The sequence below is a fragment of the Abrus precatorius genome, unplaced genomic scaffold (assembly GCF_003935025.1).
Source record: "Abrus precatorius isolate BTA unplaced genomic scaffold, Abrus_2018 Scaffold11, whole genome shotgun sequence".
NCBI lineage: Eukaryota > Viridiplantae > Streptophyta > Magnoliopsida > Fabales > Fabaceae > Abrus > Abrus precatorius.
The window spans coordinates 22,358,690-22,429,811 of NW_020874303.1; the positions used below are offsets into that span (position 1 = coordinate 22,358,690).

Here is a 71,122-nt window from a genome sequence, read left to right on the forward strand (position 1 = left end):
TATGGGCTACACTTTTTTTTAAATTATCCATTTTTAGGGTGCAATGTTTCATTTGAACAAATTTGCTTGATTTATTTCATAACCACGTTGGAATTGCATTTTATTAAATGTTTTGTGGAACCAAACGAGCTAGCAAAATGCATTAATCGATTAAATGCGCGGAGTTTTGTGTTTAAGTTGCATGTTTTGTAAGAAATGTGAGAGTTATTCATTGTTTTCTCCAAAATATGACACATTCCGTTGAAGTGCATACTTCTGTGAATGCTTATTCTGACACGTGAAGCCCATGGTCTCTTTTATGGCCCAAAATGTATGGGCTCTATTCATCCTTTTACCTTATTATAATTTACCTTTTTTTATCTCCTTTTCGTACCTCTAATAATTTTTTTATTACTTTCAAAAGTGAAGTTTGAGAAGTAAATTGTAAATTAATTTTAAAATTTAATTTTGTAAGAAAATTTAACATATTTAAAAAATTAAATTCCAAATCCAGGAAAGCCTACAACAGGCCGCTGAACTGAGCAAACTATTGGAGTACAATACAAGCACGATACAGGCTTGCAGCGAAAATGAAAAGGAAAGAAAAATATAAGAGAGAAAAAGGCAAATAAACAGCTTTTAAAAAACTATTGCAAAATTTAATTGGTTTTTAAAAAATTTTAAAAACTGTAAAAATTAATTGGGTTCAAAATCTATTAAACATTAAAAGAAAAACAGATCACTCTTATACATCTACTTTTAAATAATTACTTATATTAACTGTGCGAATTAAATAATTTTATATGAAACTATGCCAATAACTTATATTGTTTTTGGTTAAAATAACCTTAAATGTTAAAGTGGTGAAGAAATTCTCATAAAAAATATTTTAATGTTATTAATTTTACTTAATTATTTTATAACTCTTTAAAATTTCACAACATTTAAATTTAGTATTTGTAATTTAAATATTTTTAACGAGGCCTTGCTATTTAATATTTTTTAAACGAATCCTTATTTATATATAATTATTAACTTTATTTTCCCCTTATACAAAAAAAAAAGAAATTAATTTAAAATAAAAATAAAATATATGATAATTTTTACAATAAATTAAAAGGAAATTTTGTACAATCTCACATATAAAATAATTATTACAGTTATTTAAAAAATATAAATATTTTTTAATCTATAAAATATTAAAAAATCACAAACTTAAAATTTTAAAAAATTACCCTAACAAGCAGCAAAATATATACCAAGAAAAATTCTAAAAAAAATAATGAAACTTATTATTATTAAAACAAACAAAACCCTATGACATCCCCTCCCACACCAACACAGTAACCCCTAAACCTTGTGCTGAACCCACCCAGCGTCTCCGCATCGAACAACACAACAGGTATGTTGAATCAAAGTCAAACAATCAACAAATGCGTTATGAATTTTGATTTGAGTGTGTTAAGTTGGTCTTCTGAATTTGAACCATAAGATGCTATTGCTATTGCTATGTGATTCCTTTGCAATTCAGTGGCTTAACCCTTTTCCCTCAGTTTCTCAACTCTGAACTAATCGAAGATGACTCGCGGCATTAAACATCGTCAGAAAGCCAAGAGGAAGAACAAGGTTCAACCCCTTCTATGACTCTAATTTATTTGGCCTTTTTTCCCTTCAACTTAGCTTCATAAAAAAATCAATTCAGGGGTCGAAGAAAGGTGATGGGTCTTCATCATCTTCTTTGGCGCCGCAAGTTCCGGTGAAAGTGTGGCAACCGGGTGTGGACAAGTTGGAGGAAGGTGAAGAGCTTCAGTGTGATCCTTCTGCTTACAACTCTCTTCATGCATTTCACATTGGATGGCCCTGTCTAAGGTATCTTCGGTGTGATCCTTTTGCTTTTTGATTTTCTGCTTGGCACCCCAGAACAAGGAAAAAGAATGGATGAAACTTTGAGTTTTTTTTTTTAAATGAACAAACTCGTTTGTTTGATGTTGGTATTATTATTGTTAATTGTAATAGGATTATACAATTGTTTTGTAAAGTTCCTTTAGCATTGGCTTTGCAATTCTAAAGGAGAATCATGGCTACCTTTATTGGGAACTTATGGTTAATTTCTGCTTATTATTGGTAGTGTTCAAGTTCATAAAATATGTTTTGGGAATTCTGACAGTTTCGATATTTTACGTGACTCGCTGGGCTTAGTTCGCACAGAATTTCCTCACACAGTATATTTCCTGGCAGGGACTCAGGTCAGCTTTATTTATTTTCTTTGTTTTGTTCTGTTTTTTTGTTTGTTTGAGGACGTTTCACTTATCAACTTGGAGGATGTTACTATTCATGAGTGATGTCACATGGGGTGACAGAGAAGTTGACATCAGGCTTTGTGAACAAATTTTTGTCAGAGAAGTTTCCCTTTAAGGGATTTTGGGTTTTGAATGCAGATTCTTTTTGCCTTTTTATTATAACTAGTAATAATCGAAACTAAAGTTAAACACTTAGCAGCTCCTAGTTATGTTGTATACTTGCTTTGCTTCTTTTGTCCTTTTCCTTTTTATTTCTTTTGATTGACAAAGTCATGTGGTTATGATGGTTCATGATGCATCTGGTACAGGCAGAGAAAGCTGCTTGGAATTCTATTGGAATTTTTAAAGTATCAAAGATTTCTGGGAAGAGACGTGAGCTGGTGCCAAAAAAGGGGGCTGAAGACTCTGGAATGGATGGTGAGGATAGTGATAGTGATGATGATAGTGAAGATGAAGAAGAAGATGGTGCTCAGGGTCCCAGTTTGCAGGTATCTTCCTCTGCATTGGAGTTTTTATTATTTCATTTCTTCACTGCGTTAAATTTGATCATACTAACATTTTTGTTCTGTTTGCATCTACAGTTGCGGAAGGTTACTCACCAAGGATGTGTCAATCGTATTCGCTCCATGCCACAAAATCCCCATATATGTGCAGCTTGGGCAGATACCGGTCATGTACAGGTCAGACTTCTCTACCATTTTATTTTTCTAATTTGAGCTAAATTTCAAGAAAACCTTCCTGTGTTTTGAGAATCAAAACTAGGGCAAATTCATGTGATGCAGTGGTGTTCATTTTTTTATGATAGAATAAATGAAAGTGAAACGGGATATATGATGGATATAGAATAAATTCATGTGTAATGATAAATGTTGATGAGATCATGTGTGCCTATGGCTACATTGATGCGTACAAAAAAGTCCATTCCTAGCTTGTTATGCTTTGATGCATGTTTATAGTTACATTACTCTATAAACTCTTAAGTTTTCTGAGATGTATGGATTGGTCTGTCACTGGGTAATCATTTGGTTAAATTGCTCTAGAATAGACTTATTTCCTGAAATAACTTATTAGATTGATCTTGTTGATTTAATTAGAAATGAATCCTAATTCTATTAATGCATGAAATGAGTTATTATTTGGCTTTGGGCTTTGGCACTTTCAATCTCTTTTGTAGTGGAAAATTGTTCCTACGTGCTATTAGAGACCAGAAGCAGCAGTGATTCTATTCTATTGTATCAGCGTTTATGATTTATGTTGGGTTAGAGGTGTTATTTTTAATTTGCAATGCTGTTGTTAAATGAGAGACAGACGGAGCATTTGTTTCATAGTGGGAATAGAGGTAGTATGTTATTTGATGGGTCAAGTTCTTTTCAGGCAATTGTATTGTTCAGTTTTGTTTTGAATGCTGCTATTTAGCCATGGGCTGATGCCCCGGATTTTGTTAATGCTAGTATAGCGTTGCCCAAGTTCAGCCTTTCCACATATGCTCTATTAAGCAGAAAAGAGTGCACACTGCAGACAAAATCCAGAATAACTGTTTGAAATTTTGAATGATTGAAATCAGCTGCTAAACAGAGTAACATAAGAGTTTCAAAGTTGGAATCGAGAACTCACTTTGGATCTATTGGTGGGAAAAAAAGAGAGTATTATAAAGGGAGTAATGCTAGATTGTCTCCCTGCATTTTGGAGGGGGATATCTGGGATTGGGAGACTATGACTGATATGGCAAAAAAGGCAAACATCTATTTATTTTGATTCTGTACAACTTGAGGTTAACAGATCCAAGAATGTATAAATATCAAAGCATCCATGGAAAAAGAAAAGAAAAACATTTAGTTAAATACATGACTGTGGCTGAAACCTGAAACAGATAGAATAAAAAAAACTTTGGCTCGACTTCTAAATTATTTTTTTGAAGCAAGGCCTTATGTTTGTTTAATATTTATTGGATAAGTCAAATAATCGCTCTATAACAATTTGGGTTATAATACTTCAGATAAAGTTCAAGTCTAGTAACTAGGAGGATGAGATATGACAAATTCTAACTCCAGGGATAATATATTTTTGCTTAGATACAAATGTGGTTACCCAGTCTTAGTATTGTGACATATTTAGAATTCTGAAAATTCTTAAATTATTAGCAGCAGCTAAGGTTAAAGACTGCAGCGCGTATTTTTCTGTATCATCTCTTTCAATCAGAGAAGTTAAATAAAGTACTGAGCTGTGCCTTCTGTTTAGTATATAGTCTAATACTTGAATAATCAATTTGTAGGTCTGGGACTTAAGCTCTCATCTCAATGCTCTAGCAGAGACAGAAACAGATGTCCAAGGAGTTGCTGCAGTTTTTAATCAGGACCCACTATATAAATTTAAACACAAAGATGAAGGTTATTCAATAGACTGGAGTCCTCTTGTTCCTGGAAGGCTTGTATCTGGTAATCTTTTAGTTTTACTTTTTCTGTTTAGCTAAATTTTTCTCTGGCTTGTCTTTGTATTTAGTTATCATAGATACATGAAGCTTGATGACGACGTTCATGTTTATAGGGGATTGCAATAATAATATTTATCTGTGGGAGCCTACATCTGCTGCTACATGGAATGTTGACAATACTCCATTTATTGGACATACTGCTAGCGTTGAAGATCTACAAGTATGAACTAATGTGCAAAACGATGGTTACTCTACTTGTGGTTTGAGTATATGTTTTGTGCAGTCCATTCTGTAATATATGCAGTTTATCGTTATTCATAAATCCAATGAGAGTTGTAATGCTCAATTCATCCCTGCAGTGGAGCCCTACTGAACCTCATGTTTTTGCTTCTTGTTCTGTGGACGGGAGCATTGCAATATGGGATACTCGCTTGGGGAGGTCACCAGCTGCATCTTTTAAGGCACATAATGCCGATGTTAATGTAATGTCGTGGAACAGGTATTAGAACATCAATTATATGAGTTCCATTGACTTCATTGCCATTCTATTTCTCTTCACTTTGTACTTCATTGTTCCGAGTAGGTTGGCTAGTTGTATGTTGGCCTCGGGGAGTGATGATGGGACTATTTCTATTCGTGATCTCAGACTGCTCAAGGTACGGGTAGCTTGAGTCTAGTGATGAAAACCAACCTTTTCCCCATATATTAAAAAAAATAGTAAACTTGCTTCCTTTATAACCGGGAAGATTATTGTATGCACATGATGTTCTCTCATGTCAATGGTATTTCTAGTTGTCATGTCTGGGTTCAAATTCTAATAAATCTTTTTCTCTTATAAGTTGGCATATTAGATAATTATTTGTAAATCTATCTGAAATGACGTTCTATACCCTCATTTCATGCTAACATGTTTCATTTGCCCTTCATCTTATACCTGCAAATCAAGTGCCTGTGAATCCATCTGTGAAAGAACTTCTAGATACATTATGATGAACTGTAATGGCATTACTACGATTTAGAAAGAAACTTCACACTGTCTGATTTCTTTCTGCTTATTAATTTGCTTTAGTTATTAAAGCTGATGTAAAAGGTGCATTAATTTGTGGGTAGGAAGGAGACTCTGTGGTAGCACATTTTGAGTACCATAAGCACCCAATCACATCCATTGAGTGGAGTCCCCACGAAGCCTCTTCATTGGCTGTTTCATCATCTGATAATCAGCTTACGTAAGTGAAAAGGATATTGATACACTATCTGCAGAATTATATATTCCTTTTATATTGTTATTATCTTTGCTCTGACCCTTCCATGAGCTTTGTAACATCAGGCTGTACATTTTTTTCTTTATTAAAAGAAACCTTTAAATTAACTAGATTTCTAAAAAATTGATTTTTGACTGGACTCAATGGTGTCATGTGATTCATTTAGCTGATCTCACTTAGTGGAAGGTTCAATTGTTGTAGTTGTAGTATTATTTATCTTTGAGATTTTAACGTTCTGTAATCTTGCACCACAGAATATGGGACCTTTCTTTAGAAAAGGATGAGGAAGAAGAGGCTGAATTTAAAGCTAAAACCAAAGAACAAGTAAATGCTCCTGAAGATCTGCCTCCCCAACTACTGTTTATTCATCAGGTTGGTCTAAATACTCCATTTCAATATTTATCTTATTAGTATATGATAGAATTCCCTGGTTAATTGTGTTTATTCATTCGTTTTCTTTTAAATTAAAACAGGGACAGAAAGATTTGAAAGAACTGCATTGGCATGCACAAATTCCGGGAATGATTGTTTCTACTGCAGCAGATGGATTCAACATTCTTATGCCTTCAAATATTCAGAACACACTGCCATCGGATGGTGCTTTATAAATGGCATCCGCTTTCAGTTATGAAGCAAAGCATTATAAATCGGATAAGCTGCTTCTGGATACAATCATGCTGAATATACTTGAATGTTGAAGAAAATTTCGTTTTGTATTTTTCCATTTTTAGTTATCTTTTTGGTTCTTTTCGTTTTGTTCTTCGCCGGGAGTTCAAATGTTGTGGATTATCCATTTAGCTTGGCATTCTTGATACTTGATTTGAGTGCAAATTTCGATATGTAAACTAAATTGATGCAAGTCATAGAGATTGAAAGTAAAAGGGGAACAGGCTAGTTTGGCCCAAAATTTATTTATATACCCGTCTTAATTTCATTACGTTGGAATTTTTTAGCAAATCAATGGGTAGGATTTTTGTTTAGTACGATAACGTGTTTACTTTTCATTTGATGTTAAATTTTATACAATTCATATTATATTTTATAATCCATAGTAGTTTAAATGTTAAAGATTAATTAGTGCACATTGTTAATTTTGTGATGTCAAGTAAAGTAATCAATGCTTTTGGTCTATATATAATACTGATAATTGATTGAAAATATTTTGGTCTAGGACAATAGGATTCTGTTGCTACTAAAAGACCACCTCAACATTTTTTTGCATGATTTAAACTTCGTATTAGAAAAATATTCTGCATTGTTTAAAGTTATTTAATACGTTTTAAGTTACCAGGATATTATTTTAATCAATGTCTTTTGTACTATGTCACTAAAAAAACAAAACTCGTATAATAATTAATAACTCAAGCTCACAAGATGACGATGCAATAATCTCCATTTACAGAATATTGATTTAAAATCGTGTCGTTTATCGAGGAAACAATTGAAAATAATGTAATGCAAATATAATTAACCCACGACATCCCTTACTATTTCTGCTGTTATCGTATTTATATTGTCGAGTCACGCGGTCTAAGTCCTTCATTTTGCACATGGTAAATTGTATAATACATCATTAACATGTTCATTAGTTACACTGATGTCTTAACATATATATAAAAAATTGGATAATACGGTAAAAAAACTCTGAAAAATATTAATTTCGATCGTTATAAACAATTAATAAAAATTATTTTAAAAAATAGTTATTATATTTTTATATCTCTAACTTAACAAATATTCTACTTCTTGATAATTTTTTTAAAATGCTTAAAATCAACAACAAAGTACAAAATCAAAGCTGTTTAAATATGAAATTTGGATTTTCTTATGCTTTTATGCGATGGTTATGTTTACCTCGCTTTTCATTGAAAATAAATAATAGGGATCTTTTAAAATTTATGAATATATTTAAAGAAAGATAAACACGATTTTTATAAAGTCAAGTCACAATAAATTTTAATTGTGAGATAAATCATTCCATTTTTGACGCACATGATCCATCCCTCACAGGAAAAAAAAAAGGGCCTTAATTGTGTATAATTTTAATAAGAAGAAGAAGAGCTTGTAAGGCTTTTTATGTGTGTAAATAATACGACTGAATAAGAACAATCGCAAAAATAAACTTAGGTGACCCTAAAACCAATGAAGATGATGGATATTGTGGGTATGTATGGATATGACATATATGGAAGGGTTAAACCGCTAATTGGTGTGGATAAACTCAAAAGAACTTGCTCCCACTAAGACATGCAAAGCTATGACAGTAAGATAAATTGATCCTATATAACTCATCTTTCATAAATAGATTTTAAGAGTTAGACTCTACTTTTTTAATAAGTAATACACTATATTTTAATAAAATTAATTTTAAAAAATCTATAAATATAATTTTAATTCATAAAATTATCATAGTTAGCCTTTTAATTTTTGTTTATGAAATTTTAAATATTATAATTAAAAGCTAAAATAATTGTCATATAACATTTTTAAAGAGTAAACAACATCTTTATAATTTTAGAAACTTAAATAATTGTTACTTATAATTTTAGAGATTAATATAGTGCATCATTCTTTAACACTCCAATTCCAATCATTCATCTTTCAACTATTACTATTCTGAAGGCAAACTCTACCAAACGAAAATAAAGTGAGTGTACGGAAAAGGTAGGAAGAAGTGCTGAAAAAAAATATCATTCCATAAAATTTCCTTTACATAAACTTACATATATGTAAAATATATTTTTATTTAATATTATATATATATATATGAGAAGGATTTTCTTACTCTTATAAAAATATAAATTTAAAAATTTTTACACTTAATATAAATTTTTTATTTAATTTAAATCTAACAATCAGTAAAATAATAAATTATAATCCGTTAGATTTAAGTTAAATAAAAAGTCTAAATTAGGTATAAGAGTTTTTAAATTTATATTGATATAAGAAAATTTTGTCTCAATATATATATAACTTTTTTCTCTCTTTTATTTAAGACAAACTCTTTTTTTAATATTTTATAATAAAATATCCTGATAAAAAAATTCATAATAATTAGAATTGTTGTAAAAATTATAAATTATTCATCCGATAATTATTTATAAATTGATTATTATAAAATATATAATTGAACTTGTATCTTATTTGAGATAAATTTTTAGTTTTATAAGATATTTAATTATTGAAGTATGATATCAAATTGAAGTTTACTTTAATTATTTTTTTAATTCTTAAATACTCAGATACCACCCATCTTGATGCGATTCTTATTGGTTGTATTTGCTTGAGTTCTTGGCATGATATCATCATCTTTGTAGCCATTCCTATTTGTTGTTTTTTCCTTTGGGTTCATGGCATGTTACTTTACTGGCATAGATATAATGATTGCACTCGCCTAGTGTAGCCAAAATTTTATCACAAAATTCAAAAACTTTGGAGTGTGGTTGGAGACAAGTAGGTGTCGACCAAAGTGGAGAGGTGTGAACTTGAGAAAGAACGACAAATTTTCATTGTTCAAGTGGAGAGTTATGACAGATTCGAGAAAGAATGGAAATTTTTCTTTGTCTAAGTGCAGAGTCACGACAAATTTGAGAAAGAACGATGACTCATTAGGATGAGGTTAGAATCACATTGACCGACATCGTAAATGATTGAATGTAACTTAGAATAAAGTTTTTAGTGGTCGACAACATCCAAAAGGCCAGAGAGGAACATCATAAGGTTTAGAATTTAGACGAAAGGTTTTGGTTGAACAAGAAGGAAATTACCATTTTACTTCATAAATCTTAATTTATGTAATAATCAATAACATTCATCCCATTACGATTTTGATGTTAGTTATCTTGATAGATTAATTAAATTGACATATCAAGTATTGTTTAGACGCAAAGTGCAGGAACCCAAAACTTCTTTTTCGCTCTTTCTCTTGGTTTGGTTCAATCTTGATACCCCATTTTCTCCGTATCAACCATTCAAGATCAAAACTTTGGGCTCCTTCACAAAAGGGTGTGGCTTTGAAGGATACTATTGTTATTGTGTTGCCAGAGTCCATAATTCCCAATGTGATTATGATCTCAAGCAAAATTTTACACTATTCTTTATTATTTTCTTAGAGCAAAAAAAAGAAAAGTGTAGACGTATTTTTATTTAAGGTTTTTATGATATTTGTTGAAAAATATAATAATATGTTAAACGTAAAAATTATAATTCATAACTTAAAATAAATTTATATTAAATAAAATTGTCACATGTTCAAACATTCCAAGAATTTTACTGGGCCAATAACAGAAAGAAAGAAGTGCACATAACAAGTGTGTGTAGAGAGAGGGTGCATACATAATACAGTGGTGTTATTGCCTCCACCTGTCCTCTGTCACTGTTCATGCCCCTCTGTTCTGTGATTCTCAACCCAAACGCAACCAACTCAATTCAAATCATTTTCCTAATAATAATACCATATTTTTTTAACTCATAAAACAACGTACAATAAAATATTATAACTCTTAATAGAAATATTATTTATTAATTTTTCAACATATATCGTTAAAAAATAGATAATAATAATGCTCATCAGTTTCTACCCTTTTTATTTAAATAAATCTCTCCTTACTACCACTTCTCTGTCGCACCACACAATTCCACACATTGACAACAGTGAGTATGTTCTTCTCTCTCTCTCTTCCCTTTCTATTTATTCATTTTTTAAAATTCGATTTTCCAAATTAGGGGGAATCAGAAATAAAAAAAATAGTGAAAAAAGTGAACGGCTTAATTTCGACCACAGTTGACGGATGTAAACGCTTTTTGGTCTCCCTCTTTATTTTTATATCCATTTTTTAATATTATTATTAATAATTTATTATTATTGTAGTTGTTGTTGATGATTACTGAGTCGTATGGGCACTGGCAGTGTCACTTTTGCACTGTTTATTTCCATTTGTGGTAGAGTCAGATTGCAACCTTTTTTCTCATCACTTCAATAATAATGTAAGTAAAGACTCACCTTTTATGCCCAAAAGCCCAAAAACGAAGCTACTCTTTTTTTTTTTGTTTCGTCCTCTTCTTCCTCCTCTAACTTCTATCTCTGTACCCTTTTTGGGTTTATCATTTTCTCGGGAAAGTGGCGTCGCTGAGAAAGCTAGGTTTTTATGAAAGTTCCTTCTTTCTCCGTGTTTCTGCTGCGAAATTTCAGGGTAAAGGGACCAAGTCTGAAACTTTAGCACCAAATGTCTAAAACCCAGTTTTCTGTTTTTTTTTTTTTTTAAAAATCATGTGTTCGTTTTTTGTGTATTAAGAATTTGATCAGAATAATTAGTATTACCCTCTCTGCGTTATTTTTTCCATTAAGTCAATGATAGATAGGTGGTGATACTCGTACTCAAAGCAAACGTGATTGGTCATTTTCATAGGACCCAAGAAGTAGCATTCGATATGAATCATGTTATTGTTGTGTTTTTGTTGGGGATCTTGATTGATTGATTTCAAGTATTTATGATTAGGGAGATGGGTTGTTGTGTTGGCCTTAATTTTGAAGGAAAACAAAGGCCTAACACTGGCTCTGTTGCTAATGTTTTCTAATGCTGGAAGTTATGGTATATCTACATATTTTATCGTTTATTGGGTTGTTGTTGTTGTGGGGTCTCATTCAATGACCGACTACTTCTGACATTGCTGTGATAAATACGAATTGAAGCTTCCAATGTTGAAATGGAAGTATTGATTACTTGTAGGAAGAGATTAAACACATCACATCAATAGGGGGAAACCCTTCCAGGTATAGTTTAAGGATTTGGTAGTACTTTATGTTGTTGCCATGAATGAATTATAAAATGCCCTTGTAAATTTAATATAGAAGTTTAGATTTGGGAAATGTTAGTGGAGCTAGCCCTGTCCGAGGACTAAACTACATAGGTTCACTGATTGAAAGAGTGGAAGTTGGTGTGTGCATTTAAAATCTACCAGGACAATGTATAAATGACTAAATGAGTGGGGAATGGTGGGGATTGCCTGATATATCACCTTGAGAACTCTTACCATTAAACTGCAGCCACCTATCTGCCTGCCAACTCATGGATGGATTTGCAGAATAATGTTGCTTGATGTTGTCTTTGTAAGAGTGATTTATTTTCTCCATAACAATTATTAACACTTTGATTATTTGAAATTTGTGACAGTTTCACACTTCTTAGATTTGTGTGTTTATGATGATTTCTCTAAAATAAAATATACAGGTATTCTTGATGCTTTTAGTTAAATTATTAATCAAATTTCTGTATGGTTTCGATGACTTGTTAAATATCTATAAAGCTTGTTTTACTTTTCTTTGCTTGTAGAGAAACTCAAGCAGTAACATTTTTTTGCCAATTGTAGTTTGGGAATTACTGAAATTCTGAGCTCTTCTGATGGAGTGGAATGCAAAATCTTCCCCACAGTGGGACTGGGAGCACGTTTTCTTGAATACAAAGCCAGCAGGAGAAAATTTAAAATTACAATCGCCGAACTGGAGTGGTGAAGCAAACCGTGAAATCAATGTTGAATTGTTTGATACATCGGGTGGCAGTGGTTGTTCTGGATCTGAGTTAATACATGCTTCTTCATCAAGGACCTCAAAATCAGCCTCCATCAATTCATCATCTAATATGGGTAGCAAAACATCTATATTCACTTTTGAAAATTCCCAAGATGATTCCAGTGCTAAAAAAGAATTATCTAAAGAAGAACCAGTAGAAACTTCTCATCCACTAGAGCCCTCTTCTGTCTCTGGTGAACCATTGCTCACTCTAAAGCTTGGTAAACGGTTGTACTTTGAAGATGTTTGCCCAGGAAGTGATGCCAAGAACCTATCTTTCTCTAAGGATCCCATTTCATCTTTAAGTATAGGAAAGAAATGTAAGTCCAATGGTCAGAATGTACAATATCCATGCTGCCAGGTAGAAGGTTGTGGTGTTGACCTTTCATCGGCTAAAGATTACCACCGCAAACATAGAGTTTGTGAGAGTCATTCAAAATCCGCTAAAGTGATTGTAGCTGGTTTGGAGCGCCGATTTTGCCAACAATGTAGCAGGTAAAGCTTCTTAACAAACATCTCATTGTTTGGATGAAATTGACACTGGAAAGTAATAATATTTTCTAGGTATTGGTCAATTCTCAATAACATTAGATTAGGAATTAAGATTAGTCAATCTGATTCAGCTTCCTATTTTCTTGCCTCATATTGAATAATTGGTTAAATTTATCACTTTGCTTATAATGGTGAAGGTTCCATGGTCTGTTAGAGTTTGATGAAAAAAAGAGAAGCTGCAGACGACGCCTTTTAGATCATAATGCAAGGCGCCGGAAACCTCTCCCTGAAGCTGTCCAATTAAGTAAATCAGCCTTGTCTTCAGCACCCTGTGGTATAACTCTTCTACCTTACGTTAGACATTAAATGACGTGATAGAATTTCTTAGATTTGTACATTTTTCTCTCTTTTGAACTTGATATAAGTTCTATTCATTTTTTTATTTTATTTTATGGACTTAATTGGACTTTCTATGTTGTATGTCTGAATTTATAAAGATTCCCATTCTTCTGTGACATGCATAGATTAAGCATGTTCAAGAATCGTGTTTGTAATGGTTCCATATTAACCATGTCTCTGCATACAGGAACCATCATAGTTATGTTGCTTAGTCTAACTGTTCTACCTTTTTAATTATGTACTATGTCAAAAGGGATGTTGCTGTTGTAGTTGAGGAAACTAGGGTATTATGCCCTTGAGTGAACCAGTCATGTGCTATGTGAAAACAAAATTAAGTTTCTGGCAACTATAATAACTGCAAGATATAAGTAATTATCATGATTGTTTGGACTTGAGTAATGACATTGTAATAAAGTGATCTTTACTTGCATTGTATGAGTATGTCACTCCTGAACAAACCTGATTTAGTAAAAATACAACTTAGAATTTTGCTGCGTGTCAAAATTTACACCAAATAACAGCCCATTTTAGTTCTTTTAGTTACTTAGTAGGTTGTTGCTAATTGCATCAATCATTTTATAATGACATGCAAGTTTTACTGTTCCCTTCTATCTTCTAATATATCTTTATTTTGCAGAGGTGAGACAACAAATGAGTCCATTTGCTTATTCTAGGACTGCTGCAAATTTAGCTTGTCAAGACATACACAGCAGCAAGCTTCCCCTGACAAAAGATTTCCTCATGAAGCCTGCAAAAACAAATCCTGAGATGCCCAGAATTGTCACTATGCTTTCCAATGAGTCCGACATCTGTTTTACATCGAAAGGCCTTGCATCCAAAAGTATTGATCGAGGTCGTTTCACATTACATTGTTACATTTATGACTGGACATAATATAATTATTTTGGCCACATTGATTGCTAATTCCATCCTAAAATTGCAAATATCGTTACCTTTTTCGTGCTAAAATAAATTGAGTTTAAAGAATTTTGGAGGTTATACTTGAAGAAAGAATTGGAGTGTAATATATTTTGCCACGGTATTATTCATTTGGTAATACCACTTGCAGGTGTAGAAGATTCCATAAACTCCTCTGATCCAAATGCTACGCAAGATTTTCACCGTGCTCTCTCTCTTCTGTCAACGAATTCATGGGGTTCATACGAGAGTAAATCTATTTCTCTTGAACACTCCAGTCACACAATCACTACCACTCAGCCCATGACGCATGCAGTGAATCAGCGCTTACCCCTTGCTTCATCAGATTATTGGCATACCGATCAACCACTCAATTCCAGCATGTGGATCTACTCGAATAGTGATGACAACAATCGCTTTCACGAATTTCAGCTGTTCAGAGAACCTTACGAGTCTGGTTTTCCCTATGACCAGTTGGATTAACACGAATGTTCTCATCAGAATGGTTTCGACAATCCAATGAATTTATATACAAGGTTTGTTCCATCCTGATGTCCTGATTTGTAGTAACCTAATTTTGGGTGTGTTTGCCACGCCCATATGTCTATTATCCCACCCTTTCAAGTCACTTTTGTCTAAAATATTCTTTTTTTTCCCTCTTATTATTACATCAATAATAAGGGTATTTTACATAATTTTTTTAAAAAATTGGAGTGGCGATAGACATATGGGTATGGGAATAGAGATTCCACTTATTTTTTTGTTGCAATGACTATGTTTCTTTTCCCTGTTTTCTTCTTTTGTTGTCATACAAACATGGAAATCAGAATTAGGAAATATTTTTGCATGCTGTTTAGCTACTTCTTTTTTACAATTGTGGAGTTTGATACAAAAGAATGAGTTTCCAACCTCTTGTCAACTTTCCTCTACCAGTTCAGTTTCCAGCTTGGTATGCCTCACTTCTATTAGATTTAACACGATTCACCACTGACTCTATAAAGAATTTTTTTACACTCCACCCGTTTACCTTCCTTTTGTAGAACATGGCATTGAAAATAGGCATTGCTCAAGTGTTTTTCCAATGAAAGTGATGAGCTAAGCGAAGATTTAACTAATTAATTTGAAGTTTAATATTTATTATTCGTATATATGTACATTTATATCTAGTATTGTAAATTTGCAATATTTTTTACAATCCTATTTGTGTGTCGTACTTGCTTTCTTGCAGGCTTATCTTTTGCAACCGTCCTAATATGCCAAGGACGAAAACTATTGAGAATATGTTGTGTAGAATGGTACATTGGTAACCCGTGGAGTTAATTTTCACTCCTATTTGTTAATTCAAGTCTGCAACTTATCTCTTTTTATCTAAACATCTTTCGTCTATTTTCTTATATTTCTATAGGATTCTGTTATTTATTTTCAATACTTAATAACTTATAATTCATTTTACGGAAGTAAACACTTAAACAAAGTCGATTAATTAATAATCAATTAAATGTTTTTAACATATGGGGGGATTTTTATTTTTTTATCACATTCTCAATAGCTAAAATGCAATAGAATAACATAATTAAGCATGAGATGCTAATCTAACTAAGACTTCACAACTAATCTAAATACTCTAAAATCATAGTTTATTACATACATATCACATGAATTTTTAGAATGCAAAACTACCGAAAGGATTTTAACATAAATCTAGATGAAGCTTTTAAACCTATTAGAAAGTTCAAATAATTTAAGTCAAGCTAAAATTTTAGTGTAAATGTTGCAACACAATTTTGACTTTTTTTTCATGAAGCACATTTTTAGAGGTAATTTTTTGGCATATTTTATTCGCTGCTTGAGACTTCAAAACATTTTAAGAGCAGCTGATGTATATTTTAGTGACAAACTATGGTAATAAGCCTACAGTTAGAAGCACTTTTCTTAAGCCTACAGCTAGAAGCACTTCTCTTCCCCAAATTCGGACCTGTTTATCCGTTTATTTCTATTATATCCGCAGAACTGGTTAGTGAAGGCAAAGAATGTGTTACCAAAGGAGTTGTACGAGTTAAATGGAATTGTCTCTATCAGCAATTGGAAACTGATTAACATCAACACGTAATTCAAAAGACCAAAATTTGGACGGAACTTACTCTCTGTCATGCGTTGAAAGCGGGCAGGCAGTAAAAACGACGACCAAACACATCAAAATGGATCTTAATATGAATTACTATTGTACGGTTGTTATCTATATGCATGGACTGGAACACTAACACATAAAAGACCATGATGATATAAAGATAGCATGCACCTAGGAAATATGGACTGACATTGGACACAACACCTACATGGCTAATGTAGGAAAATGACCCCAAGAGTCATAGCCGTGCATGTGCAATTTAGAGAGGAGAGAGTGGCCGCAAATGAACTTAGATACAAGCAACATGACAAAAGATTTAAATGATAAAATCTGCTTATTATGATATATTCTCTGTTAGTATTAAAGAACCCCCAAAAGGCACAAAGGCCTTTTTTTAATATTTTAAATTATATTTTAAGCTTATTTTACTTTAGCTAATTAAAAGTTCTGATTTTTTGTTTGTATTTTTTAATAATTCTAGTGCCCTCGTATCCATCCATATGAATCACACGAAGGGGTAGGCTCAAATTTCTGAAACGCTACCCAAGTTTCTGAAACAAAACAAGAGAAAAGATAAATATTTTAAGTAGGCACATGACAGAGTGTCTGACATATGTACGTGTCAAAAAAGTGTAATTGGTGGGAACATGCCCAACATGCCGACATCTCAAGCGAGAGGAGTGTTTAACAGGCATAATACACAGCACAAAATTTTCCAACAACAGAATTTCTTCTACAATATAAAGAAAACACGGTTACAACAGTGTTTCAAGACAAAATCCTTTATTTGGAATTGATTTTTAGAAGGAAAAGAAGAAGAAAAAAAGACTTATGCGATATAATTTTTTATTTAGAATATTTTACATAAGAGAGAGGATTTATATAAATACTCTAAAACTTTTAATTATATACTTTTAAGTTTCTTTAATTTAAAGAATTTTATATTAATCTTCTTTTTTCTTTTTCCTTTCCTCCTTATTCGTCACATTTTTTCTCTTCTTTTCAAACAAAGCCTTTGCTCTATTAATATCTTCAAACTGATATATTTTTTTAAAATGCCATAACTATTAGTAATGATGGCCGTAATTTCACTAGTTATAACTGTGTTTCAAGACAAAATCCTTTATTTGGAAATTAATTTTTTAGAGAAAAATAAAAGAAGAAAAAGATTTATATGATACAATTTTTTATTTAAAATATTTATATAAGAGGGAGAAAATTTGTAAACACTTTAACAATTTCCTAATTATATATTTTTAAATTTCTCTAAATTAAAAGACTTTGTATTAATATTATTTCTTTTTTCTTTTTCCTCTCCTTATCCTTTACACACTTTTTCTTCCCTCTTTTCAAACAAAGCCCTGGCTAATTATATCTTCAAACTAATATATTTTAAAAAAATGCCATAACTATTAGTAATGATGGCCATCATTTCACAAGCATGGGAACACAAGTTGGCCTTCACGACAACGGCACTCAAGCTCCAGCAGATATCTCCCCAGTGCAATATATTAATATTGTCGATACAAGGTGCTATCTTTAATTATCCTAGAAGAGTAAAAGGAAATCTATGATTAACCAAACTATCTTGCCACAAGCACTGAGTCTGACACAAAAGAAGACACAGGCTAAGAGAGACACTTTCATCTACTACCCAATGCTAAAACTATGGCACAACCTAAATTATCTAAAATCTTGGAATCTTCAGATGCTTTTGGATAATCTAATATCTAAAGATGCTTAAACAGACAGTTAAGAACCAAACGAAAACTACAAAAATAAAAATAAAAAATTTGCAATTTCTGCAACTGGACCTCTTCTAAATGCACATTCTAACGAACTACTAGTACAATGAGTTGATTCCGAGACTGAGTATAGGGCACCTTTCTATGAAATACCACAACTAACTTGTAAAATCTTTGCCAGGTTAAGCTGTCTGACACATGCATTATAATGATTCACAAAGGCAATTACCATCCTAGTTAATACAACTTGACACAGATAACGAAAAGGTGAGTGATTTCACAAGGGCTGCGCAACATAGAGGACGAAAAGACTGACTGTCAGACACCCACAGCAATGCTGGAAGACAACTCTGGACCTTCTCAAACTCAAACATGTCGGAGTACTCACTGGAGCCGTAAATAATAGCAAATCAAAGGATGCAATGGAGAGAGATGAAGAAAAGTAAAAAACTATATCTGTACGCTGTTTCAGGACTCAAATGAAAGGCAGCAAAAGGTGAACTTTCCCAATGAATCCATTTAAACGCTCTACAGCAGACTAGATTTTAATGAGGTCCGTTATGTATATAAAGAGGAGAGAAAAATCAACAACAGTTGCACAAGCAATGCATGCTATTGAAATGAGAAAAATAATTACACAACGAACCTGATCATTTTGATCTGAAGCTGCTGAAGGAGATTTACTTGATTCAGATTGTCTGTTGCACTTGGTTCTGATCGTAAAGTTTATGTAACATATTTTCCGCAATTCCAGCTTCCCTCAGGCATTTTTCGCTCTGAATGTTAAGTAGAAATAAAGTAGTATAATTATCAACTAATGCTCTGTATCAGATCTTAAAATTGCATCAATTAAGCGGAGACAGTCAGACAGATATACAATGCAACTCACTAGAAAATTTATCTGATTTTGAGACCTGCAACATAATATTCACATCAAACAATGCTAATTATAAATTTACCATCAATGTGCACAGAGGAAATAAAGGAGCAAACCTGGGATCCAGGCTTTGGTTTGTTGCACTTTCTCGTGTTGCAGACAGTTCTGAATGGATAGTTGATATTACCGCATTTTGGACACATCCAGTTATTTTCACGAATTGTACCTGTACGGATTATGGAGTGGAAGTTTTGGTGGAGGGGGTGTAAATAAAACTGGGACAAAAAGCATCCATTTCAATGAAAATTTACATAAGTTAAATATGGTAAACCTATGTCGTTTTTCTGAGACAAGTCGTCAGGAAAAGTTCCTAGCATTGAGCCCTGCTCAGGTAAATATTAACTATTAACTTTGACCTTAGAATATTTGCACATTTTTTGACAAAGTCTAGCTTCTTCAACTCATCCAGGGATTCTACCCAAATCAACCTTTGAACAATATGAAAATAAGCGTAGGTAAAAGAATTAAACACAGTTTGACAAGCCTATAGTGACATAAGAAAATATTTGGCATTTGCTAGGTAGTTAACTTGAACAAGTTGAGAATTCATCATGTGAAAACATCAAGAAACTATAATGCAGAATAAAATATAAATAAGAAAATTCAGCACATATCATACTGGAAAAACAAGTTTAGAACAAATGAGTTTATATAGTATGACATTGTTCCAGGTCCAATAGGCATACCCGGCACATACAGGCTCACTATAGGGTGCAAACCATACATCCCACCTAGAAAAGAATTTCCAGAAAAAAAAGGGTAACATGCGCAAGGGTGTTTTCACTCTAAAGATTTTTTCAGTAATGCTTACTCACTCTTAATTTAATTTTAAGTAAATTGGGATATAAATTCAAGGATGGATACAACCTTACTTGGGCACTGCACAGAAGACTTTTCCGTTCAGAAACAACAGTGTTTGTAGCACATCCCAAAAAATAAAGAATATTAGAAGTAGACATTTTAATTGCTACTGTATCCCCCACCCACCCCACCCCCCAATACTCTTTTCCTTATTTCACGAGGCCATTTTCATAAATAAGAAGATAAATGCATTACATTACCATTTCCTGTCATCCGTCATTACCATTTCCTGTCATCCGTCCACTCACGTATGGCATTAGCCCATATAAATGCAGTGGTCCGTCAGAAGTGCCAGCAGAAAAGTGATTTCCATAATTGTAATGATAAGCTGATCCTCCAGAAAATGAAACACCATAGGGGAGGCCCACAAGACGGTACAGGTACAGCAAGATATGTTGAACGGAGAAAATTGGATCCTACGACATAAGGTGCTGAGTATGAATAACCCACTGGAGCTTGTAAAGAATTGGTAGCATATTTCTGGATTAAGATAGACAATTACTTTAGTATTTCACAATAAAAATTACTTTAAATGAAAGCACATGCTTATGCCAATTCTCACTGGAGCCGGATAAAACCTTTTTCAAATCATTTGCAACATGCAAATTATATCATATTTTCAGCAACAGTACAACATTTATTCATCTAACCAAGGCAAGAGCAGTGGGCCTCGGTTAAGTGCATTTACTCATATTGCAGATTGTCCTGAAAAGAGAAATTGACATTGCCACAGCTATGGCATGTCATCATCATCTTCCCTTTGACTACCTACAGACAAAAACAAACGCAATTGAAATGCACCACAGAATGAATGCTGTAAGGGATGATTTATTTAACATTGGATAAAACTTTAGGGCAATACCATAAGTACTTTTAGTATTGCTATACACTCAAGATCAAAATTTCATCTCGATAATCCACGCATTAAGGGTTGTCATTAAAGTTTTGGCATACATTATTGAAACTTTAATTTTAATTGAAGAACATTATTAAAAATACTTACTATAAAAAAGCAGTTTTGAATTTTGTAATATCTTATAATTTTTTATAAAAACTTACACTAGAAAAATGGTTAAAAAACAATTTTTACCATCGGTTCTGGCGCACTTAGAAGTTGAAGAGTTTCTATTACGAAGCTGCAGAATGAAAATGGAAAAAGCAAACGTTGTTATCCTTGCATTCTGCTCTGGTGATTGAATTGGTGGCTATGCAAAATCAGAATATGCTTCATTGCCAATCAAATTGTTTACATTAGAAATTTGTAATAATAAAAAAGTAATACCTAAGAAAATGAAATAGGTGAATTAATAAAATAAAATGTAGTACAGAACGAGAGCCTTACCTGAGACATGAAGACGAGCAGTGACTGTAAAGGGTAATCGAATGCACAAAACTTCGGAGACTGTAACGTTTCACTTGAAATGGAAAACCCACTAAAATGATCTTTATTTTATTTTATATTATTTGTCGAGATGCGATTATTTTTTTGTCATGATTAATTTAAACTTTGGTCAAAAAATCTTGAAGCAGCTCAACAAATCTTCTAGGCTTAAGCCCAAAGCACGATCCAAATTTCCAGCCAATCTTTTGATTACTGATACCTCTTCACATGTTTTTTTTTTGTCTTAAATATTGTTTTAATTTTTTTAAAAAATAACATTTCAAAATTATTATTTATTTAAATTTTTTAATCATTTGAAATTATATAAACATATTCTTGGTGAAGAATTAAAAACATGTAACCTTGTTAAATATAAAGAGTATAAATAAATAAAAACAATAATATCATACCAAAACTATACTTAATCCCTAATACATATTCAATGGTACCATGAAAGACGTCGTAAATAATATTAACCTAAATATAGGATGGATGGATCTACGAAAGAGCAATATCAGCCTCATCTCCTTTATTAATATATACATATGAGAGGTAAAAAAATTAAATATGAATAAAATCATGTATAAATCATCAATATTAAAATATATTGTATGGTCATACAATTATTTTAAAATTTTATATATTTTTATATTACAATCTTAATTATTTATAATTGGATTTAATTGTCAAAATTCACTCTTCATTGTAACGTTTAAAATATTCTCTCATTTGGTAGGTATTAAAATCAAATGACATCAAATGCCAAGTTTAGTAAAATAATATTTTCAATAGCCTTTTTTTTAAATAATTTTAATTCAGTCGTTCAATTTAAAATTATTATTAATCTATTAGACACATTAAAAAAAAAAACTCTTATCATATTTACAAAAAAAAAATGTTTGAGATAATTTAATCTCATCTTCCTTAAACTCAACGTTAATTAGACCTCCATGCTATCAAGTTTCTTTAAATTTAAAATCAAGTTCTGAGTTAAAAAAAAAAAAAAAAACCTTAAAATTTAAGGTCTAAAAAAATACATGTACAGTTTACCCCTCGAACACTTTCATCTATACACAATTTATAAACACTAACTATTTTATTAAATTGATTTTTTTATATATTGTGTGGTTGGGAATATTTATTGTTAATTCGATGCATTTATTGTGATTTTTATTATAAATATGGTTATAAAAGAAAAAAATTATTTTGGATAAAAATTATTTAAATAAGAATAATGATAGACACTTGAGAATAGTAAAAATGTACACTTCATGGATTTTACCTCAGTTTCTAAATACCCTTTTTTTAAATTGATTTCTTTGGATAAAATATTTAAAATTTACGAGGTTTCCCATGAGTGACTTTTCTATTATTTTTAAATATCTATTAAAAAAATAATTTTTAATATAAATTTTTAAATTTGAGTTTAAATATTTAAAAAAAAAAATTTGTTAAAAAATTAGAAATAAATACTTTATTTATAATAAAACTTTCAAATACTTAATCTGTATCTTAGAACTCGGGGTTTATATATATTTGGACTACAAATATTTGGAGATAAAGGAAGTTTTAAATTTTAAGATTATTCCTAAATCAGACACTTCGAAGTTCTAAACGTACAACCAAAAAGAGATTATGTATATAAAAAAAAACATAAAGGGAAAATAGCGAAAGAGTTAGATTGATGGGACATTTATTCCTTCTATAATCTATGATTGTAGTACGTGGAGAAGTAAAAGGACATTGAAGAGAAGCATAAGAGAGGCCCAAAAATTCTAGACAACATAACAGGTTGCAGGTGCATTAGAATTCAATGCTGCAATCTACTACAAATTAAAGTTCATCACTAAGCAACACAGTTATTATAATTGCAAAACAACTACCCCTTCTACTTTCATTGAGTGAGTCATTCAATTCAAGCTGACAGAACCAACTCCAATATTATTCATAGCAAGGAGAATAATGCTAATATTAGATATGGCATAAGAAAAGGCCTAAGCATGCTTCCATTGGAGCCATTGTGGTTCTCTGAGACGAGTGTTGAAGAGGGACTAGTTCCCAACGAAGCATTCATGAAGATAGCAGCGTCAGGGGAGTTTGGAGATAGACCCAGAAGCTCTGTCCACATTCAAATCATGTGTGTTTCGTTTTAATCAATAGTAACTCAAAACTTATTCTTAATCACAAGTTTATTTAATTAAATTATCTAATTTATTCAAGTATAAATAAACAAGTTCTTTATTTAAAAACACAGCAGAGCATATTAAGAAGACAAAATTTAAGTGTTGCGATTGTTATTTATTAATTTTTTTCAACAATTTAAAATAAAATTAAATATATATTTTTTTATTAACGTAAACTATTAACTTTAATCAGTAGATAGCATTAACAGTATTTAAAGAATAACACATAAGTTTTTTCTTCTTAAAAATAAAAATAAAAATATACTAATATAACTTTTGAATAAATATTCAGATTTATTAACAATAACTTTTAGGACAATTTTAAACTTAAAAAAATAATAAATTTTTATTAAATATTTACCTCCTAATAAAATCTTAACATTTTAAAAAATATTTTAAATTTTTAAAATAATATTATATCACTTCGTTAACATTTGTCTTGTAATACACGTTTATAATTAAACTAAATAATTTTTTTCTCATTCAGTTTAAGGTCTAATTAGATAAATTATTTTACTTTCACCCCATAAGTTCCTTTTCTCACCTTTGAAAAGTCAATCCAGTTGATAATTTTGTAACACAGTATTGCTAGTTACTGAGTTCATTTTAGCATCAGATTCGTTAATAGTTTATAACTTTTTATAAAAAAAAACAACATTTCAGTTTATTTTAATAAACGGCTAACAATAATTTTTTAAAAATTTATTATAGAAAATACAGTCAAAATTTATAAGATAATAATACCTTGCACAAAAAAAAAAATGATTAAAGTCCAATTTGTGTAAAGTTTGAAGAAATTTTCTTAGAAATATTTAATAAGGTATAAATTTTTTATACTAATTTTTGTAAAAATTGATATAAACGAAAGTGAAAGAAGAAGAAGAAGAAGGGACTTACTGGGACAGTGGGTGGCGCTGGCATTCTTCAAGTTACAAGCAGAAGGGAGCTGAAGGAGCCTATCCTCTTGAATACCCATGCTTTTCACCTCTGCATTGCCTTTATGTGTCTGTTCAATGACATAGCACAGACACTCTGGATCACTCTCCTTTATCTTCGACGTTGCCTCGCAGCAATCCTTCGTCGGAACCGCCACCTGTCCCGTTGCAAAGTTCAAACACGGAATCACCTTCTCAACCACTATGTTGCATTTCGTCGCTAAATCTGCTCCCTCCGAGTGAACCATCCTCAGAACGAAGAGGCTCAACAACAACCACTCCCATCCTCTCATTTTCTCCTGTTTCTTTGATTGATTCCGTTTCAGCTCTGCCAATGCTTTGGCTTCACCTCTTTCTGAGTTCTGTCTCTATAATGAATGCTGCCACAGTTGTGTCCAAAGTTGGAAGGGTGGGTGGTCAATTTACATAGCTTCATAAATATACACCTATTAGCTAAACGGATTTCAATATGCACAAAAATAAAATAAATTTGTTTTATAGTTCAAATTCTATAAATATTGGTCCACCTAGTTGGAAGTTATTAATTCTTTTTTTTTTATATATTTTATTAATTCGTTTTCAACTCTTATGTTTTCACAAACTAGATATTTTATTAATAATTAAAATAAATAATGTAAATAACTATTATATAATTCTTATTTTTATCTTTATTTTTTAATGAAATAGTGTAATAATGTAACAATTTTTTTTCATTTTGAATGTTCGTATAGAGGATAGGAAAAAATGTGTAGAAATCTCATATCATAATTCTTTTTTTTTTCTTTCTGACTAAACAATAAACAATATAATAATTTTCTTTCTTAAATATACTAAACTTTATTTCAAAAATTAAATTATATATATATATATATGAAAAATGAAAATAAAAAATGGAAGTTTGTGAGAAGGACAGGTCAAAGCTTTATCTCAATCTTTAAATTAAACGAATGTATGCTTTCTAAAATTATATATTCATTCTATTAAAATTGTGACGCTTATATTCTGTTTGGTTTGGTTAATTTATGGTGAAAAAAGAGATGAGGGATTGGTTTAGGGTGGAGAAAAAAAGTTTCCTTGTTTAGTTAATATGAAAAAAATAGAAGTCATTTAAGATATGCATGGTCTGTGTTGCATCCTTCCCCTTCAACTGGTGAAAGGGTGGATGAATCTTTACCGGTTAATATTATTTTACCAATGGTTGGAAAAGGATAAGAGAACCAGTTTTGCATCAATATAAAGTAAACATTGAACGAAGTATTTAAAAGTAAGTTTTATCTAACATGGACATGTTATGTGTCCATTGATTATAAGAAGTGGATATATTAATAAAATATTAAAATGTCAAAATTGATGACCATTTACGGGTTGATAGAGATAAATTTGATCTTTTACATATCAAGAGGACAATCTAGTGGCAGAGACACAAAATATGGCATTAGCTTTTTTTCGTTCAGTTTAGAAAAGCTCCACAGACAACCGAAGTTAATTTCTTTTTTTGCCTTCACAGTTTTTTGTAACATCCTCTTATCAATGTGAAGGGAATTAATGTATTGGGCCACTAAATTGTAATTAATCTATCAACTTAAATTTAATGCAAAAATTGTAAGTAATCACTAAAATATATTAGAACCCACATGTGTGTTTTAACGTGGAATAAAACATACTATATCAAACCATCGTCTTATTGCTTGAATTACTAAAGTCAACAACTCAAGAAAGGTTATGCATGTTTCAAATTTTCTCATGATTTTTAAATCTTAAGAGTCATGTTTATTTTTTTTAAATGTATTTATTTTAGCTGTTGAAAAACTGTGAATAATATTTATTTACCATTGGTAAAGGAGAGGGGTGGAGTAAGAAGATAGAAAAGAATAGGGAGAAACATGGACGATCTTTACTCCTTATGCATTTGCCGTGCTGATTGCGACCCATGAATGATGCAAAGGTAGAAAGGTAGAAGCAGATTCTATAACTTCAATTTTTGCTTCATCAAGCATAAATTTTTTGCGCCAGATCTCTTCATGTTCGAAATTAAATATAATTGTCATGTTCGTGTATTTTTATATATTCATTTAAATAAAATGAAGTCTAAAATGAAGTCATGTTCGAACATGAAGAGATCCGAATCCAAATTTTTGCTCAAAATCCACGGAATAATACAAATAATTCCTATAATTTTAGATATTGTTTTCGATTTCGCGGTACATGTACTTCTAATTCATTCAAAAATTCTTTACCCTTTTATACTTACTACGTTGGCATGTCCTATTAACGTGGACCATATGTCTACACAAGTATTTTCCTGCAGCTTCTCTTTTACTTATTGCACACGTTACGAATTTTCTCACCCATTATCAGTTTTTTTTTATATATAGTATTTAAAAATAATATACAGTAAACTATAATTCTTAAAAAATATAGAAACTTAAAAATAGTCATTATTTCAGGTACAGAAATTTTGAGATGAATAGTTAAAAATTATTAAAAAATTAAAATATGAAGGCAATTTTTTATAATTTTTTAATCAGTTTTTTTTTTAAATTCATTTTGATATATTTTTTCTCATATAAAAAATACATAAATTGTGGTTGACATGGCAGATAGAGGCACAGATATGGAAGCAGGGGTAAAGCAGCACTGTAGTAGCACGTGGTGCTGCGCTGATATCTCAGGACAGAACAAATTTGTCAATCACCGCAACCCCACTTTTTCAATTTCAAAATCGTGTTCGCCTCACCCAATCCCAACACAACACCAAGCCCTGCATTAGTGTACGGTCGTGCAGCGCAATTACCAATCCATTTTTTAATTTTAAATAAAAATATATATTAGTTTCCTGTTAGATTGTATCGATAAAATAAATTTAAAAAATAATTCTTTTTCAGTAATAATTACAAAATAACAAAGTATTTTACGATGGTTGAATTTAAATGGTATAAGTTTTGTAGGTAGAAATTAATTAATTAAATTTAAAAAAAATTGTAACTAAATTAGATTTATTAGTGATTGCGAATGCCAAATCGCACTTAAAACAGTAATAATAATGAATGCGAGTTGCCAACCCTGTATTCCCCCAACACTACTAGCCAACCATCCTCTATCCCTCACTTGAAAATCATACGAACTCCCTACAAATATCTCGCAAGTATCACACCAACCATAACTCAACATACAAACCAATGCAAGTCAACGGAAAGATGAAGAACCGCTATCAGCTACCGGAGAAGCGGTGTTGGGTGTGGCTGTCGGCAATGTTGGGAATAATCGGAGTATCACTCTTCACAGCCAGCTTGATCCAAACCTCAGATTACAACACCTTCCTATGTTCTCTCACAAAAACCAGACCAGAACAGTTGAATAAAAACGAGCCCACATGGATCCAGTTTCACGCGATTCTCCACTACGCCACCTCGCATGTTGTCCCTCAACAATCACTCTCCGAAATCACCGTCACATTCGACGTTCTAAAATCCCTCAGCCGCCCCTCAAACTTCCTCGTATTCGGGCTGGGCCACGACTCTCTCATGTGGGCCAGCATCAACCCACGTGGCACCACGCTGTTCCTCGAGGAGGACCCGAAGTGGGTCCAGACAGTCCTCAAGGACGCGCCTGAGCTCCGAGCCCACGCCGTGCGTTACCGCACGCAGCTTCGCGACGCCGACAGGCTTCTCTCTGGGTACCGGTCGGAGCAGGCGTGTTCTCCGGAGACGGCCACGCTTCGCGGCAACGAGCGGTGCCAGCTGGCTCTTCATAACCTCCCCGAGGAGGTGTATGAGAGGGAGTGGGACTTGATTATGATCGACGCGCCGAGAGGGTACTTCGCGGAGGCGCCGGGACGCATGGCGGCGATATTCTCGGCGGCGGTGATGGCGAGGAATAGGAAGGGATCGGGTGTGACGCACGTGTTTTTACATGACGTGGATCGGAAGGTGGAGAAGGTTTATGCAGAAGAGTTTCTTTGTAGGAAGAATTTGGTTAAAGGTGTTGGGAGGCTTTGGCATTTCCAGATTCCTCCAAAGGGTAATCACACTCACAACGATGCTCGTTTCTGTTAGGCCTTCCCAATATGCACCTCTTCACTCTCTATTTTCTTCTTCTTCTTCTTCTTCTTCTTTTTGTTTTTCTTACTATGATTCAAAACGAGTGGCGTCCATAGAAACAGCGTTGTAGTGAATAGTGAAAGTACCATATGTTACATTACAGATTTACCAATTTACGTTGTCGTTTTACGGAGACAAAGAGGTGAATGAGGAATGTGTGTGGGATTACAGGTGGAGGGTGCTGATGATGCCGACACAAGAGGATTTGATTATCTTACCTTTTTTTTCTTTTGACCTTTTTTCATCAAATTTTCTTTATAGTTTCTACCTTACTCTCGATTTTCTTTTTCGTGGAAGATCTAATTGTCGTCCGTATCGAGATGGCAGAGGTAAGAAGGAAAAAAGGGCTGTGTTTTGTTCCACACGTCGTCAGATGAAAAAAAGTGAAAAGAAATCATGTTTTATTCACATACGTGAGAGTGTCCTAATTTATGTCGATTAAATGCTGTTCAACAAAAATTCAACATATAATTGGTTCTGCAGTTCTTGCTAACTTAAAATTAGATATTTTTTTTTATTTATCCATATACTGTGAAAAATAATACAATATTGAAGAGTTTAATGAATATCTTCATTTATGTTAAATCTAATTTATTTTTTATTTATTTATATAATTTTTGTTTTTATTTGTAATGAATATATCGATTGCCTAAAAATTAAGTTGGGATAATAATATATTTGAAAAAGTTATTTCTAAATTTCTAATAGACGAAAAAAAAAAAGTTTATTTTTTTAAATATGGATAGATTGAAAAGAATAGAAAGAGTAATTTAAGTGGAAAATGAAAAATTTTCATAATTTTTGGTTTTTATTAATATTAGTTCATACAATTTATTTAAATATTTAAACACAAAAAGTTTCTTAAGAAAAAAAATTGTATTATATTTTTTGTATTTTAATGTAATAAATAATTTTTCCTTTAATAAAATGTTACTATTTTTAGTTATTTTAAATTTGTATAAATACTAGGTGCTAATATTTTTGTTTCATTTAAATATTTTATGTACTGATAGAGCAAAATAGTACCAGGAAAATTTGTAAAAACAAAAAAAATCAAAGTCGTCTCCTCTGCCTAACGACATTATAACATGCATAGAAACATGAATGTATCTTTAGAATTGTGCTGAACTGATTAAATTTAATTTTGTCTTTAAATTTATGTTTAAACAGATATAATAAGTTATAATTTTTATACCGATGAGTAAAAAGATTCCCTATCAAATTTAATTATAAGCTTTTAAAAAAATTTAATGCAAATTATTTGACTCCAAATTTACTTTAAGAAATAGATGTTACATTGTTTATTAAACTTGTGGGAAAAGGAAAGGATTAATGCCTCACTGTTTCAACGACTGACTATAACCAGTTCAAGATGGAAATGATGGCATCATTTGATATAACGTTATCATTAGTTAGACTTTGTCCGCACAGAAAGTTGACGAAGAAATGTTACTAATATCATTTTTTAACATATTATTATTAATTAAAATTATATATGTCTCATTTTTTTACTTTTAAATTAATTTTTTTCTCGTATTTTTAAATTTTTAATAAATTTTAATTTAACAATAAAAAGACACAAAAGAGTGTGTACTAATATTTTTTTTATATCCATAAATGTATTAAAAAAATCACCGTGCTTGATCATGAACATTGTAATAATATATCAACCATTGACAATTATTTAATCAGGCTTAAGACACAAAATAAGCACTTGATTTGAAGCTGGAGCTTCAAGTATTACTAACCAAAACAAGACTTGTAAGATATTGAACAGAGTGTTCTTCATCAAACTATCCAACCTATCAACAGATGCCAAAGAAACTAACGAGTGGACCGAAATTGCCCACCGCCAAAACAGATGCATTTGATTCTTCTTAGTATTAAACAATCACTAATGGCATCCAACTAAGGGGCGACTACGAAGTTTAGCAATCTCCATGAAACAACTCAAGATTTATATGACAATTATATTCAATTCATGAGCTGTGCGTTGAAATATAAAATCAATAATGTTTATAATAATAAATAATTTTATAGTTAATTTTTAAAAAAATATATTTATTTAATAAATTGTATATTTAATTAAAATTTACTGATAGGATAAAAAATTATATTCTTTTTTAATTATAAATGATCATATTAGTGAATGATTGATTTTAATGATAGTTATTTTAAAATTTATATCTATTATATATTTTAATTAGTTAATAGTGTAAAAAAAATTATATTGATAATGCATCAAATTATATTCATAAATTTTTTTTAACTATATATAAAATAAATATACGTAAAATAATTAAAGGACTATCTTTTCTCTTTCATAAAAATTTAAATAAAAATTAATTTATATTATTTTTAAAGAAACATAATAATTTTTATATTATAATAAAAAGATTAATTATTTTATCATTAATAAGTATTTTGTTTTTAATATATATATGATAATTGAAGTGAGACAAGAGTATAAAGAAGTGGATAAAATACTGGTCAAAATTAAAATTTAATTTTACATATTAAGCTAGGATGGATCTAAAGACCTATGATCAGCAATAAGGACCTGTGATGTATTGAAGGCCAGTCAAAACATTATATCAAAACATAAAGTCATGTGAATAATATCAAAATAGAAAACTTAATCTATATAGCGAATACAAGGAGTATAAAGAAGGCCATGTATTATTCATAGAAGAAAGTTCATATATGTCCTATTGAATTGATTTATATATATATAGGATTTTGATTTCGTCTTTCATATGGACGTGTAACAACTAATTTCCTTAGCAGGTTTCTAGGCACCAATGGGGGAACTCGGATCCTCTGCAATAATTTTTCTTGCATTAATTATCCAATGGCTCATCTTTTTTCTTCCTTTTATATTTAATTAATTTTTTTTAAATGAAGGGTAGAAATTCATAAATGTATAGAAAGTTGGCTGCAGGAGATCCATATACCTAGTGGGAAGACTATTGGAACTTGGCAAACATGCACTTGTGTTTGCACAGTGTGAATCGGAAGATAAAGGCTTACTCGGAGGAGTTTGTGTGTATGAAGAACCGGTTAATGGTTCTGGCAGTGCAGGCTTTGGCAATTTCAGATCACTTCAGTGGGCAATCACACTCATCATGATCGTTACTGCTAGGAGTGCATGCTTCGGTTTCATCTCTGATTTCAGTTCACGTTCTCACCATAATTTTTATAATAATTTTTATAATAATAATAATAATAATAAATAGCTTATTTCTTTGAATTATGGCAGATTATTCCACCACCATTTATCAAGGTGAGAAAAAATAAAATAAAAATTTACTAAAATATTGTGTTATGAAAAAATTATGAAAATATATAATTTTTTTTAAAATCATCCAACACTAGTGAAGTAACGCACGTCACGCTAGATATATCACTCTTTTCGTTGCATTCTGAAACTATTAGCAAGTGTTGACGTGAGTTACACGCATGTTAACTTATTACAACGAAAACGGATCTTCGGCAGTTTTTGCAAGAATTGTGGCATGCAGTTATTCGCTTAAGCAAAAAATTCTCTCTTCATCCCAACCTCCTCTTCTTCTTCCTCACTCACTCCATACCATCTCCTTCCCTTCACCCCACCTAACCTCCCTCTCCTCTCTTGCCTCCATCTCTCTATTTTTTTTTTGGTTTTTCTCACCATTATTTTTGGGTTAAGCAAAAAATTTTATTTTTATTTAAGCAAAAATTACTTCTTAGCTTAAACAAATTTTTTGGACTTTAATCAAAATCAATTTTTTGCCAAATTTGCTTCAATGAATTTTATTTTGCTTAAGCAAATGTAAACTGCAGAACATTCGAATCCATGGACAAAAAGAGTTTCATCAGTTTCTATATTTATATGGTACAGATTTTCACTAGATAAAATTTTCGGATGCCCAAACAGCTTTTCCTCGTGCATATATATAACTCACGCATAAGTTTCAGTTCAACTTTCAAGTTCAGAAGTTTTTAATAGAAATGCCAATTTTTTTTTTATTGAATTTTCAATTGAAATGAAATTAATAGAAATTCTGGAAACAAGGCAAAAATAAAAAAGAGTTAAATACGATACGACTTCGAAGAATTTTAATAGATTGGGGCATGGGGAGAAGAGATGGAAAGGTTATGGAAAAGGGGGCAGCATCCATTTGAGTTCGAATCAACTAACTAGGGGGAATTTCTTTTCACACCCCCATTTTTTCTGCCTGCACCCTCTCAAGGTTTTTTCCCCTTATTTCCAGAAATTAATTTCAATGGTGATTACAAATCACATTTAAAATTTAATTTCCAAAAATTAAACTATATAAAAAATATTTACAAATTACTTTCAAATTTCGGAAATAGTGTCATTGGGATTAAATTTCCGAAAATAAAACGTATGGGGTGTAAAAAGAAAGGCTGTCTCACTATCTCAAGAGGCCTCCACATCCTACTCTGTAGAAAGAAATCTGAATATCTTCTCCAATTGTTTCTTCCACCCAAAAAACTTGAAAACTAACCTAGTCTGTCATCAAATTACTAATTTCCCTTCTAAAATGAAAAGCAAAAAAGTAGGGGCCATTATATTATCCAATAGCAGCAGATCATACTGTTACATCTTTAGGAAAACAGAAGAAATCCAATTTGCACCCGTGATTACTCTGATTACAATGATATCACGAGTTAATTAATGCTTAACTAGTTGAAAGCACGCGTTTTTGTAATTTGTACATACCTTGCAGATGCGTTCTATGCAAAACAATGGGACAGATTATAAAAAATATTTCACCCGGTCATCTCTCCTCATGGCATTATATACAGCTTGGACCTGAAAATACAGTAGTCCATATCAAGATGTATAAATCCGACCTTGATTGCATGGTGAATCAACCTACAACCCAACATCTATTAAATGTAAATAAAATCTCAACATATCCAGCCGGCCTTCCTACCTGCAACTAGGGGATTTTTATCCTTCTTATCCCTCATATTCTTTAAGTATAAAAAATAAGCTATAAAAATTTCCTTTAGAGAGCAAGAAAGAAGGGATGGAACAAGACAGAGAGACCTGTTCACCAGAAACAACTTGAATGGGCCCAATATTTACGGATACATATTTTCCCCCTGATGATAACTTTTGCTTCACATGACCCTGTAATAAAGATGTTAAAAAATCAAGCAGATAAGATGTCAAATACCATTTGAGCAAAGGGCTAAATCACTGGGTAAACGTGAATATAGATGCAATATACTGATAACATTTGAATAAAGTAATCTTCTACGTCTTCACGTAGCAAACTCTTTAAGGGTTACATTCACATCATGCTGTACAGCCACGGCACACAAGGAAAAAAAAGTTATAACTACACAAGAAATAAAATTCAACTACAGTTCAGCATATATTTTATGTGATCAATACCAGGTTGGCAATTATTACTATACAAGTCCTTGTTCGTGAAAGTGAATTAAAAGCAGGCAAAATCATCAACATCATCCCCTTGGCCATTCTGAACCAATTACCTTCATTCAGAACAGAAATATAGTTAAGGCCCATCTAAAATTTTTTCTGCTTTTTGTATTGGAATTAGAAAGTAGAAATAAGCTAGTCCTAGCTCATTCTCAAAAGTTAGCTCAAGGTAGGAGGATTGTTCAAGCTTTTTAAGTAATATTTTGAGACTATACCCTTAGTCAATGTGAGACATTATAACATTTTGTGCCAGTAAATCATCAATAATCAAATCATTACTGTTCACACAAAGCTCACTTAAGATCAGACCAAGGCTGATTTAGGGTGACCTGACCTAGCCAAGCCTTGGAGTCTAATAGTGAAGATGCCTCACGCTCAATCTTGCATTCAATTACATAGTTGCTGTGTATTGATGGCAAATTAAGAGGCCACAATCATGAATAATCTCAGTGCTAATTAGAGTGCATATAAAAGAGCATGCAGGTCTTGTAATCAGTGTTTAGAATATTTAGGAGTTTTAGCTAACTTATTGGCGAGGTTAAGTTAACAAGAAATTTCTTTCCCTCACTCTCAATTTGAGTGCGTGTAAGAGAGCAAGCAGGTCTTGTAATCAGTGTTTAGACTACTTAGGAGTTTTGGCTAACTTATTGGTGAGGTTAAGTTAACACGAAATTTCTTTCCCTCACTCTCAATTTGAGTGCGTGTAAGAGAGCAAGCAGGTAGTGTAACCAGTGTTTTAACTATTTAGGAGTTTCCAGATTATTTTTTTGTTTGTTTTAGCTAGGTTTACTAGCCATATGTACAAGTTTGAACTCTACGAACAAAGTTTATACTATTCCTTCCCCTTCAGCACCATCCAAAAGAAATTTTATGGACCTTTCACAACTCATTGGCAACTAAAAGTGCATGGTTAAAAGTCCTTTCACAATGTGAAACCGTTTGATCAAAATTCTTCATTTTGCGGGGTCATGGTTAACCCCTTTTTCCTTGTCAGTGCGTGTTAAATATCTCACTATTCATAGTATATTTCAATCTCCGTATCTCACTCAGAGGGTGTTTGGAGAGATCTTAAGTTTTTAAAAACTGGTTCTTGTTAAAACCAATTTGAGATAAAGTTATTTACTAACAACAAAATCAAATTCCAAAGTTGGTCTTTCTGGGTCCAACTTGTTTCAATCTGAAATTCCATTATTTTTTGTTCTTTATTTCTCTCTCAAATAAGATCTATGGGAGGTCATAAGTGTAGGGATTGGTCATTCAAACCAATGGCCAATAATCATACTAAGTTCTTTAATTTAAATAAAATTTATAAAATATTTGATAAGCGAGTATAAAACAACTTTTAACAAAACTGAGTTTAAGCTAAAATAAGATACAAAAAATAACCTCAACTTTTAAGACTAGTTAAATAGTTCAAAACTAGATTTGAGAGTTGCCAAACTGCTCCAAAGATTAAATACAAGGACAGACGCAAACTTAACCTTATGCCCCCAAGTGGTAATATGTATCATCGGTGAGTTTTGAGAGGGGAAACAATTTAACCGTTGCAATTTATTTATTAAGATTTTGAGTAAAAGACTGAGAATTTGAGTATTTTAGGCAGAAGAAAATCTACAAATGGACTAAATTTGAACAAATTTAAAGTAGTGAGAGTTAATTAGCTCAAAAAACAAAAAAAACAGGGGACTAAAACTCCAACTATGTCAAGGACCAAATATATAATTAAGCATGTTATAAATTACAGAAACATTTCCAATAACAAAATTTCAATTTCCAAAAACTACTAGGTGGATTTATACCTTAGGAATTGGTTGTTCGATAATAGATTCCACAGCTACAACCATGGCTTGCACAAAATCCTCACCTCCAGTTCCAATGGCTGTAAATCCTCGAACGGTTGGGTAGGAATTCACCTACGTCACACAAACACATTATCGATTATTCTCAAGTAGCTATGTGACGTAAACAAAACAACTCATCGCAAATCAGTGAAATAGAACCTTCTGGTCCAAAGCCATCGATTCATTGGTAGAATCATCGGCAACAGTGCCTCCAATAACCACGTTTGTCGTTTGGCCAACCCTCCCTTCGGCCTTGGAAACCTCTGCAACAAACAAACACCACAACATTTGAATGAAAATGTAACGGTTAACGGTTTTGTGGATAGTGAATTTTTGGAAACGAAATGAAATTGTTGAAATTACCTGAAATGGCCTTCAAGACAGCATCCTGAGGGGGATGTTCTTGATCGTCGTGAGACGACGGCGTTTGGTTGTGAGAAGAAAACAGAGGCGGTTTTGGAAGATGAAATTGGCGAGAGGAAATAGTTGTGCAGTTGTGAATGTTGCTGCATTTGTGATTATTATAATTGAAATTGAAAGGACGATGGTGTAGAATGGGTTGTATGAGAATGGTTGAACGAAGAACGCCCCTGCACGCCATTTTTTTCTTAATCCATTACCCCAATCCTTTCCCTCTTATAAAACCCTTTCTCCTTCCCTCCCTTTCCTTTGTTCCTAAAAATAAAATGAGTAAACCATTGCTCCTTATTTAACAATAACGTCAATAATAGTTTACGCTGAAATTTGAACTAAGAACACATTAACTTTTAAACATTTTTATGCTGTATTCAATAGCTTAAAAAGTTTTTTTTAATAAAGCTTGTAAAATAAATTAACTCATTTTAATAACTTCTAATAATTTAATTTATAACATAATTTCTCACGTGAGAAATATATATTTTTTAAACCAAACAAAAGAATGGTTCACCCATATTTTTATAGAATATTCATTTTTATGTATTTTAAATTTTTTTTTATGATTTTTTTTTACATATTTTCCTAATTAGTCAGCAAATACAAAAGATGAATTAGTAGTTAATTTTTAACTCATACTTAAATTTTCACAATGCACATGACAACATTACCCCCCGAATCCTAGCTTATCATACTCGCAACTAAATAGATTTAACACGTGTCTATGAAAGAGTACAAGCAAAAAGGAGGAGGCGGGGAATTTTGGACTCTCGCTTGGTAACTCAAGTTGGAATTCATAGTATCCACTAGGTATTAAACTTTAATATATACATCATTTAATTATATATATATATATATATATATTATTAAATCTTGAATATATATCCTATAAAACTGGAAGAACAAAACTTGTACTTGAAGGTAAAAAAAATATATATATATTAAATTTCATAGTAAATAAAAGTTCGCCCAAAAAATTCTATAGCACAAAATGCTATGGAATCTGTAAAAATTCTTAATATAGTCGATACGAGTGTACTTATTTTAAACTTAATGTTTATCATGTATTAGAGCAAGAGTTATAATACAGTAATAACAATACTTTTCACAAATAAGGACTAACAATATAATATGTCGATCTCTGTTCGTGACAATTATTCTAAATTAGTAAATTAGTACATACATTTTAAGATAACTTCATATTAAGCTCATGATATTATAACATCCACAAACAACAAAAATATTAAAAAATCATACATATTTATAACATAAATAGTATTAAAATTACAAATGTAACCTATAATTTTCTTCCACGTAAGATCATCTTTTGAAATTTTAGAAAATATTTTCATAAATTTTCAAGAATCTATTCGAAACAACTCCACAAATTAAAAGAAACGGGAAGTCGAGAATGTCTGGTCCCTACATAGTGGAGAGAAAATCAAAATCAAAATTGAGAAGCAAAGATATCTCAGAAAACTCCAAACACTCACCAAAACACAAACACAACGTCGACTACGTGTACAATTCCGCAACCACTTCCCTCATTCTTTTTTATTCTGTCACTCAAAAAATAAAGATCCCTCTCTTCTCTCTCCCTCAATCCTTCTGCACTCTGCACCAACCAAATAATGGGTCCGATCGTGTTAACCCAGTTAGCCACCGGGCTCAGCGTCCTAGCCGGAGCGGTTCTCGTCAAGTCCGTCATGGACCACAACCCCATGGCTAAACCCTTCCCTCGTTGCTCCACGTGCAACGGAACCGGTCGAGTCACGTGCCTCTGTTCTCGTTGGTCCGACCGTGACATAGGTTGCCGCACCTGTGCTGGTTCGGGCCGAATGAGTTGCAGCAGTTGCGGCGGAACCGGAACCGGCCGCCCCATTCCGGCTAGAATCGCTGTACCGCCGCCGAACCGTCCTTCGAGTTAGACCGGTTTGGTTTTTAGATCCTTGTATTAATTAACGTTAGATTTGAAATTTCCTAGGTTTTTATAGTTTTTTTGTTTTTTTTTCCTTTCCTTTCCTATATTAAAACAATTTGATATGCTATTGTTATTGTAATGCAAAGTCCATGGTGAATGATAATTGAAACAGAGGGAGGGAACTATTGGTTTGTAGTGACAATATTGTAATTAGATTATTATAAAGGTAAAGAATTTGACTTCTATATGCTAAAATATTGTTTGTGATATGTATAGTGTTCTGATTCACGGAATCGGATTGGGGACGCTTTTTTTTTTTTCCAGATATTTATTCAATGATTATATATATACACACACGTTATAGTTATGTATAATAACATTTTATGACCAAATTGGAAGTTAAGATCACTTTCTTTTGTAAAAGCAGAGAATTTTGGGCCTTATCCTTTACTTGAATAGATTCATGCATGAAAAAAGTTTTTTTTTTAATATTTCTATTATTAACATAATTATAATTTATACGAAAAAAATTTAAACCAGGATAACAATAAACACTTGAGAATATCAATAGGTACACTTTAAAATAATATATACGTTAATTTATCTCAAGATAGAAATATACATTAAAAGTTAATATTAAGTGTGAAAGATTTGATATCACAATTCAATTGCCATGAACCTTAAATAATATATCCAATTTTAAATTCAAATTAGAGAAAAAATCACTGTTTTCAAGTTGTAAACTAAACAGTCTACCCTTTCTTGTAATCTATTTTGGTTACTTTGTGAAAATACCAAGAGCTTTGTTAATGCCGTTAAATCCTGTTAATAATTTATCTCCAACTCCTCCTGATCAAATTAAGGTCTATATGTTACTGTTGAAGAAAAACTATATCAGAAGCCAAGTTAAGATATAATTGCAAAAATAACAATAGAGTTTTGGATTTTGCAAGGCATATGCTTAATTTGAGAAACTAATTTAGTGATAGATTAAATTTTTGAAGAACTAATTTCATAAGTACAAATTTTTAACTTCACTTTTAGAAATTCTCAAATAAGAGTTACAATCAAATAAAATTTTTTCTTCACTCCTTAAAATTATCTCCCACGTACTTTTTTTGGTCAGAAGCTCGTTTTGAAAATACGGGCCAACAAATTGGTGAGAAATGTGAGTCCTATTTGTTGATGGACCTAAAATGAAAAGTTAAAACATGTTCATTGTTTAGAGTTATTGGTGAAATTTTTGTTTTCGGCCGATTGGCATGAAACTTGAAAGCCTGTGAGGGAGTAAGCTTTTGTGCATGTAACAGCAAGTTGGCCCAAAACTAATCTATTGAATATGAATAACCCGTTTTAATATTGATAAGCACTTTTATTACAGGATCCAGTATTTTAAGACGCGTTTAGGATAAAAAAAATTAAGTTTTTTTTTTTTTGCTTTTTTTGAAAAACGATACAAAAAATAGTGTTTTTATAATTTTCAATAAAAAAATAAAATAAGAAATTTTATGTTTAAATTATTACTTTGAAATTTGAATATTTTCTAGCACACGTTTAGTTTAATTAATTTATGTCTTACCAATATTTTTTTTGGTAATTTTGTCAACAGAAAAAAAAAAGTTTATAACTCGAGAAAGAATTAGTCCATTTTGATTGAGTCAGCCATGCACTTAAATTAGTTTGGCTAATTCTCATGCTTGGTTTACAGAACTTATTTTATAACACAACTCCTCTAAATATTCTTAAACTATATAGCTACTGGATTTTCTATTATATTTCATAGAGAAGTCCTATACACTTTCCCCTGACTAGCACTTTGTGAAATCTAAATCCCATTTAATATATATTTTTTCTGATATTAAATTCTAAGAATGAGGAGAATCAATTCATACTACACCTATGTGAATGCTTGCTATTGGAATGTGAAGGGAATATGGTGAACATTTGCCACAAGTTCACTCATATCTTGGTGTCTGAGGCAAAATCATTATCTCCACTCTTCTTCATTCCAAAGTGGACAAAAAGGTAGATCCATATTCACACATTTTAAGCCCTTCTCTTTCACTGGCCACACAGAAAGATCCTATTAAATTAGCCTCTCGTTTCTTTTACCAACTTAGCAACACCCTTCACTTTTACGCAAATAACTAGAAGTAAAAAAAATAATGCTATAAATTTGCCCCTTTTGCCCTTATTTTATTTGTTCATGATTTTCTCGCTCTATTCAAGTATATACTTTATAACGTAAAATTAATAGCTTATTTGAATGTGTAAGTTAGCTGAGTTGGTCTTGTATGCCACAAACAATCGAAATAACTTGCGCTTAATCTTGCGTTTATCCCTCTTACATGTATATTTTCCACATTTTTTAAGCACCAGAAGTGAGGTAATGAAAAAAGATACCAAGCATATTTACATTTGGGAATAATAGTTAATGGTTAATAATTTCTATAATCATTTTTTTCTCAAAAAGAAATTTTATTATAAATAGAAAGTTTATCACATATTAAATGAATATTTTTAATTTTAAGATTTTGTTAATTTCAGTCCTTAAAGCTGAGAATAAACAGCTAATAATAGTAAAATTTTATTAGAAAAAGAAGTATTTATTGTATTTTTATAAATTTAATACAATAACTGTCTACTTTTTTTTATAAAAGTTTTTTATTTATAAATGTTTAAACTCAATTCTAAAGACTAAAGTTAACAAAATTTTTAATTTTAAAATGATTTTATAAATAAAATAGTATATTTTTTAATTAATAATAAATATTTTTTATATTAAAAAAAATAAGAGATAAGACTTAAAAAATATTTAAAAATAAGAAAATAAGCTGTGAAGATTGAGAATGTTATCTTTATTGAAACAGTGAGCTAAATTTTAAAAATTCGTTTAAAAAATAAGCAATTAATTTTCTAAATTAATCATTTCTAAACACGCAGTCAATGGTTAGCAAACTGTCTTGCAATGTTATTTCCTCATGTTAGGGAAGAAATCGGGTCAAATTACACTAAGTTTGATGAGACTTAACTTAATTAATAATTTTCAGTTATTTGCTTGATATGAGTTTTTTAAGATAGGTTAATTAGTGATAGAAAAATAGTTAGAAACACATTTAAAGATGAAGATTATTAGATGATTTCTTTATTGACAAACTTATAAAAACGTCTGTGTGGGTACTGGCAATTAGTTGAGTATCTGAGTACAAAAGTTTTATGAGAAAACAAACATTAGCTCCATTAGATTTGAACTATGATCCACAAATTGGTTCAAGATGTAAAGTACCGACCAGGGGGATTTAGTTTGGTGGAAACTAGTCCTTTTAAGGAAGCAAATGGTGGTTAGCAATGATAGATATCTATTGCAATCAATAAACATTGTTTGAGGTCTACCTTTACCATATCAATGCTTTATAAACAATGGACAGGATTTAGCTAGCATTCCTTATAAAGAGAGCATGATTTTGATTTGCCTTGTGATACTTTTTTCATGCAAGCATGTGGTAGCAATTAGTGCTGCTATTATAGCTAAAAAGAAATTATGTTCTATATATGGCCTTGAAACAATCTCCTAATTATGTCTCTTTTTGAAGTATAACGTTGAGCAGTCTCACATAATTAATTATATCGTAATATGATATAAACACACATTTCCTAATTATGATATTTTTTGTGAAGTCATAAGTGGGATCTGCGAGATTTTTTCCCCTTCTTCCCAAAGGGTAATCTCAGTTATATAACATTTTGCACTTTAATTTTCTTGAATGAATTTTACAACACACCAAAGACATCGATATAGTATGTTTGAGATTATGAATTCCTTGAAATTAATGGAGTTCCAATATTTTAAAATTTTAAACACCAACGTTTTTAAAATAAAACCCACTTAAATTGAGTTTGTTTACTGCTTATTTCTTTCTATTAAATTCTGGTGTTGCATGAACCTTTTTGTTTCCTTTCTACGTTGCGGAGTCAACAAGCAAAGACGTAATGGGCATCATTGACTTGTGTGGGAGAAAGAACAACACTCTCGGTGTGTGCCCCTATTTTCTTTTCTTTACAGTGTCCTTGTTCTAAATAGATAAATATTAAAAAGGTAAATAAAAATATTGTTTTTGCAATATTAATATATAATTTGTGTCTTCCAATAATTTCTTATATTCAAATTTAGTCATTTAATATTTTACTCGTTACAATTCAGCTTTCCGTCAATTTCATTTTACACAAATTCCCTATATCTTTATTTTTTGTTTATGTAAATGAGGATATGTGAAATACGATCTTAAAAAGGACAAATATTTGAAAATTTTGAATGGTGATCAGTTTTTGAGTGAAAGGAAGTTTAAAAAATTTTATATAATTAATTTAGTTCATGACAATTTCAATAAGCGAATGCAAATCTCTCTCTCTCTATTTGTCTTCATTCTTAAATGAGAATGTTTTTAAAAACTCCATTAAATGAGAGTGTTTTTAATAGTTAATTATCTCTCTCTTTATGTCGTGTAAAAATTTTTATAATATTAATTTTTAGTGGTTTAAATATTTTGTTCGATGGCTTTGTCAAACCTAAAAAAAAAGAGATTATTTTGTCGGCTTCTTGGTAAGTTGGCCCCAATAAGATTATCATTCTGTTTTACAGTTCTTATTCAAAGCGCTTATTACATGGTCACATGCTGATACGGGCAATTTTGCTTCTAAAGATTAGAAAGATTTCGAGCTTTTATTAAGATATGATCATGAACGCAAAAGAACAAATTCGTGAGTGCAACGCAAGAATGTCAAAAATTGGGTATCAAGATTTTCAAACTGTTCTTCAATTTGTGGCCACAAACTCACAATTGCTATGATGATAGCCCCAACTATACCTAAAATGTCAGAGACTCTATTGTGGCTTGTCTTTTGATGTGGGAACAATTCTGGGTAACCTGTTTAGTGAGCATTCGTTTGTGGGTGTAATTTAAGTTGTTTTCATTACATAAACTTTTAAAAATAAAAAATAATGTGATATGTTCATAATAAAAAAAATACATTTTAATTTTAAAAATAAGCAATCCCTTAAACACTCAACAGAAAAATAAAGTTAGGATAATCACTCATATAATATATACTATTTTTCTTTAGACAAAATTGGAACATAAAGGATATTCACTTTTCATTGACTTCGTTTATCTGAGTTTCAGTGTAAAAAGTGCATGCCAAGTCACTGAAATACTGTGAATTATTGCATCAACATAACATTACAAATAATTGCATCGCATACACCATCTCTTCGATTACAAATTTCTCTATATATGTGTTTGTTAAGACAATTGGGAAGTTTATAAATTAGTTAACTAGTAATTTCATTTAATTACATGGGCATACTTTTCTCTGAAAAATATTTTCTCCAAACATTCATATTTCTATCTTAAACAATTTGCTCACTTTTTAAACTAGTCTTTCATAACTTGTTATACATCCTCATTATTTATATCTTCTTTAATCTTGTAATTGTTTGTTATTTTTTATCAACACATTAAACATTTAAAAATTAAAAAATTTACTCCAAATTAAAAGTAGCATTTCCAAAATGCTACAAATAATGCCTTTTTTTTTCTTCTTTCAAATGAAACTAGTCCACTACAAAAATTGCTTTTTAGCTAATTAATAAAATAGAGTCAACTATTTACCTTGGATGCAAATTTTATTTTATAAAATCATTAATTAGTATTTTTAGGATGCCGATTAAGAAAATATTTTATTAAAAATTATAGTATGATTATATTAATAATATTATTTTATTTTATCAACCAATTTTTTTATAGTTAAGGTGAGAACTTTTATTCAGATGCTTAGTCAATTATAATTTTAATATTATAACTTTAAAATTTTATGAGTTGATTCGCATGTTCAGTCATAGTAAATTTTATATATATACAAAAACGAAAATCTAAAATATCCCTCTTCAAAACGTTCAACAGACATGTTTACTGTACAATTGCCCCGCCAAGTAATCACTATAGTAAAAGCCACTGACGTTACTGGGAAATTTTGAAGTCTCATCTCTTTGGTAATGGCATATATATATATATAATGAGAATAAGGTACCGACCAACATAATTTTGTTAATATGAACCTAAATAATGCAACCATTGTTTGCTAATAGTAAAACCTAATCTGCCTAATTCTATCTCGAAATGAGTGTAAGACATTTTAATTGGTCTTCGACGGCAAGAAATCTAACTTCCTTATTATTATTATTGTCGCTAATCAGCAACTACACTCAGCATTACGATTTTAATTTGGGTAATTAAGGCCATAAACGGGTTCGTTGTAGTTATCAATTCATATTTTATCTCACATTAATGACGAATCATTTTGTAGGCGTAATTAGATAGAAAGCAAGTCTCAACGATGACGTATAGCTTGGTATATTTTGTCAAGATGCATGCAATATATACGGTGCTGATTGCAACAATTGAAGCCCGAACTCAACTATATGAACAGTTTTGTCTTTTAAAAATGTGATGATGATGTGATGAAAATGAAAAGGCCTCGATAATCTGTCTTAGTTCTGTGACCGGCTTTCATTTATTTATTTTGTTTAGGTTGGAAGGTATGCTAGTTGCTACATCGTTCTATTCTTTATCATGCTTTAGTTTGTTTTTCTTTCATGTGTTGACGTGGGTTTGTCTGCTGCCATGAAAAATAATATATATTCAACACAAAACTTCGTACAAATATTGTGTTGTTACTCACTTCTAGAAGGATAGAATCTGTCACGTCGAAGCCAAAATTTAGATTTTCAAGATACTGTGACTGATTAGTACAACTGTAACGTTCCATAAAAAATTAAGATCTAATTGTTTAAAATTTAATAAATTTAGTTTCTATCTATTTTTTCACAGAATTCTTAAATTCTTCTTTTTTACTCAAAATTTTTATAAATTAAAACTATTGAATTGTTTTTACTCAAAAATTAAACCAAGATATTAAATTTCACATAAAATAAAAACTTTATCTTGAAATTCTAATCTTACATCATGTAAAATTTTATGCAAATTCTGAAAATAAATTTAATGAAAACTGATAACTTAAGAATTTTAGGCCAAAAAAAATTAATAGGCTATTGAGCTTCTTAAATTTTAAAGGTAATAATACTTAATTAGTTAAACAAAAAAACCACTTATAGTCTAAATTATAAAAACAAAAAATATAATTAAGTAAGCTGTATTAGATTAGGATTTAAAAAAAAAAATAGTTGAAAACAGTCTTGCGGATTTTAAAAGATTTTAAAATCAAAATTTTAATAAATTTTACAAGACTATTAAATTAAGATTTTAATGAATTCTGTGATTATTTTATATTTTTCATATAATTATTATTATAGTTTCTAATATAAATAGAATTTTATAGAATATATATATATATATAATATAAATATTTATATATATATAAAGAATCAAAATGAATATTAAAAAAATAATAATAAGAATTTTGTTGTTTAAATTTATTTAACTTTGAATTAACATGGAAGAAAATAGGAGAAAAAATGTCTATTTTATTTTGACCTCCTTTTTCTATTGTATCTAATTTGTTCTCTTTTTACTATGCAGAATTTTGTGAATTTTTTAAAAGAGTTCAAAAAAAATTTATACATTTAAATTTAAAGAAGTCAAAGACAAAAATAATAAAAAATAACCATATCTGAATAAATAATAATAATATTAATTCTTTGTAATATTATGTTCTTCTAAATAGCATTCATCCACATATTCATAATTATATTAATCCTCTAAGCATTAGTTTCTTCTCGCTCTTGCCTCTAGGTTTGAATAATAAGCTCAAAATTATGACATTCATTAACCGGTAATGTTGAAGATGAACGTTCATTTATCGGTTCAATTAAAAATTCATCAGAATGATATTATTTGCGAATAAAGTTATGTAGTGCTGCACATGCTAACACAAGTTCTACTTATAAAAATAGAGGTGCAGACATGAAAATTGTGAACCTTGATTTAGAAATAACAAATATTCTCTTGATCACATTCTTTAAAGACGCATAACGAAAATTGAATAATTCTTTCTCATTTTCAGGGTTATTACCCTTATTTATAATTTCTTGTAGATGATATTTTACACCTTGAAATAGAGCTACAAATTGACGTCGATTAGAAAATCCACAATCTACCAAGAAATATTTACCTAATTACATAAGTATATACATAATATCAGTATTGAAACGAGGAAGAATGACTCTCTTTATATTTGCTAATTGACCCATTAGCATCACGCAGTCCATTTTTATAACATCCACTCTCAACTGTAACAATTCATCGGAATACTCCTTGGTTCAAGCTTCATGTTTTCTTTCTCTTTTCCCTTTCTTTTATTATTTCCTTGTGAATCTCCCATTTTAATTACTAAAACAACATATGTTGGAAACTAATTACATAAATAATTATTTATAATAATATTTATTAAATTTATATTTCACCTGATAGGTACTTATATAATTAAAACAATATTATAGCATTTTCTGTATTATATATCTGAGGAACAAACTTAACTAAATAGAGCAAGTCAATTGCACTGTCATTTATGTTTTCACCAAATAGAGGAATGGAATGGAAATAATAGTACATTATTAGTAGAGGAAAAAAATGGATAAAACAACAGGAGCATAAGAAAAAATGAGATGAAAAATTCACCTAAAAATTCTTGAAGTACTTGAAAAGTCACTTCAAACAATACTCTAAAATTTGATGAGTTTAGATGAGATTATTTTATAAATTTAATATTTATAGATACCACTAAAAAGTCTTTCAAAATCTCTCTAATATAACAATCCTTTAACATTCTTATATTTTTTAATATCAATGGATTGTTTTTAAGTTGTAAAAAGTCTTAAATGAATATCAATGAATTTTAATGGACTCTTTAAAAAATCTTAAAAATCTAGATTGAATACTACTAGATTATTTTTAAATGACATAAAATCTTGATTAAATACTAACAGACACTTTTTACTTAAAAAATATCTTTTAAAATCTTATAAAATCTTAAACCAATATATCTTTCAAGTTTATTTATTTTGACAATAATTAATGTCCGATTTTAATTTTTAAATGATATATGTTTAAATTTAGTTTATTATTTTTTAAAATTTTCACAACGAACATTTCTCAAATATTTTTGGACAAAATCTTTATAAAATAATTTAAAAGGTGATGATGTAATAAATTTGAAAATAATTTATTTTTTTATAACATTTAGTATTAAAAATTAAAAGGAATGGAGATTTTGATATTTTTAAATTTTGTGAAAAATACAATTTTTAATTGGTATTTTGAGATTAAAAGAATTTATAATGATGTAATTAGTCAATTTAGGACTTGAAATTTTTTATTGTAAAAATAATTTATAAATATAGGTAGAAAAAAAGTTTAATGAGAAAAATAAGTTCAAAAAATTTGAAAATAAATTTAAATAAATAATTATTGAAAAACTTTAATAATACAATTTATCACATCTACAGAGATTGACCTTTGGGAATACTTTACTTCGTAAAGCACAAAGTTAACGATACATGTAGTTCAAAGAAGATGAATGGTTGAGATCTTACGTTTATTTTAAAGCTTTAAAAATAATATTGATTAATCTATGATTAACAATAATTAATTGATTGCGACTAGGATAAGCTTTCTGTAAACACTTGACTTTCATCAGTGCTTTCATCTAACTTCAAATATATTAATGTATTTTAAATTCTCCAAATCGATATTTTAAACATTTTTTAATAATTAAACAAAATATTTTAATATACTTAGACTTCTTAAAAAGTTCTTTTTATAGCATTAAAATTTCATACAAATTTTTATTTTATAATTTCTATCGATAATCTTAATTGTAATTTGATGATATAACTAATATGTAATATATTTAAAGTCATTAATTGATTTTTATTTTTTCTTTTACATCGGATAAGTGATAACAAAATTTTAATGATTATATCACTAATTACTCTGAAGGATAATTTTGTAGCAGGCTAATTTCTTCTAAAATTCAATCATTTTTTATTTTACACATGCACTATCATCATTCGCTATACTTTCAGATACGGGCATTATGTTGTATAAACGGTCGATGATTTTTCTGATGGGTAAGAGTTCACATAAACGTAATTTGTTTTAATTTAAAGGACGAAAAATATAGAGTTTGGTCCTTAAAATACGTTGAAGCATTATTCATTTCATTTTCTAATGATAAATATATTAAACTGATCATAATGAAGTGTCAATTCTTTTGATACCGAGTTGGTCCGTTAATTGATAGATTAGTTTATATTATTTGTCAGTGAAAAAACCAAACGAGTGACCCACATTTATCTATATAGAAGTAAAGTAGTGTGTGATTATTCTTAACGTAAACAACCAATCAATATAACTTAGTATGCATGGAATGTAAATTCTAATTGTGTCATGGAAGAAGTACTTTTATCTTAGTTCAATAAAAGATGAAGCGAAACCCCCCAAAAAATAAAAACAACTAGTGGAAACCATAACTTACCTGTAAATTAATGTGAACCTCACAAATCATATTAAACCTTTCCTAAAAATAAAACACAGCTGTTAACACTTGCATGATAAGAAATTTGAGATGAGGTTAACTTCACTTACCATTCACGTAAAGGGTGTCCCAAGATTTGCCGGCACTAAGCAATTCATCTTACAGCACATCGCATTGGTTTCTCAATTTGAACTGCCAATCCTTTTGCTTATACTTGTGGAAATTATTTGACGCCTCCGAATCAATAGTAGAACATCATAAGCGAAATTCAAATTGAAATGCTTTTACCCTTCATTATTATCCAACTTTCAGATTTTCTTCCTTTACTAAGTTTTATCGACAATGAAATTATTCTGCGTTGACTCTGAATGATGACAGTTAAAAAGAGAAGCATTAGTGGGTGTAGGTAGCCACAATCCAATTTTGCATATTTGACTTTTGACCAGCTTGCTCAGACAAGGCTTCTCTTTTTTTTTTTTTTTTGGCTTTTTAATTGTTTTTGTTTTCTTCTCATTTTATTTCGTTATCATACAACAATTAATTATAGCCGTAGCAATAAAAGGAAAATGTTTTTGAGTGAACTGACATAATATAATAATTAATTCTTGGAAGTGAAAATAACAGAGAATGTTAGGTGACTTCAAAATTACTCAAAACACTGGGCCAGTAGTCCATCACGTGTAGGGCTCAGTGGGATATTGGCTCAGTATACGAGGAAGGAAAGGGACCCAAAGTAGAAGCTAAATGCGTTTAAGCAACATCACAAATCAAACATTGGTTCCCTCTCCTAAATCCCATTTTTGGTTCGTTACGCTAAAATCTCACAAATCCCAATTACTTATTATACATAGTTTATTGGTAATAAGGGCATGTTCAGGAATGAGAATGACAGAAATTTACGCTACTTGTAGCTGCCATCACGTTTTAATTCCACCATTAATTTTTCTCTTAATTACTTGATTGTCTAGATCACAAGCTTATTCTTACCCGTTCTTTATTGTTTAATTTGCCTCCTTTAGTTGTATTGTCTGCTTTGAATTGAATCAACATAAGTAATTAATAAGTATTTTACTGGCAAGGATTAAGGGATCGATGAAAGTGTGACACGGAGCTCCCTGGATAATTAACTTTGTTAATTGAGACTGACGTAAAAGCTTTAAAAAATTAAATAATAGAAACGTACATAATCAGATAAACATTAGTTAGAATTTATAGAGAAAAAAAGATGACAGCATGAATTAGGAGTTGGAATTGTTTTTGTAGATATAATTTAGACTTCTAATAACAGGATGGCGTGCCATCAACCACACATTAAAGTATATATAAAACTCATAATAATAAAAAGAAAAACTAACCAACATGTTACAAAGTGCATTTATAGTGCCATGCCAATCCCGGGATCTTTGGTAGAGGTTAGTCACCGACTATGCCTTATGAAGTGTTTTCTGCATTTCTTCAAACTTAATTTACTCAACGAGTACACTTAATTAATAAAACGGCCTGTTATTCCTGTACAATGCTTCAAACTTTATCTTTTGTTTTTATCGCTGAGTCCAGTTTTGCCGAATCGAATCCCACTTTGTTGGTCTCCAATTTCGTTATTTTCTAATAACTGAAACTTTTTTTAAGCACCTATTTGCCACCACATATATTAAATTAAATATGCTGGTAACATGATAGAATTTTTCATGATCCTAAAGTACCTTATATAGCATGATACATGTATATCTAAATAGTGATGCTTATGGGTGTGGTCATATATATATTTTTTTAACTTCCTTCCTTTGCTTCTTCTTGACCTACTTAAAATGGGTGAGTAGCATATTGTTGCATATATATTCCCCACCACTCACAATGCACTGGACTATGCGAGGATGAGGTTTGAATTGCAATGATTGTGTTCCACCCACTCGTTAACCTCATCTACTTTCTTCCACAAAATTTTCTCGACACGTTAAAATAAATCTCAGAGATGGGAATGGTACTAGTTCGCTTCAATTGCAAAATTGTAAAATTCAAACCCCAGGTTAATATGCTTCTACGTGGCTTAAAAGAATTAGCTGAAGCAGTCAACTAGTACTGTTTGTCCCCAAAAAAAGAAAAGCGTAAAAGTTGTGGGAACATAATGACTAGGGTCGCATTTGGTTAAGAGCCAGCAGGTTCCAACTTTCAAGTTCACTCAGACCCTTTTCTTTGTTTTATTTTATTTTTCTTTAGGGCGCTTCCTTCGTTTGTCTGCGTGTGTTTGTAGTTAAAATTGGCCAAGTTCTCTTACCATGCACGTAAAGTTGAAGGAAGCATGGAATGGTAGTTTGTCCTATAACTGGGAGGCATAAAGCAACTTCTTGCTTACACGGCCAAGTCGTGAGAATTCATCATCAATTCAGCTGAAATGCCAAGAAATTGAATAAAACCACATTATTTTAAGTTTATCCAAGTTATGGATTCAGATTCGCCATTGATAATATGATATCTGATTTTAAGTTGGGCATAAAATGAACATTTTTTTAAACCACAAATATCTTGTATAAGTTCTTGCCATTGAATTGCTTTCAATAAAAGAGTAAAGAATACGGATCAACGATTAATATGATGACATCGCTATTTGCTTGCCGCTAAATGCCAATACGTAGAATCTGTGTTTAGGTAAGTTGCGTCAGGTCTCAGGAGGGTACTTCATCGCAACTTTTCAAACAAAGAAGGCAAGTTGTTTGTGCTGGCTGTGCCTGTACGGGCCAGTAATAAATTTACCCTTTTCACGACAGAAAGCAAATTTTAACTTACAAATACTTTAAATAAAAAATATTTATTTTACTTCTCAAATTTTAATTTTTAATTTTATACACAAATTATTTTTTATTTTATTAAAATATTCATTTTAATTTTTTGTATTTAATATACAAAAAGTCAAAATAAATTTCATTTTATACATGAGAAATTAAACTAAAATTTTTGTAAAGTAAAAAATTAAAATAATAAATACTTAAAATTGTTTTATAATAATCATAAAAAATAACATATAAAACTAATATTTTTATCTTTATGTTATCTATAATATTAAAAATAAAATAAACCGATCTCACTCCTCCACTTTTCCCAATTTGGAGAGAGGAGGGGTAGTATTGATGGACTTTACGTTCTATTTTAATTATTCTCAATCAAATATATATATATTCTTCTCCCTTCTTGTGATTTTTTATTCTTTCTTAAAATATTTAAAACTTTTTTTGTTATAAAATATATTTTTCATTTTTTATGTTTTAAAAATATTTTTTCAATAATTAAAAAAATTGTTTAATATTAAAATATGTAATTAATATTTGTTTATAAATTAAAAGCATACTTAAACAATAGCTAATATGAAACTGAAAATTAATTTTTTTTACGTAAAAAATTAAATACTAAAATACAAGATTTTGAAAAAATTATTGAAACATGATTTTTTTTAAAAAAAAATTACAATTAGTGATATTTGAACGAAAAATTTAAGGATGATAATTTAATTTACTTATCTATTAACTATTCAATTTATCTATACATAAATTTAATTGTCTCATCTTGTAATACCCTCAATTTTGTGGCCATTGTATGAAAAAATAAGAGTTTTAGTGTATGATATCTTGCTGTAGCGAGATATGTGTCGTTGTAATGAAGAACTTCTAGAATCAAGTTCTCTAATGTTTTCTTGCTGTAACTAGAATGACAGACAGTAAAAAAAAAATTGTCTAATTTTTTCGTTATAGTAAGAGAAAGACTCACTATAGCAAGAATCTCTCACTGTAGCAAGAGTTAGCTCGTTGTAGAAAGAATATTGCAAATTAAGAAAATATTTAAGGGCCTTTAACCAATAAAACTTATATTATAGTCCAAAATCCCAACCTCCCCTATGTTCTCTCTAATATCTCATCCTCTCTTCTCATAAATCCTCATTTAAACTTCAATCTTCCTTTGAATTCGGACTTGGGAGTTTAATCATTCAAATTCAAGTAAGTTTCTTAAAGCTTGATTCTCCAACTCCATTCTTATTTCTCAGTTTCATCTAATCTAAAGTTGTATGTTTGTAATACGCAAGGGAATATTAACCTTCAAGGTAATATCATCTCTCGGAATGTCATGCCTCTCCCTTACATTTCTAGAAAAGCTCAATCTGAGAGACTCATTTCCAAGTTAGGAGACTTAATCTCAAACTCTAAGTCTTATTTATGGAGTTTAACATAAAAAAACTCAACTACTTGATTCTAAATAACGAAATAGTAAGGTTTTTCTGTAAAATCATGGTGTAGAAAACGGATTTACTGTGAAAAAACCCCTATTTGAACCCTAACATTGGTATTTCGTTCCAGATAATAGAACCCCAATGATTCTCTAAATTGTATTACTAATAAAATAAAATTTTGGGTATGAGGAAACAATAATTTAATCCAAGGATCATTAAAATAAAACTTTATAGTGAAAAAATGAGTAACTAAACTTTTGAGAAATTTTTAAGATTTTACAATTATTTATGTATAAATAAATAATATTGAACTTTAGGATAGACGATCTTATTAATATTGAGAAAACATATATGTTAGATTGTACGATTGGGCTGAGTCTGGAGGTGTCTGACTTCTGGCACATTGTATTAATTTGTATGATGTGAAATTATTTGATAATCTTTTGTGTTAATGTTTGTTGATGACTGAGTTATGTTGAAATGGATAAAATTAGGTTATTGATGAAAAGTGTTGTATTGTTCTAAAAAAAAATTAGTTTTATGCATAAAAGTAAATGACATGACATGATGAAAGAATTATGAGAGATGTGATTGTAATACGTGAATCAGATAGATTGATGGATGTTATTAAGATACAGGTATTATAGTACATTGAAAGGTGTACTCATAATACATGTATTGTAATACATTAAATTATGTAATCAAAACTCACTTATTATGACACGTTGATTTATGAGAAAGACATAAAGAAGAATGAGAATGAATTGAGAAATGTTGAGAAAGAGAAGTGAAATAAGTATAGATAGTCATAGAAATACACTAGGGGTGTACAAAACGGGGATGATTGAGAAATTTGGATTGAGAAATGCTGAGAAAGAGAAAGAAAAAATGAAATAAATATAGATAGTCACCGAGATATACTAGGGGTGTGAAAAACAAGGACGATTGAGAAATCTGAGGAGTTGGATGCTTTCCATGACCGAGAAAAAATTAATGAAAATAGAGAGAAAAGACATCACACGCCTTACACTCATTTCCTAACCTAGACCCCAGACTACATCTTTGCTAAAAGGGATCAGGTTGACATACATGTATATTCGTGTTGTGACTAATCAGCAGCTATCTGTGCTATGAAATTCTCAAGAAATTTCAGAGGCAATAGATATGAAAGTGCAATGAATATGAAGTAGTATCGAAAGTGTATGATTATAATATATACATTATAACATATAGACTGATGTTGTTATGATATATGTGTTGTAATATATCAACAGATGCGATCAGAACACATAAAAAAATTCTTCTCTCTTTTTCCAACCTAAAATTAACTCTCACAAAATATTTAAGCAACAATTTTCACAGCGGCTAATAAAGTGGTTCTCGACTATTACAAAAAGGTTACGACGAGTCTTGGCTGCATGCTGCATGGGGACCGACAACCTAGCAGTCCCTTGCGTTGACCCTAAATCTGACAATAGTAGTTGTACACTAGCTAGTAGCTGCTGCTCATGATAAAATAACAATTAATGCCAAATGCTAATTAGTGCTGCAATGATCAATTAAGGAATTAAAAGTCAGTTTTTTTAAAAATATAATTAATAAATTCTTATGTGATTTTTAAGGTAATCTAATGTATTTTTAAAGATATTTTTTTATTTTAAATTCTTTAACAAGACCCAATAAAATAGCCAAAATTTTATCATTTCATTACATATACAATTACTCAGTACTTGATGAATAAGATAAGTTGTTTTATTTTGGGGTCCTTCCACAATCTAGACCAACCCAGGAAGGCTCAATCTCAAAGATATATGGTTACAAGTTTGAAGTGGAAATGGTTTTGTAATAAAATGATATGACACTCGTACATAACACATGCGTAACACTAGTTAAACAAGCAATATTTAGCTTAGTCCATACTCAACTCAACCGTCGTTTTGCTTTAATTTTAGATGGCATCACGTGCACATGGCTCACACCCGTCACGAGGGACCCTTACGAACTAGTGGCATTTGGCTAATGCGTTAAGCAACATCCTCTGCATTTGTCTTGTTCAAATTCTTCACACTTCAGTGATGATATATATATATATATATATATATATATATATATATATATATATGGAGGCATGCACCGTGCAATGGTTTATAAATGAAGTGATCTTTGTTGCTTCACTTGGTTGTTTAATCCCTTTTAATTTGTGAATGAATCTCTGCGTACGGAATGAGGAATGAGATTGACATATTTGTACGTCAACTATGATAAACATCACACTCTAAAATATCCTGACCTCCTCTCAAATCTCAATTCTCATCCGCATTCTTGGACGCAATCATAGCACAAATTAACCTTTTTCTGTTTGGTACGTTAACTTTATATTTAACCTTGGGCAAAGTTTTCATGTGTTTGGAGATCCATATGCTAATTTTTATTAAATATGGGACACACAGTCATTCCAGACACCAATTGACTTTGAAGAAGGTGCATGCATGGCAAATGTGTCCATGACCGGCAATTATAGGGGGCACGTAGTCAACCTAACTGATTAGAAAAGCTATAAGGGGTGAATGGGTAATGCAACATTTATTTTCTTTTGCACCCCATAAAACTGTGGCCCGCTTTTAGGTGTCAAATCCAGTGCCATTACCCGTGATTTTCCTTTCCACGCCTCAGAGAGCCTCATTAGCCACATATTCGTGTCCAAATGAACCCCATTTAATTGCTATTTTGGTGACCATCGTTGTCAAATGTTAATCATCGGTCGTATTCTTTCAACTGAGTTAACCCAAAACCAAAACAAAACGATATGAAATTTTGAGTCAACAAACTGTAGGAGAAGTATAGATACGGGTAATTCATTAATTATGTCAGTATAAGTACTATCCGATGCGTGATTTAAAAAAAAGGATATTACGAATTACTAATAATCAGTTATGAACAGAAAAAAAAAAGAAGAATAAGACTGAAAATAAATTAATAACTAGTAAAAAATAGTAAGCCTTTTTTTAAAATTTAATTTCTTCGTTCATTAATTATTTTACCAAAAAAAAGAAAAGAAAGAAAGAAACATTTGAATTAATGTTGGTTACATTTTACGTGATTTGACAAATAACTTCAGCCAAACCCTAGAGTAGAGTCTACTTCCATTTTAAACTAGGATTCTATCGACATTTAGCTTTCGTAAGCAAAGTTTTACACACATTAGTACAAGCACTATTTCCTTAAGATGTAGAAATATGCGACGCCATGTATGACTTTCAAAAGAATATTAATGCTAGGTCATAGTTCTAGACTATAAAGTCGCATGATAAAATTCTATTTTTCTTTCATTAAACTTAAAAATTAAATTATAATTCAATCATTCGTGAGTCTGCATAAAGTGTACGGTGTAATTTGATCGTGCTAATTTTTGGAAGGGAACGTTGTGAATACATAATTTCTTTAATTTTGTGTTACTTCCTAAAGTAGTAAAGCACACCTTATGCATCACAATTCTCTATTCATTAATAAATTGCAAGATATGATATCATTCCATGGAGATTTATTAAATGGGAATTTTTTATGCAAAAGAATGACAATTAAAATTATATATCATTAATGACTAAAATTAAATTACTTAAAATGTGTAAACTTTCTAAATAATTACTTAATTTTTATGCGATTATATGACTTTAAAGTTTTTTAGTTTTGTCTATTTATTTATAATTGTATCATTTTTTTCCACTTTCATATTAAAATAAATTTTCATTAAATACGTCTCTAACATTTAATAACATTAATTATAATAAATACGTAATACAACTACTCATTGGACCTAACAACACATTCACATGCTAAATGTAATCAATTTTTTTTTATTACTCTGGGAATTTGAAATATCATGGAAACTAAAAATGTTGCTTTAGTATTAAAATAATACAGTTAAGTTTTGTTTTGTTTTTTTCTTTCAGTTTGAGTTTGTAGATTTACATCCTATTTTGACCACAAAATCAATTAAATGAACTGTCTTTTTAAAATCCTTTTCATTTTATATGCATATACGGTTTAGAAATATTATTTATTATTAATTAATAACGCAAATTCACAGTTTCTTCGTTAAGTCAATTGCTAACGCACACCATCGACACAAGGGCTAGAAGAAAAGCATCGTTTATGCGTTTATTATGGGTATACATATTCAGTAAAAAGAAAAGATAATGCGTGTGACATGAAAAAATAAAGTTTTATGCAAATATATAAATATTTTTGTTACCTTTTAAAACTATACGTACGAGTATAGCAGCTTTTTCCCTTTGTTTTTTACATGAAGCATGAAACAGAATAATTGGTCTGAAGCAAGAAGGGAAAATGAACCATTCATGAAACAGATATGAAAGTTTCCAGGTGTAATTAAATTGTTGGTTACCTGAGATGGAAAAATGGACGAAAGATGATCCAAAAGAAAGCAATGGACAGTGTAGTATTGTTCCATACGTTTTTTCTTTAATTTGGTTCGAAGAGAAAAGGAAGGGAAGGGTGAGAGGGAACAAGCAGAGGAAGCGTTGCGTTGCGACACTTAGCATGTACTCGTCTTCAAAATTTGTCTTGCGTGGCATGTGAGACTAGTGACAGCACCCTAAGCAATTGCCTCCAAATGGCTCCGCGTGGCATTGTTAGACAAGAGCCGTGCAACACTAGAGGGAACAACTTACCTGTTCAGAAACCTCCCAACAAAAACCTGGTCCTACTCAATACTTCACTTTCTCTGTCCAATATTACAAGAAACAAAGCTATACATGCAATTTTATAATTATCTTATTTCATTTTCTCGTTCTTCTTTTATTTCTATTTTACAGGAAATATGCATATAAAAATATAGATGAGGAATAGAATTTTTCTTTTGCAATTGTATTTGCCCATTCTTGAACTTTACTTGGATTGCAGCCTTAGTTTACCTTTTAAATCGAATCTCTCCCAACAAACAAGTTATTGTTCACGCACTAGTAGTTGTCAACACCAATACCCATCACTCGATCTCCATCTCAACTCGCCATTTTATGATCATTCTTTATTACCTAATTTCACTTCAGGGAAAATAAATTATTCGTAATTACAAATACTTGTAGTTTATATTTCATTCTTTTCTTTTCTTTTCTTTTCCTCAAATTTAATTTATGTAAAAAAATTGTATTGCTTTTAAATTATACTCAAAGATGGAATATTTATTGTATATATTCTCTTAATTAAATATTTTCTCTGTTGATTAAAAAAAGCCTTGCCAAATTTTATTTAGTAATTTATTGCATTGGATCGTAATTAGGTGCATGAAAGACATTTTGGTGCTGCTGATTTATCCAGAATTTACTTTGCGCTCGAGAGAGATTAGTTGTGAACTTCAGGCAGACGACGCCGGAATATCAAATTTTATATTAATAAAATATATTGTATCAACAATAAAAATTTATAAATAATATTTTTTGTTTTATTAATAAAAAGTGTATTTTAAGAGAAAAAGCTAGCACCTAATAATTAGTATATGGTGTTTTTTAATAGTTGAAATTTCTCTAGCTCAGTGACCCATGGAATGTGATGTCGTGGAGTCTTGAATTTTGCCTCTAGCATTGATTTATCTATTAACTTATTATGACACAACGCATTTACTCACACTCTCTTCGTCGATCCCTTGCGAAATAGGTTTGTTTTTCATTATTATTGTTATTCGTTGAATTGTTTTCGAGCAGCAGTGACGCTGACAGGGGAAAGTATGGGGACATTGACAAATGTAACGTCACATAAAAAGAAAGAAAAGAAGAAAGAGAGGTAACCTTTCTTGGTAGCAGAAAAACAACAGAGAATAAGGGGAAGGAAAAGAAAGACAAAATGCGGATAAGATTCATATCTTGTTTCTCACAAAGAGAGAAGCCACTCACAGTAGCAGCCAGCAGGAGCAAACCATACCACTTAACACGCTTCTCCACCATTGATTTACAATCCATATTAGTTTTGTACTCCTTTTTTTTATTCTTATTATATACGTTTAACGTAAGACATGATATCTACCCTGGGGCATTACGTTTGTCCTATCATTATAAATTATTTTTTTCATCGCTACAGTGAAAAAAAACGCAACGTTTTCTCATTTAATTGATAAATAACAACAAATGAATAATATATTATACGTATAATTGATGAGGATTTAAATGCCAACTTTAACAATTTAGCTTTCTTAAACAGTGACTTGCTTGGGTTATCAAGTCTAATTCAGGGTACAGATACTTTTATTATACAACAATTAATTTAACTTCGGGGCTAGGTCGGTTACCGAGTCTATGCACAGATAGGTAAACTTGCCAATTAATAGCGTAAGAAAAAAATTAAGGCTTATTTTGTTTTTAGTCTTTTTAATTTATTTAAAATAAAATTATTCTATTTTAAGTTAATTAAGAATTTTTTAAATCTGAATTTAATTTTTTGCTCACTTGCTTTTACATCACAAATTTATATTAATGTTTCTCATTCAAATATTTGAGATTCATCATTGAATTACCATTGGTATATAAAATAATTTACAAATTTTAGAATTCAATATTTTAGAAAAAAACGATAAGATTTAAATGTTTTAATAAGATGTGAAGATTAGAAGATTTGAATATTTTATTTCTACAAATTTTAATTGTTAAAATTTAAATAAAAATAATTTAATGGATCCGGAATATAAAAAAAATTGAGTATAAAGTAAGAGTTTGAAGATCTTATATATACAAAATTATAATAAAAATCATATCTTTAATATAATTTAAAAATAAATAAATAAAAAAAATCATATAAAAATAGGAGATAACATTAGATTTAACCGTGTTTTTAAATATCTTTGTCTGGATATACATTTAGGACAGAAAGAGCAGCATGCCATGCCATGTCTAGGTACTGGAAAGGCCAATTTGAAAACCTAGGGATGTAAAGAATCAAATCAAAATTATTTTAAAACTACCAAATTGTTTAAAAAAATTTATTGCAATTCAATTCAAATTTTAATATTAAAACTGAACCAAACTAAATGAAACTACGTTTATAGTATAATAAATATAATTAAAAAACAAAAAATTATTATTTATTATAGACTTATTTAACTCAAATATAATTATTTTTAATCGGAAAAGTCTGTGACTTAAAAAGAATACATCTATAATATATTTATATTTTTTATTGTATCTTTATAAAAAAATTCTGTAATTCTACCGGCAGGGTATTACTTTTATTTATTTTAAAATTTATCCTATTTTCTTAATTAAATATTTTTCCGTTCTTTTATTAACAAAATAATTATTTTTCACAGTTTTGGTTTTCTGATTCATGTCTCTCATCTTGATTCTTTATTTTGCTAAAAAAAAAAATACTTTTGACATTAGTGGATGATCTTTTTATTTTAAATTGAAAATCAAAACAAGATATATAAAATAAATATATTTCTAGAAAATATGTTCATAAATTATATAAAAAAAGAAAATATAACCTAAATTAAATTGAAGAGACTAGTTTGTTTTTAACATTATATTGAAATTAAAACAAAATAAATTATATATAGTGTGATATTGAGTTAAAATTATATTTATATAAAATGGCAACAACGGAACGGCGTTGAAAAGATCACGTGGGAGTATGGCGTACGAACAGTGCAGCTACAGTATGGGATCATAGTTGTAAGAGATGAATTGATATAATCTTATCATCATATTCATCTATAGACTTTAGACTTTTGCGGGTGGTCATGTAACTCCTGATAGTAATACAAATTTTCCACATTCAATACGTTACTATTGCTGAAATAAGACCACACTGTTTCACAAAAGTCCCATTGATATTGTTCCCCAAAAGCCACGTTTTAATGTCAGAATGGTTAACACCATAATATATATCAGTTTTTTTAAATCTGCATAATATGATGTATAATTTTTGAATATGTAATGTATTTCACATCATAAAATATCATATATAATAAAAGATTAATATTTAATGTATTATTATAATAATAATGTTTCTTCACAAAAATTGTCTCTAAATCCGTATCAGACAATACTTATTCTAAAAACACTTTTGTAACATTAATAACAAAATTAGTGAAAAAAATATTGTAGAGAGATTTTTGTTTAGCTTTAAATCTCCTCTCAAAACATTTAAAAAATTTGAAACTCCTTAAATATGCTGCTAGTAGAAATTTTTTTAAATTTTCTCTTTAATTTTTTTATTTTTTCATGAAATTTCTGTATATTACATACTTGTACTGTTTCACCATATAATTAATATCTTTAATGATTTAACCACATATTAAAAAGTTTCTTTAACTGGCACATCAGATTCTACGGAATCGTTTATTTTAAAATTTATAGAATTAATTTAAATTTATTAAACATAACTGATGTTTGAATTTAATTTAATTTCAGGTATAAATTTTATGTTAAAACATTTATCATTGCAACAGTTTATTATGAATAATTACTAAATGCACAATTTCTCTTGCTTGTTTCATGAAAAAATAAATAAAAAATATTTTTTAAAAAATAAGATAAAAAAATAAAGTTAATTTTATTTATTTTTTAATCATATTTATCGGATGTGTTCTAAAGAATTGTTATATTTTCTAAATCACACCTAACCTTCGTTAGAAAGCAATATCTAACTGAAACATAGTTATTTATTGTTTAATAGTTTTAGCATTAAAAAATTATTTGTACACATCATTAAAATATACAGGAATCAAATAGGAAAATAATATTTCTAATAAATAATATGACATTTCAAGAAAAGAACGACAATAAAGATAAAAAATAAAATAAAAATGTCAAATTGTGCTTCTAAGTCAATTTGGTTCTTAAAAAATAGTTATTGTATGTTTCTGTTTTTCAACCGCGCATCTCTTACATAAAGGCGACAAAATTTAGGGTAAATTTTTGTAGAAATTGAGATGGTCCTAGAAAAATAAAAGAAAATAAATAGCTAATAAAACACTGTAATTGATTTTTTTTTTAATCAAATATAAATAATATTATTAATCATATATTTTATTTTTCTATTGTTCAGTCAAAACAAACTATAAATAATTCAAATATTTGTTCAATTTTTTTTTATCTTGAAAATTTCACGCTAATCAGCTTGCTTGGTTTCCCATTTTCCACCATAAAATAATATTAAATATGGCTCGGGATGAAAATTGGTATGCCAGCACATGTTTTTTTACAACATATTTTATAAAAGAAAACATATTCAACATTATTTGGGATATAAATATCTCATAATAAAACAAAAGAAAAAGTGATAACTTGACGTAATATGAAAAATAAAAATGTATATCATCAAAATTAAATAAAAAACAATTAATTTCACATTTCTATTCTTTTATCAGATATCTCTTGCAGGTAGATGACAAAATTAGAATAATTTTATTTAAGAAATTAGATGTTAGAATAAAAAAAAATTAAAGGACAAGCTAGTAAAACAAACAAGTATAACTGAACCTGAATCGTAACTTTGACCTCGAAAAAACAAGTTTGGTCTTAAACGGGTGCAGAGGATTCGGTACCCAAAATTTGCCCACTTCAATGCCACTGGCCGCTGAAACACGTTCCGGAGGGGCACGCACGAGAACACGGAAGTGGACCTCACGCGCACGCGGGAATCGCGTACGTTGTTTTAAACCTGGGGTGAAGTTGAATTTGAGAAATAACTGAAGTTAGTTGTTTTTACTTGCAACAAATTTAACCGCTTTCGAAACAAACTCAAGCATATTTAGAGAGGGAGAGGATGGGTCACTTTTACTGTCTCCCTCACCTTCCTTTTTCCTTTTATTAAAAAAAGAAAAGAAAATATACATACTGAACCGAGAGAGAGAAAAAGGGCAAAAGAACTGTTGAAAATCAAAAGCGTGCAGACAAGGGAGAAGCATATAATATGGCAGTACAAAAGAAGAGGCAATTTCACATTCACAGCATCAAGTTACGCACGACGACGGTGCTGATCTGGGTCAACTACGTTTGACCAACATAAACGACAACATTAGGGCTGTTTCAGTAATTAAGTACTCGCTGCCCCACCTTAACGTTTCTCGTGTCCCGTTAAAATTATACATTATTCAAAGAGCAATTTAAAAACCTTCGGCTGTGTCGCTGCTCTCGTTGGTTTGTGAGATTCATTGCCCTCTTATATATAACTCGTTACCTTCGCTGTTCCCTTCTCTCTTTATCTCTCAAGGGAGAGACAGAGAAAAAAGAAAGAGAGATTAGGATTGGGGATATGAGAACAAGGAGAGGGGCGTCTTATTCTGGACCTGGATTAGTAACAAGGATGTGTTCAGATGTTAAACAGGATCTGCACATGCATATGCATATGCATGTGCCTCGAGACTCTATTTATAGCCGGAAACGGCAGAAGAAAACACCGCAGAAAACCCCCGCCGATTACGATTTTTTTGAGTCTTTGCCGGATGACCTTGTAATTTCTATCTTCTGTAAACTCAGTTCCACCGCCACTTCCCCTTCTGATTTTGTCAACGTTTTAATAACGTATGTGACCTAACGCCTGCTTTTGTTCTTACATTTTTTTTTTCTGTCTGTTATGTAACGGTAAAAAAATCGTGGTTTTGATTATATTTGAATGATTGTGTTGAACAGGTGCAAAAGATTAAACAGATTAGCGCTTCATCCTCTTGTGTTATCCAAAGCCTCGCCGAGAATTTTCTCTGTTAAAGCCAAAGATTGGTGCGATTCTGCACATCGCTTCCTCAAACATTGTGCCGATGCAGGGAACGTTGAGGCCTGCTACACTTTGGGCATGGTTAGTACTAAAATATTAATTAACAACTTGTATTTGAAATTTACACATTTAAATTAATTTTAAAGGACAAATCTAAATGGTTTTCGTTGTGCAGATTCGCTTCTACTGTTTGCAGAACAGAGGAAGCGGCGCGTCACTGATGGCCAAGGCGGCGATTAATTCTCACGCGAGGGCTCTGTACTCACTTGCGGTGATTCAGTTCAACGGCAGCGGCGGAACCAAGAGCGATAAGGATTTACGCGCTGGCGTGGCTCTTTGTGCCAGAGCGGCATTCCTCGGCCACGTCGACGCGTTGCGAGAGCTCGGTCACTGCTTGCAAGACGGTTATGGCGTCCGGCAGAACATCGCCGAGGGACGGCGATTTCTCGTCCAGGCTAACGCTAGGGAACTCGCTGCTGTGCTTTCCATCGGCGCCGCTGCGCGACACTGGCTGACGTGGAACCTGCAGCCGCAGCTCCGGCAAGGGTCCGGGTGTCCGTTGCTGAGCGATTTCGGGTGCAACGTGCCGGCGCCGGAGGTTCATCCGTCGAGCCGGTTCATGGCGGAGTGGTTCGCGATTCGTGGCGGTTCGCCCGGACCGGGTTTGAGGCTTTGCTCGCATGCGGGTTGTGGTCGGCCAGAGACGCGGAAGCACGAGTTCCGAAGGTGCTCGGTGTGTGGCGCGGTGAATTATTGCTCACGCGCTTGCCAGGCGCTTGATTGGAAGTTGCGTCACAAGGCGGAGTGCGCCCCCGTGGAACGGTGGCTCGATGAAGAAGGTGAGGATGTCGGGGACGACGACGGTGACGGCGAGGGGGTGGTTATGGTGGATAGTTAGACAATTTTTCCCACGGTAACGGCGTTAACGGAAGTCTCTTTGGACGGTTCTACGGACAATGAATTTATTTTTGTTGAGAAATTATAAATGATTTATTCGGCCGTCTCAAAAAGGTAGGGAGTAGAGTATATGGCTTCCTTTTTTTCTTGTATAGTGCTAAAATTATCCCGAAAAAATGAAAGGGGATTCATTTCCTTTTTTGTTTTCATTCTGTGCAGTGGTCACAGTTTAATGTTAATTAGAAATTAAATGCTGGAAGTTTGAAATTTTGGTCATCAATTTGACAGTAATTAATAGCAATTAAGTTTTAGGGTTATATAAAACTTCACATTTGTGCTAATTTATGTTTTTCTTTTCCCTATTTGGTCTTTTCTAGATAAACTTGTAATCTTATCTGCAATTTAATTTAGTGTTTACATAATTTGTTTGAGATTTCTTTTGGTCTGAATGAGAAATAAGAGTTTCTTGAAGCATCAGAAAAAAGGAAGTGTAGCCGCAGAACCCTAATCCGCGTAGTATGTTTGAGAGTTAAGTTGTTTATAGTTGCGATGAATTTCACAATTTGATTGAAATTAGGGATCTGGTGAGCTGTTATGTGTCTCTCTCTTGATTTAATGCGATGCGGCGCCATCGCATATGCTTGTGAGAAACAGAGAAAAAAGGTCTAACTAAAAGTGCTTTTTTTAAGGGTATTCAAGTATATTTAATCTTTTTATAAAAGTTTAATATTTAATGTTATTAATATTTAAATTTAGTAATATTGTATATTATTGAATATTACAATAAAAAAGTTCGATTAAAAAATCAGGAATCTTACAATTTTACCTCTCTTCACGTGTATCGGATGATCACGGAAGATACTCTGATGCAACAATTTGTTAGTTGCCGTAAATAAGAAAATTATTGTAAGTCAAAAAAGCGGTGGTAACAAAAGATTCAAACAGGTCTATAATTACTTGATGATACTAATTATTCGGAAAATAATAAATTTGTTTTTATTTCATTCTATGAATGAGAGCAATAGCAATCAGATTGTAAGAAGGGCTTAAGTGAGGTTAATAATAATTATTGGCTGTTTGCTCTGAGCACAAGACCAATGTTCGTCCAGAAACTTGCTCGACCTGTTTCCAACATGTTTCTAGTAACTGTTTGATCTATTTACAGTTTGCTTCTAATAAGGCTTTTGTTTTTTTTTTTTTTTTTTTGTCAAAACTTCTAATAAATTTTGAGTCCCCTGTTATGTACTAAAAAGTTCTTCAACTGTAGTTATGTAAAGAAAACTCCTTAAACTAATCAAAACACACATATCAGTGTGCGTAGATAGCGGTGTATCTTGACTCCATCATAGCATGTGTAGGCAATCTCTAACGAATCAATTCCTGTGACTGGATCAATTTATGAAGTTGTATCGGTAAGTTTAAAAGCACTATGAAATTTTGTGTACAATATCATATTTTTTTCTATTTATTTCAAATTTACATAACTTACTTTATAATTTTATAATGTATCTAAAAATATAAAATAAAAACTTAGCATATAATATATTTTCATTAAAAGCTATAGTATTTAAACTATTAATACAGTAAATCTTGCAATTTTTAATAAAAATATATTAAATATACTTTGTTATTGTTTCCGGAATCATCAGATATATATTAGAAAAATAATTTATTTTAATTCACAAAGTGATAAATTAAAATAATGATAAGGCTCAATGTACCACGTTATAGCTCACCAAGTTGTGCATTAAAAATATGTAAATGACACAATACCATTGTCTACACAACTGAATGCTCCTCCAGAACCTACTCTCATTTGGATTCGATTTTGTATATATTATAAATGTCAAATGTGGGGAACAGTATTATATATTGGGTTTTGGAAGAAAATGAAAGGATGGTAGGACTGCACTTAATTTTTCTGCAATGATCATTATTTATTTTGGTCAGTATTATTTTTTTTCAGTTATGCTTAATCTCTCACATAATTGAATGAAAAGTCCAAGCGCAACCCAATAATTAGGCCCAAGATCCGAATTCTAGTTGTCAAATTATAAAGAATGCCACCATGACTAAAAAATAGAGAACAAAGTCACCAAAGGAAATTATTAAAAAAAAGTAAAATAAAAAATCTTTAACTTAAAATAATCTATTACTTTACTCAGAGAAAATAGAGGTACAAAGAAGAAAGAATTAAGAGAGGCATGCTTCTTGAATTCCCAGTGATCGAATTTGACATTTCCTTTATCTAGCTTGGCCGTGAGCAAAGGAGGAACAAATAAGTAAAATTAAATTTTGCATGTATTTGAGTAAAAAATTAAAATAAATGTCTATGTAATAAATTTTAAATTTTGTTAACCTTAATCTTAAACAACTAATAATCGTAAAAATTTATTAAAAATTAAATTATTTATTATATTTTCATAACTTCAATATAATAAATATATTTTTTTATAAATTTTTTTATTTATGAACGTTTAAAAACAGTTTTAAGGATTGAGGTTAAAAAAATTTATAAATTTTTATCATATAGCATACAATTAAACTAATTTTAAAATTTATAAATAATAAAGTGTTGATAAGTTATTTTAAACATCCACTTAATCATTAAAACTCACTCGTGAAAGAACTCTAGCACTGAAATGAAAAGATAGAATGAATGAACGTATACGTTGGTTACGATAGAATTCGTGCATTAGAAAACAAATTTGCTTAATCGGAGGAGACAAGGTTACTAGTTACGTGCTAACTACCACTATTTTGTCCAAATATTTGGAAGCTTCCACGACAGGGGGGATTCTGATGCTTTTGAATTGAGAATGAGTGTTATTAGAGCATCTTCACTCTTTTTTCTCCTTACTTTCATGTTTCGCATTAACATATGCAGCCATTGCCATGTCGGTTGTCACCATCTTCTGTCTTCTTCTGTTTAGAAATATTTGATGTCAGAATTTGAGGCAATTTATTCTTTTCTTTATATAATAATTGGAGGCAAATTTTAATCATATTGGATTTTTTTTTATTTCTTTCTTCTGACTTCATATTTAAATTTGAAGAGTTCATAATTTTTATAAATAATTTCTAACTTGTTTTAATAAACTTCTTCGTATAATTTATCAAAATGTACATATTTTTTTTTATCTATATACTAAACTATTTAATAAGAAATAAATCACTATTTTCGTCAACATTATTTTTAGAGCGTGTTAACTCTTAAGTTAAATAAAATGTCATGTTAATATTTAATATATAGTTCTTGCTGTTGTTCAATTATTAGGTACCTTGATAGAGGGATAGATGTGACACGAGTAATAGAATAATGTGGTTTAAAATCAGCAAATATTTTTAGAACTCTTCAATTAAGTCTCTAAAAAGCCAAAATAGCTATAATTTGACAAGTACTCTAACTTTTTTTTTCATAAAAAGTTATCTAATTTCAATAATATATTACTATTTTGTTTATATCAGCTAAACTAAAGAAGTTTGTTTTTAAACATTTATTTAATACTAAATAAATATAAATTTACATTAAAATCACAATAAAGATTCAACTTTAAATACTTATTACATCTAAATTATAAATAATAGTAAAATAATCCTGTAAAATCTTATAAAATATTAACAAATGCTAATACACATCCTAATAAGATGTAGTTGAGATAATTAAATAACGAAGAAAACAAATTAGTAGCGTGGTTTCACAATTTTTTACTCATATTAAAGTATGAGTTGTATGATAAATTATAAAGAAATTGCGTATGTGTATAGAAATTCTTTGATTGTTAAAATAAAATCTCTTTTGATTAGATTAAAATATTCTTTAAAATGCGATTTATTTTAATAAAATATTTTATATTTTCAAAAAAAAATTTGTCGACACATTCTAAAGGCTTCGCCACTTTTTTGGTCAAAGTGGGCTTGGCAAAAATATGACTTGTTGGGCATGACTCGATTATTAACATAAGCCGAACCCAATGCAATTACTGGACGACCAAAAAAGATGAACCAGTTGCTACTTGCTGGAGGGCCTTAACTTTTCGTTCCAATAACGAGGAAAATGAATTTAAGGATTAATAAGTAAAAAGAAAAAACTTGATAGAGTAGTTGAAAACGCAGCAAGGGAACGAAGGTAGAGTCTCATTCGAGGTGGTGGTGATTAGAACAGGTAATATAACAAACGCTCTCTTTTCAGATTCAATTTCACATTGCGTTCTGAAACGGTTCCGGATTTCTGGTATGATCACGTTTTCGTTTTCATAATTGAAGCGCGTCCTCTATCACTGTTGTTAGATTTCGTAATTTAGGGTTACATATTTGATTTGCATAATTGAGGGGGAGAAGAGAAGATGGGTTTCATAATGGAATTCGCGGAGAACTTGATTTTGAGGCTGATGGAAGACCCAAAGGAAAGGGATCGAAGGTTCAGGGAGCACGTTTATAGAGTGAAGGATAGGTGCGCGAAGACGAAGGAGATGTGGAGTTACCCTATGCGACCCTATGGGTTCTGGACTTTTGAGCGCCACAATTCTCAGCTCGCTTGGGATGCTCAGATTAGCCAAGTTACTGGTCGGAGAGACCCTTATGATGACATTCTCCAACACTACTCTACCCCACCTAAGTGAGGTATTCTTTTGAAATTGTATTTTATTCTTCTCAAATGTGTGTTCCAAAGTGGATTTTTTCATGTGATTGCTGATTTCGTACTTTGTTAAGGTGAGGTGGTATTCAGTTTCATTTGGTGTGTTAGTTCCTTCAACTTCGAGGGTTATGTTTTCCTTTGCCTTATACGTTGTGTTTGTATTCAATTAGAGATCAAATGATTTTATTTTCACCCTTTTGGTTGGGATTCTGGAGTTTGTTTGGGTGGGAGTTGATGGTGAAACTTGCACCTGTCACTGCAATGGCCCAATTGGTAATCTTGGTTTTTTATGACTAAAACAAAATGACACTGAACTGCTAAGGGTTGCGTGGCTGGAAAAATTATGAGAATTTGGAAAAAAAAAAAAAAAAAAAGCACACATGACGGGGTTTTACAAATCCTTAGGGCTGCATAAGTGGGGAAAGAAGTATATATAGGCTTCAGGCTTGCTAAAGGTAGAGAAAGAAAGACTTGAGACTTGAGCCTAGTGAAATGTATTGAGATGAAGAGGTAAAGTCTTAAACCCAAAACAAGATATTAAGGAAAGGTGGAAGAGTCAGTTTCAAAAGCTTTTTAATGAAGGACAAGGGATTTAATTGCACTCTGTTAGGCTAATCAGTAGATAGAAGTGTTAGAATGTATCTCCAATTTAGCAAAAAAATCTCGTATTTAGGGGTTATCTATTATTTGTATAATTAGGATTTGATTTGTATTGATTCTTATTTTACTACCTTTTTATTTTCCTAGTTTCCTAATATTAGATATTGTAGTTTTCTTAGTTTCCTAGTTTTCTTATTGTAGTTTCTTGATGTTAGAAATTGCAAACCATCTACATATAATCAATCATGCTGAGAATTTCCTCAAGCAATTCATAATTCCTGCTCTATTTTTCTTCTTTCTTCTCTTAAAATTCCTTCTCCTCCTTCACCATTTTCAGTGGGAGACAACATCCTTTCCTGCGACTTTGAGTGGAGGGGGCTGTTTTCCAGCATTTATTTTATGTTTTTCTTCTTCAACAGTGCTTTGCTTCTCATTCTTTTCGTGTCTAATTTCTGTTTTTCTTTTGGGTCGAAATAAAAAATAATTTAAATGGGTTTAGAAGAATGATCGTGCCTCTTTACATTTTTGTACCTCCTTTTCTCTCAACTATCTTACAAGTTGTTCTCCTCTCACTGTCCTCTTTTGTCTTTTTTATTATATTTTTTCTATGTTTTATTACTTTCGTTTGGTTTTTGGCCATTTTGATCTTTTTTAATTTTGTATACATTCTCTCCTTGTTTGGTTCTAGTTTTATTTGCTCTTATATGTTTTGTTATTTTAAGGCATTGAGTTAAAGGCTTAAACTTAAATTTTTTTATTTTTTATTTTTGCTATATACTTTATATTTGGCTAAATTAAAAATGTCATGAATTTAGTATTTGTTTTCTACTTTTTTTTACACTTAATGTATATAGTATAAGTTTTGTAGCTTATATAAAAAATTTCAAAATAGTGGCCATCTTGCAATTTGCTATCCTGCTATAGTATTTTTGGGTTAGCCACCACGCGCAGCCGCAGCTATCGAAGATTGATAATTATGATTTCAAAACCTTGAGACGAGTTTCTTCTTTACGAACACATCCACTGGCTAGTGCTATGGTGCATGCTTTTGTAGATTATATAAATACTTGTTGGAGAATTGCGAGAAGAAACAACTGGGAAGGAAGAGATGTGGAGACAATCTTTGGAAATACATGGCTTTTGTATTAGTAGAAGTTAAATGGAGTATATGAACTATAAATTTAGTAGAAAACAATTCTATCTTACAGGTTGAAATGGAAGACCATATCATGCCATAAGTT

General features: G+C 30.7%; 8 protein-coding genes across 24 annotated transcripts in view; 6 read left to right on the top strand and 2 right to left on the bottom strand.

Moving 5' to 3' along the window:
• The first annotated feature begins 1,284 nt into the window (after positions 1-1,284).
• LOC113854690 (glutamate-rich WD repeat-containing protein 1) lies at positions 1,285-7,029 on the top strand. 2 transcript variants are annotated; one of them, XM_027485842.1, is made up of 13 exons: positions 1,285-1,381; positions 1,533-1,605; positions 1,682-1,848; positions 2,147-2,225; positions 2,588-2,767; positions 2,861-2,959; positions 4,552-4,714; positions 4,824-4,930; positions 5,070-5,209; positions 5,294-5,366; positions 5,821-5,936; positions 6,227-6,344; positions 6,446-7,029. In XM_027485842.1, the coding sequence occupies exons 2-13, from the start codon at positions 1,558-1,560 to the stop codon at positions 6,578-6,580; spliced, it is 1,425 nt and encodes a 474-aa protein (XP_027341643.1). In that variant the 5' UTR covers positions 1,285-1,381; positions 1,533-1,557; the 3' UTR covers positions 6,581-7,029. The 2 variants fall into 2 exon arrangements, with proteins under 2 accessions (XP_027341643.1, XP_027341644.1); XM_027485843.1 differs by having other exon boundaries at positions 1,691-1,848; positions 6,446-6,915.
• A 3,564-nt stretch (positions 7,030-10,593) lies between these two features.
• LOC113854072 (squamosa promoter-binding-like protein 12) lies at positions 10,594-15,802 on the top strand. Of its 12 annotated transcripts, none has more exons than XR_003502728.1 (6): positions 10,705-10,764; positions 12,342-13,035; positions 13,230-13,366; positions 14,069-14,284; positions 14,501-14,885; positions 15,578-15,722. XR_003502728.1 is itself a non-coding variant. In XM_027484912.1 (5 exons), the coding sequence occupies exons 2-5, from the start codon at positions 12,374-12,376 to the stop codon at positions 14,830-14,832; spliced, it is 1,347 nt and encodes a 448-aa protein (XP_027340713.1). In that variant the 5' UTR covers positions 10,594-10,625; positions 12,342-12,373; the 3' UTR covers positions 14,833-15,722. The 12 variants fall into 12 exon arrangements, 3 of the variants coding, with proteins under 3 accessions (XP_027340713.1, XP_027340711.1, XP_027340712.1); XR_003502731.1 differs by lacking the exon at positions 10,705-10,764 and adding an exon at positions 10,784-10,958 and having other exon boundaries at positions 14,501-15,298; positions 15,578-15,740; XR_003502730.1 differs by lacking the exon at positions 10,705-10,764 and adding an exon at positions 15,177-15,298 and having other exon boundaries at positions 10,784-13,035; positions 15,390-15,722.
• Positions 15,803-23,346: 7,544 nt separating this feature from the next.
• On the bottom strand, positions 23,347-24,812 carry LOC113855838 (non-specific lipid transfer protein GPI-anchored 1-like). The gene is made up of 2 exons (XM_027487467.1): positions 24,482-24,812; positions 23,347-23,519 (listed from the first exon to the last, which is right to left on the bottom strand). Exons 1-2 carry the CDS (start codon positions 24,810-24,812, stop codon positions 23,347-23,349), a joined length of 504 nt encoding a protein of 167 aa, XP_027343268.1.
• A 2,769-nt stretch (positions 24,813-27,581) lies between these two features.
• On the top strand, positions 27,582-29,020 carry LOC113855263 (probable methyltransferase At1g27930). Its single transcript, XM_027486826.1, has one exon. It carries the CDS (start codon positions 27,699-27,701, stop codon positions 28,572-28,574), a length of 876 nt encoding a protein of 291 aa, XP_027342627.1. The 5' UTR covers positions 27,582-27,698; the 3' UTR covers positions 28,575-29,020.
• A 3,900-nt stretch (positions 29,021-32,920) lies between these two features.
• Positions 32,921-36,680, bottom strand: LOC113854802. 3 transcript variants are annotated; one of them, XM_027486036.1, is made up of 6 exons: positions 36,282-36,680; positions 36,078-36,181; positions 35,877-35,990; positions 33,679-33,762; positions 33,346-33,438; positions 32,921-33,271 (listed from the first exon to the last, which is right to left on the bottom strand). In XM_027486036.1, exons 1-5 carry the CDS (start codon positions 36,517-36,519, stop codon positions 33,382-33,384), a joined length of 597 nt encoding a protein of 198 aa, XP_027341837.1. In that variant the 5' UTR covers positions 36,520-36,680; the 3' UTR covers positions 32,921-33,271; positions 33,346-33,381. The 3 variants fall into 3 exon arrangements, with proteins under 3 accessions (XP_027341837.1, XP_027341836.1, XP_027341838.1); XM_027486035.1 differs by having other exon boundaries at positions 33,035-33,438; positions 33,563-33,762; positions 36,282-36,633; XM_027486037.1 differs by lacking the exon at positions 33,679-33,762 and having other exon boundaries at positions 33,035-33,438; positions 36,282-36,632.
• A 1,221-nt stretch (positions 36,681-37,901) lies between these two features.
• On the top strand, positions 37,902-38,489 carry LOC113856169. The gene has a single exon (XM_027487882.1). The coding sequence runs from the start codon at positions 37,964-37,966 to the stop codon at positions 38,258-38,260; it is 297 nt and encodes a 98-aa protein (XP_027343683.1). The 5' UTR covers positions 37,902-37,963; the 3' UTR covers positions 38,261-38,489.
• Positions 38,490-63,175: 24,686 nt separating this feature from the next.
• On the top strand, positions 63,176-67,154 carry LOC113855131 (F-box protein At1g67340-like). Of its 2 annotated transcripts, XR_003502826.1 has the most exons (4): positions 63,184-63,555; positions 63,664-63,826; positions 63,921-64,796; positions 67,144-67,154. XR_003502826.1 is itself a non-coding variant. In XM_027486627.1 (3 exons), the coding sequence occupies exons 1-3, from the start codon at positions 63,287-63,289 to the stop codon at positions 64,641-64,643; spliced, it is 1,155 nt and encodes a 384-aa protein (XP_027342428.1). In that variant the 5' UTR covers positions 63,176-63,286; the 3' UTR covers positions 64,644-65,001. The 2 variants fall into 2 exon arrangements, 1 of the variants encoding a protein (XP_027342428.1); XM_027486627.1 differs by lacking the exon at positions 67,144-67,154 and having other exon boundaries at positions 63,176-63,555; positions 63,921-65,001.
• Positions 67,155-68,765: 1,611 nt separating this feature from the next.
• The window catches only part of LOC113856114, a 3,155-nt gene continuing 798 nt past the window's right edge, over positions 68,766-71,122 (top strand). For both annotated transcript variants that reach the window (XM_027487792.1, XM_027487791.1), the window contains exons 1-2: positions 68,766-68,807; positions 68,975-69,265. In XM_027487792.1, the coding sequence (XP_027343593.1) occupies positions 68,989-69,264 (276 nt within the window). In that variant the 5' untranslated portion in view covers positions 68,766-68,807; positions 68,975-68,988 and the 3' untranslated portion in view covers position 69,265. The remainder of the gene's footprint in view (positions 68,808-68,974; positions 69,266-71,122) is intronic.

Coding starts and splice junctions, on each gene's coding strand:
- LOC113854690 (XM_027485842.1), top strand. CDS start 1,558: ATGACTCGCGGCATTAAACATCGTCAGAAAGCCAAGAGGAAGAACAAG. Junction 2,960..4,551: donor CAGATACCGGTCATGTACAG/GTCAGACTTCTC, acceptor ATCAATTTGTAG/GTCTGGGACTTAAGCTCTCA. Junction 4,931..5,069: donor CTAGCGTTGAAGATCTACAA/GTATGAACTAAT, acceptor TCATCCCTGCAG/TGGAGCCCTACTGAACCTCA.
- LOC113854072 (XM_027484912.1), top strand. CDS start 12,374: ATGGAGTGGAATGCAAAATCTTCCCCACAGTGGGACTGGGAGCACGTT. Junction 13,036..13,229: donor TTTTGCCAACAATGTAGCAG/GTAAAGCTTCTT, acceptor ATAATGGTGAAG/GTTCCATGGTCTGTTAGAGT. Junction 14,285..14,500: donor ATCCAAAAGTATTGATCGAG/GTCGTTTCACAT, acceptor TACCACTTGCAG/GTGTAGAAGATTCCATAAAC.
- LOC113855838 (XM_027487467.1), bottom strand. CDS start 24,812: ATGAGAGGATGGGAGTGGTTGTTGTTGAGCCTCTTCGTTCTGAGGATG. Junction 23,520..24,481: donor CAGCGCCACCCACTGTCCCA/GTAAGTCCCTTC, acceptor GAATGTGGACAG/AGCTTCTGGGTCTATCTCCA.
- LOC113855263 (XM_027486826.1), top strand. CDS start 27,699: ATGCAAGTCAACGGAAAGATGAAGAACCGCTATCAGCTACCGGAGAAG.
- LOC113854802 (XM_027486035.1), bottom strand. CDS start 36,519: ATGGCGTGCAGGGGCGTTCTTCGTTCAACCATTCTCATACAACCCATT. Junction 36,182..36,281: donor TGTCTTGAAGGCCATTTCAG/GTAATTTCAACA, acceptor TGTTTGTTGCAG/AGGTTTCCAAGGCCGAAGGG. Junction 33,763..35,876: donor TCGAACAACCAATTCCTAAG/GTATAAATCCAC, acceptor TCTTTATTACAG/GGTCATGTGAAGCAAAAGTT.
- LOC113856169 (XM_027487882.1), top strand. CDS start 37,964: ATGGGTCCGATCGTGTTAACCCAGTTAGCCACCGGGCTCAGCGTCCTA.
- LOC113855131 (XM_027486627.1), top strand. CDS start 63,287: ATGAGAACAAGGAGAGGGGCGTCTTATTCTGGACCTGGATTAGTAACA. Junction 63,556..63,663: donor TTTGTCAACGTTTTAATAAC/GTATGTGACCTA, acceptor TGTGTTGAACAG/GTGCAAAAGATTAAACAGAT. Junction 63,827..63,920: donor CCTGCTACACTTTGGGCATG/GTTAGTACTAAA, acceptor TTCGTTGTGCAG/ATTCGCTTCTACTGTTTGCA.